The 72,089-nt window shown below is 35.8% G+C and overlaps 2 protein-coding genes across 2 annotated transcripts in view; one reads left to right on the top strand and one right to left on the bottom strand.

The window, feature by feature from the left end:
- Positions 1-18,601, top strand: part of LOC140151980 (dehydrogenase/reductase SDR family member 7-like) — a 19,362-nt gene extending 761 nt beyond the window's left edge. The window contains exons 2-8 of the mRNA XM_072174282.1: positions 6,073-6,155; positions 10,254-10,427; positions 11,553-11,792; positions 12,640-12,759; positions 14,661-14,842; positions 15,907-15,958; positions 18,414-18,601. Of these exons, the coding sequence (XP_072030383.1) occupies positions 6,073-6,155; positions 10,254-10,427; positions 11,553-11,792; positions 12,640-12,759; positions 14,661-14,842; positions 15,907-15,958; positions 18,414-18,425 (863 nt within the window). The 3' untranslated portion in view covers positions 18,426-18,601. The remainder of the gene's footprint in view (positions 1-6,072; positions 6,156-10,253; positions 10,428-11,552; positions 11,793-12,639; positions 12,760-14,660; positions 14,843-15,906; positions 15,959-18,413) is intronic.
- A 16,739-nt stretch (positions 18,602-35,340) lies between these two features.
- LOC140153787 (pecanex-like protein 4) lies at positions 35,341-64,994 on the bottom strand. The gene is given in 10 exon segments (XM_072176642.1): positions 35,341-37,219; positions 38,070-38,256; positions 39,144-40,473; positions 41,097-41,577; positions 42,679-42,717; positions 42,719-42,780; positions 43,581-44,134; positions 44,906-45,079; positions 46,516-47,274; positions 64,920-64,994. Coding segments are annotated over 9 exon segments (3,771 nt in total). The 5' UTR covers positions 47,208-47,274; positions 64,920-64,994; the 3' UTR covers positions 35,341-36,967.
- Between the last annotated feature and the right edge of the window lie 7,095 nt (positions 64,995-72,089).

The following is a 72,089-nucleotide window of genomic DNA, read 5'->3' as shown; positions in this document are numbered from 1 at the left end:
CAGGGCTACTACGGTATGAGTTCCCTGTACTAGCCAGTGGTAGCCAGGGGAAGGGGCGCAGCTGCCCCCCCCCCCATGCGAGAAGTCTTCCCCTTTTTTGTACTTTTTAGTCCATTTTGACCATTTTTGTCAAAGTTCCACTCCCCTAATAAAAGTTGTCTCCCCACCCCTTTGCCCAACCTCTGAAAAAGTGCTGGCTACGCCACTGACTCCTAGACTGGAGCAATATAAACTCAAAATTTAGAAACAAATTGTTCTCTGTAACATAAGACTAATGAAAGTTGATTCTAAGTTTCCTGTCTCCTGCCTGCATCACTTTTCATTTTGGCCAAAACTTTCATTACTTTCATGAAAAAGTCAATGACAATTTATGATTTCAGCAGTTTGTCTTTAGTTGTAGATGCTGTAACAATGAAATTTTAAGGATTCAATCAATCAATCAATCAATCAATCAATCAATCAATCAATCAAATTATTTATCAAACAATACATGCAAATTTCTTTTCATTTTGATAAAAAGAAGCTCAAATCTTTTCTCAATCATGTCTGTAAAAATATATGCAATACCTGTTTTGACATGGTCTAACATCAGGCAGGTAAATAGCATTGCGATCTACCTAGCTGAAAAGAATTTCACTTGTTATTTAGGGGCTATCATTTTCTTCTGAAGGGGAATCCCAAATTTACAAAAAGTTGGCATCATTAAAATTGGGACCTCCATATTTCGGCAACAAAAATTTTATGACCTCTCCCCACACTGATACACCTTACCCCCAAACAGACTAATACTGTATTGAAATCAGTCTTTTTGAATAAAATAAACACACTATCTGTGGTCATCTTGTGACTCCCTACATTTTGGTCATCAAAAATTTTATGAACCCCCCTATATTTCTTTCCAAAAATTTATGACCCCCAGTATATTTGGGACACCCCCTTCTGAAGAAAATAATAGCCCCTTACCTCCTGTCTTACATCAACAATAAAGAAATACAGTCAAAATAATGAATAATGAAAAAGTCACCTCATCACTCTTAACAAAAAATATATGTGACAGGAAACTTAACATCAACTTCCAGTAGCCCGAGATAGATAACACTAATCAGGTTCAACACAATTAAAAAGTGTTTGTATTGTTGAGTATGAAATATATCTTACACAACACCTTATGATTTCAAATAAATGCCATCAAAATCTCATTGACAAGTCTGAAAAGGGTTGCCGATATATTTTTTGGGGGTGATGGGGAACATAAGTCCAACAATGTTCTTAAAATTGGCCATTATTTTCCCCCAACAAGTGGAATTTCCTGATTTTAAAATATTTTGACAAGGGGTGAACAAAGCCCAATGGGGGTAATGCCCCCATGGTTGTTCCACCACTGTGTATTATTGACCACAAAAAAATATTATTTGGTTCTCATCTAGAGGAAAAAATTGCCTTGTACCTGGTAATTATGCTGTGAAAATGGGTAATTTAGCTTAATTTTGACACACTGTTTGACCTTGGTGTACACCAATGAGAGAAGTGAACTTTTTTGAGTGCCCCTACCCCAGGCCCCCACCCTTTTCAAAGCATAAATCTACATTCTGCACCTTAATTTAGGCACCTCTTGACTCTTGCACAATCATTACCAATAGCTACCAATGAAACTTCAGAGTTCAAGACCAACTGACCCCATGCAGGTTTTGGTCACTGAACTAGTAATAATTTCTTAATGGAGATGTGCATACTGTAGTGTTGCTAAGTTACAGCACATCTGAGAGGAAATGTGTTTGCTGTTTCCAACAAAAGCCAACATTTGACGTCATTCGTTTTAAAGTATTAAGAAATGTGATTGCCCCCTAACCCTATATTATAACAGTCCATAGCCAGTCATTCTTTAGGGGAAATATACAAATCTGAAAAAGTGGACTTCAGTGCAGGGGGTTGTCCAGTGGCGTGCGCAGCACATTGAACGTGGGGGGGCAAGTTGTTCCATTCCCCCGATTGGAGTCTGATTTATAGGAGCAAATTTGGATGTTTTTAACGTTTTTCCCGAAACTCCCGAATGACCAATCTAAAGCGGTGGGGCATGGCCCCTGCCCGCCCCTTTGCATGCCACTGGGGTTGTCTGATGTGTCCCTTGCAAAATGTGAGTATAGGCAAGACATAGGCAAAATCACACACTGGGGTGGAATTTTGAGGGTATTTTGAATTTGAGGTGATGTCCACCCCACAGCAGGTTTGCTCTTAATTATACCAATAATCCTAATCACATTATAATTTCCTATTCTTAACCATATCAACCCCAGTGCTAAGTCTAATCCTAACCCATAAAACCTAACCCTAATCCTAACCTTAGAACCTAATCCTAATTCATCAGTGTGGCCACTTTATTTCTTAAGTCTTGCCCCAGTTTCATATCCATTCCTACAATTTGAAGAACATTCATTTTGTCATGTTTGTGAAAGAGTCATGATGTATTAAAATGGAGGATTTCCTGAATTGCTTTATGTGATGGCTGATTGATGACAACCTTGTAAGTTTTCCTTGGCAACAGTTTTCCCTAGCATTGTGTGGTGATCCAAAACCATGCTATATCATAAAACCTGGCTATGTCCAGAGAGAGCTGCTGCCAGTGACTGCTAATTCTTTTTTCTCGGGGACAGCGGTTAGTGAGTTGTGAGCTGTCACTGGGTTTTTAGCAGTTCTCAGTATATAGCATGATGCAGAGTATAGTATATAATGTGTAATAAAAAAAAAAGGCCCTGTGGTAGGGCTAGCCCAGTACTGCCCACACATGGTCTCAACCAACCAACCATCATTTGTTTGTTTTTTCCACAAAAACTACATCTATACAAAATAAAAAGTTTAAACCCAAATCATGACATAAATTATTATGTTAATATATAAATCCCGGGATATAAATTAATCATCAAACCCCTTTGGGATGATATGGTTAAAACTATTAGAAATATAAATGATATTGATTTTGATATCTCAACATTTGATGACAATTTTTGGGGTACCTGATGACATATGTTTTTGACATACTTGTTCTTGAGTGTGAAATATTACATTTATGTGTAATTTCAAAACAAAACTCCCACCAGGCTTTTATTAAAGTAAATAGGGAAACTGGGTATTTCATTGCTAAGAAGAAAAGCAAACTCTCTTGCCATTTTCGTAAATGGAGATTTGACATCTAATTTTCTGGTTTATCTTGTATTATGTTTGGGCAGTGTGGCTGCATTTATATTTTCATGGCCCTGGGCAAAGTTAAAATTTAGGGTCCTACTGGCTATCCATATCCATGTGTTACACCCCACCCCACCCCACCCCACCCCCCCCCTCACTCACTGTAACCTATTTCTCATTCCAAACTCACTACATTTTCCTGATGTTTCCTTCTTTTCGCCAGCCCATAGGGCTGGTATCTAATTCTTAGATGGGATTTGTGTACACTAAAGATTATAGCCTTCTTATATTGGTATGAATTATTTTTTTTACTTCTTGTGGTGGAAATGTTTTTGATGTCTGCTAATTCGATTTGCAAGGAAAAGAAAGTATGTTTTGCCGTTTCAACGAATCTAAAACGATTGAGTATTGCCAAAGTTATGTTTGAATTAATTATGACTTAAAAAGTTATCATAGGTTAGGCCTACACATATAAACATAAACTTGTTCTGCAATCAGCATATCAAAAAAATGACATGGTCAACAATTAGTAATTAAATGATCACTGGAACGAGGTCATATCAGTGGTCATATCATGTTGGTGCTACATGCGACGGATTCGCCGGTCATTTGTCGGACGTTGAACGATTGAATATAAGACGCCTGCAGGATTATTAGCGGCCACAACGCATAGAGAGACGAACGGGAATCGGACCCCCAAATCCGGTCATTTGTCGGTTGACTCCCAAATCCGGTCATTTGTCGGAAGGATCGGATATAAGACGCCTGCAGGATTATTAGCGGCCACAACGCATAGAAAGCGAGCGGAATCGGACCCCAAATCCGGTCATTTGTCGGACGTTGAGCGATCGGATATAAGACGCCTGCAGGATTATTAACGCCACAACGCATAGAGAGACGAGCGGGAATCGGACCCAAAATCCCACCGAATCTTCTGCCGGACTGGTGATTTTTCCACCGAATAAAATATTTTTGTATTCGGTGATGTACGTTGATCCAGTCCGTCGTAGTGTGACAGACCTATTTGCAGGAGTTTCGGACTAACAATCAACACATTCAAAAAATACAGTTTAAAGGTGAAGATTGTAGTGAATGATCAGTCCTTTATCATGTGCTTACCACTATCTACTTTATAGTAAACTATACATTGCGAAATAATATAAAATCATTTTAAAATAAAATGTGCATGTAAGTTGAGTTTATTGCAATGTATTTCTTGATTTTAATAATAAGCATGGGTAAAAAGCAGTAAAGACAAAAATACAGAACAATTTGGAATAATGAATTAAAGAGTTGACAGGAGTTATAGGAGTTAATGTTTTTTGCTGTTTCAGTGTGCATGTTCTCACCATTGATGGTTTGGTGAACTGTCATGTAACATGGATGTAAGCGTGATCCTAAAAAATGCCTTTCACGGTGACCCAAACTATTTACAAGACCTCTTCTGCATTGAGGCTGGCCTTCCCTTTTAAAGGGAATTTGTTATTGTATAATTTAATCTCATTTGGTTTTTTCCTGCCAAATTTGGGGCCCTGTGGATTTTGGGTCCTAACCCTGTGGTAACCAGCCCTGGGGCCAGCTTTGTAGTAATAATTATACTAGGTACTCTGCTAGGTACTAGTGGTAGATATGGCTTCATTGATCTTTTGGTTTGTCTCCTAACATATTAATCCTCTCCACCCAGGTGTCGACTGCAGACGACAAGTTTTTTAAAAAAAATTCAAAAATATCAGAGTTGTACATTTTCATGACCGTATTTGGAATCAGCATGAAAAATGCATTTAATAAAATGAGTAGGTTCAGTGGTTCTTAAGATAGCTTTAGTGTTGATGGCTATCACACAGAGCATTAAGAAGGATCTGTGTCACATATGTATTCTGACAATGCAGTTATTAACCATAACAGAGTACCTGTCATCATACTAATTCAACCATGTCACTAATAATCACAAAATCATATGGTAACGGCATCATCATAAGACATTTATAATGTTTGCTGTAATTGGATGAACAATTGAACATGGATGATAATATCAGAAAATTAATAACTTGGGCGACAGGGAAAAAACATGTTCTACAGGGCTGGCTGACCTAGACTGAAAAAAGTAATCTGAGCATTTTTTTTTCAGACTTTTCAAGCTTTCTGTGATATCTTCCAAAAAATAATAATATGTGACCCAATCTGATCCACTCAGGCCAAAGTCAGCAATATTGAAAATTGAGTTACTACTATATTACTAAGCTGCTCAGCATGTACAATTAGTGATGTTGAATCCCCAGGTCTCTTGAATACTTGATGGCAAAGTTATGAGCCTTTTATATGTGTATTTTCTTATGTTTTTATTGTTTTTTTCTTCTCCCTTTTTGCCTATATCTCAGTTTCGTTATTGCCGACTTTAGCCTGATTGGACTAGATCTGGTCACAGAAACTCGATCCACCTGTAGAAAAGGCTTTTTTCTTCACTGCCTTGCCAACATCACTTTTAATACAATGATGATTCAGTGCTGTTATATAATTTTCAAAAGTAAAACTGTCAAATGCTGTTTATAATGTCCTTACATTTCCAGGCAGGAACCCATAAATTAGTTTCTTCAGTCCATTATTTTCCAGGAACATTTAATGATGATTCATTTTTAGTTCCCTAATAAAAGTATAGAATTATTACCATCATTTCCATGCAGGATAAACAAATAAGTATTTTGTTGATAAAATGTATAACATCACAATTTCCAAGAATAAAATTGAGCACTGTCTTTGCTAGAATTTCAAAATTCTTGGTAATGAATTCCCTTCATGAATATTGAAAACTGGGTCATATTAATGATCTTTATTGTGTATACTCTCAAGCTTTTATTAATTTTAAATTTGCCCATTTCATTCATTTATTTGCAGATGATCTTCAAGGTAAAGTTATTTGGATAACAGGAGCATCAAGTGGAATTGGAAAAGCTCTGGCATTACATTTAGCAAGAAAGGTAAGCAATCAGTTGTCTTTAATCGTACCTTGCTATCACACATATATATTTCAAAAGATGTAACAAATTTCAGGCAATATTATCTTGAAAGGTGTATGATATTGAGATTTAATCAGACCCGTAGCCAGGGTTTATTTTGGGTGGATGCGACATGACAGGCAGGCTCAAAAGGGGACTTTTGTGAATTTTTTCTTCAAAGATGTGGTGATTTTTAACATTTTTATAGAAAAAGTGGAGCTTTTTATTCAGATTGGTATTTAGGGGTGTGTTTGTTGCATTACTTTGGCTATTACTTTGGATTTGATATAGGGCGCCCTATTTTGAGGCTGAAATTACAAGATTATGTTTTGAACTGACATTATCAGACATTGGCATGATTGGGAGGATGTCTGATAATTTTCAAATATTTGATAATGGTTGGTAGCAGTATGTTTGATTTGAAATGTTCTTAATATTCAAGCTTCAAAATGATACATAACTTGGCTTAAAAGACCTCACTTTGTGTGTGTGAACTTGAATTAACTATTTTTCAAAAACACCAACATGCCACTTAGATCATTCTCAGCCCACATTTTGTATGTGCATGTGAAGCAAAATTTCTATTTGGGGGTCTATAATCTATGGAGTTTAGATTTGGGTCACATACTCTGCACTTTCACATTTTCTACCATGAAATTGAGACTGACCTGTTAATAAAGGTGTAACATATAATGTACTATGTGTCACCCACATTCCTGATCTAATGTTGCATTCATGTTTATAAAGTGGTTTAATTGTTATAATTTTGAATTCCTGCATGTATTGAAAGTATTTTGTTCAAATGTAAGGTCACTGGAATGACTTTTTAAAAGTTTGGTGAATTTTGATGTTTGTCATTAATATATCACTTATTCTCAATTGTTCGTTTTAAAGGTGTGCTTTCTCTCTTTCAAATTGTTTTCTAGTTATATAGGGGTCCTAAATTTTGTCTAAAGGCCCTCATGTGACATTGCATACTGAACATGATTCAACAATGGCATATGACTGGGAAGGCATGCAGTCCTTGTCTGAAAAACTCCCGGGAAAAACTGGGATAAAATGGACCAACAGTGATGTGTATCTTTCTTTCAGCCCATTTTAGACCCAATTTAATGTAAAAGTTGCACATTTTGTGCAATGGCATAACGTCATAGGGCACAAATAATATACTGAAACATTTCTCATGGTGATGTTATTTTGTGAGCAGGACAATGTATTGCATTATATAGCATTGTAATGCTGCCTGTGTTGAAAATTTTGCCTGTTGTGCCCCTGATTTTTTGTTAAAGCGTATAAAGAGCATATAAATTTTTTGTTCTACTTTACAATTCTAAAAAAGTAATACTATAACAACATTACTGACTTTGTTCAAAAAGTTGGCAAAAATCACTTGGCATTTGTTACTGTGCACAGCAACGAAGTGCGAATTTTGATATGCTTGAGTAAATTCACATAAGGTGCTGCACCTAACTGCATGCATGCAACACCATTCTAATGATTTTGATCATCTTCTACTCTTCCCTGAGTAGATCATTATAATATCAAATCTAAACACCATGCCATAGAATTCACCATATCACGTCCAAGCTCACATTGGGCGCCCCATTCCTTTTTTAAAGGAATTTTTATTAAATATCAATCCACAATGTTTATATGTGTCTTTGCTAATTATAAACAGAGTACCGGTATATGAAACATGGTACTATACTTTAAGCTTAAAGACTCCTAGTACTTGATATGATAATAACACCCGTCTCAGAGACTCTGAATGTCACCCAAGTATGAAATTAACATCTGGCATCCTTTTTACAAATTTGCATGCATATTGTCTAAAACAGGGAAACCATTCAGTGGCATTTATGAAATGTGCGCATTCATAGGATCTTATGCTGGAACTAAAGTTTGTTCGGCTTATATAAGGCAGAAATTATTCGGCTTTTGTTACTTGCGCGCATCAATAAAGTCCCAACTCACGCCCACGTAAATTCACATAAGCGCACGCCAGTCACACATTACGCAGAGCACAAGTAGTGTAATATTACGCCCAACTGGATGCATGCCCGCCATGCATGCTATACTAAATCAATACATGGTATTATGAGTCTTATTTTTTCTCGCCTTACTTATATAAGCCGAACAAACTTAAACTTGAAATTATTCTAAACAGACTGTAAATCCATCACCTTTCAAGGTTGTAAATCGCAGCAAATGAATTTTCCAAAGGGAAATGGGAAGTGCGCAAGATTGATTCTATCCCAGGCTAATGATAGTCTTGTTTCATTATACTGGTACATTTACATCATGATTCATTAATAATGGTAGTATATTAGTACTATAGTGGTAGTATATCAAAGAGGCCCAATGTTTTAGTTTATAAAATTATAACTCTACATGTAAAGCGTATTTGAAAGCAGAAGTGATAGAAACTATCACTGAAACTTTTATAAAATAATGTCAGTATTTAAAGTTGTATAAATTTGTACAGGACCGTAGATGAATATGTTGCTGGAGATTTTAGAATGTAAAATAACACCTCTCTAGTAAAGATGATTATGCTTCTGAGAAAAGTTACATGGTAATCTTGATGTCATGTTTTATAACTTATGATGTTGTGTGTTTATATATTAGCTACAAAAATAAATAATTTTTTTAATAGTCTGTGCCCCACTCTGAAGAAACAGTGATGAAAACTGACGACCTATGCCCGCTGCCAGAGCCATGTGGGTGAAATGTCTGTCTGTTATGGTTTTGCCACTTTGTCACACCAGTTTAGAAGTATATAAATAATTTATGTTAGATCAAAATCACATCTACGTAGTACTGGATCTTATACTTTGTATTATGTTAATTCCATTAAGTTATTATATAGGTCTACAAATATTTATCATGTTTTCATTCCACATTTCAAAGCATAACAAATTCTTGTTATTATTTTAATCATTGCATCATCATTGTAATCATAATTCTCGCTATTCACAATAAGGGCGCCGCCAGCGGTTTGCGATGTAATCGTGATGTATCATGGGAAAAGGTCGACATCCAAGTCCGCGCAATACGAATATTTCCATGCTATTACATAGGAACACGTGACAATATTTTTTAGTTTGTCAATATAACGGTATTACACGCAAATCGATAGAGAAAAATTAATTGTGCACATTTCAAATCACATTATTAAGTATTATTGAGTATCGATTCGCGTGTAACACCTTTATTTTGACAAACTAAAAAATATTGTCACATGTTCCTATGTAATAGCATGGTAATATTCGTATTGCGCGGACTTCGATGTCAACCTTTTCCCATGATACATCACGATTCCATCGCAAACCGCTGGCGGCGCCCTTATTGTGAATAGCGAGAATTGATATGATCAGCATCATCATCAACAACATCATTGTCATCATCATTGATGCATGCAGTCATCATCATCAGCATCATTGTCATCAATCAGCATCCAAACATCATCTCCATCATAATAGAAAAATCATCATTATCATTGGTTTCTCTATTTACATACCGTAAAATGGGATAACTTTTAAAGCAGTGGTTTTTAAACCACTGCTTTCCAACAAAACCAATTAGATTTCAAATTAACTCTTTTTTATGACATTAGGGTTACCTTCTACACCCTGAAGTTGAAAAAGATGTTTTTATAAGGATTTTTTTAAGGATGCCCTATAGGATAGCCTGACCAAAGTTACCCCTCATTTGGGGTAACTTTGGTCAGAGTATTACATTCCATGAAGAAAAAAAATTGATTTTCGCTGTATATGGGCAAGTTTTTTTTTGTTGTGACATTTGACCCCTTGCAAAATTAATCAAGGACACATCCTTTTTCACAAATTATATCGATTTTTATTTTTCGTGAAAAATCCCAAATATTTCCTTAATTTCGAGGAAAATGGACAATGAGAGACTATTATTTCTTTCGAACATATTTCTTTACAAATTGACACCAAATATGACTAAAAACAATATTGCTGTTTGGAATTATGAACATTAAAAAAAATTTGACCGACCAAAGTTACCCCGCTGACCGAAGTTACCCCATTTTACTTTATTATTCTCTGTACATAGGGTGCAAAACTCATATTATCGGCTAGGAATGAGGACAGCTTAAAGCAAGTGAAGGATGAATGTCTATCTAACTACTCGGGTCAGTCCAGTGATATATTGGTGCTTCGTCTAGATGTCACAGATTTTGATTCACACAAGGAAGCTACACAGAATGTATTGAAACATTTTTCTAAGGTAGATATGAGAAAAACATGAATGTTTATCTTTGGATGTAATAATAAGGTGTCACATAAAGTGGTTCAAATTGCCAGATGTAATAGTGTTATTACGAGGGTGTTTTGGCAAGGATATCAGAGGCATACCACATCTGAGTTATCTCTCCATGTACTCGCCTGTATAAACTTGCACTGCATGGGGTGTATTCTGGAGGGGGTGGAATATAGCTCAAGCCAGCTCAGAAATAACTTGGGTGTTTCTGAAATAGAACATATTTTGAAAGCTTAGTCAAAGCATGCATTGAAACAGTTTTCAAAGTTAAATGTGAAAATATTGTCTTTGGATGTTAATAATAATAAAGTGTCACAAAATGTGGTTCAAATTGCCAGATGTAATATAGTTTTATTGCCAGGGTGTTTGGGCAAGGATATCAGAGGGCATATAACACATCTGGAGTATCTTCATATGAACATTTTGTATAAACTTGCACTGCATGGGGTGCATTCTGGAGGGGAAGGTGGAATATAGCACTTGCCAGCTCAAAAAATAACTTGGTTATTTCTGGAATAGAACACATTTTGAAAGATTAGTTAAATCTTTATATAAAAAAAGTCAAATACTGCAATATTTTGGTTGACAATCACATAAGCAGGGCTAAATTAGGTCTATGAATCAGGACTTGATTATTTTTTTAAACAAACAATAAGGCCTCTTACTAATATATTTATTTAAGTAACATACAGGGGCACATTGGCGCATGCAGCGGTGCGGGCTCTGCCTTGTAATTGGTGTAATTGGTGCAGCGGTGCCATCGTGTTGTACTCTTGGGCAAGGTGCTTTACTTTACTTGCTTCTCTCTACCCAAGAGTGAAATGGGGAGCTGTTATGATTATTGTCCATTGAGTGCCGCCCCATAGGTATAAGCATGCTTATGGGCATTGTACGGCAGCTGACATATTCTAACGACAGCGGAATAAATGTAAATCGCTTTGATGCATGTGCACATGTGAAAGGCGCTGTATAAATATCAACTTTTTTTTAAATTTATGCCACTTTTCCATTTTCAAAACATTTCGTTTTGCCAAGAAGGTATCTGGTTATTACCTATTTATAGCAATCTTCATTTTATCTTCATTTTTACAGATAGACATCTTAATCAATAATGCTGGTCGCAGTCAGCGTGCATATGCTTCACAGACGATCCTAGACATGGACAAGGCTCTTCTTAACACCAATGTTTTGGGTGTCATCTCATTGTTTAAAGCTGTTCTACCTAGTATGCTTACTCAAGGCCATGGGCAGATAGTCAATATGAGCAGTGTTTCAGGAAAGATGGGCACCGTGTTTGCAGCTACGTACTCTGCAACTAAATTTGCACTACATGTAATGAGATACTTATGATATTTTACTCTTGCATGCCAAAACTGACATTTTTGCCAATTAGGTTGCTTTTGCCATAGACAGCAGCACACTCTAATTTCGTACTAGTCATTTTTTTGAGTAGGATCTCTACTCATTTATTTTTGATCCCTATTTTGATGGGAGATACTGTTCATTTTGATTAGGTGTATTATCATTTTGAACCGACAATCTTATCAAAATTATTAGTTTCCGTTTCATTTCAACAAGTAACTTTTCAAATTGACAAGATCCAACTCATTATTTGGCAAGATTATCCATTTCATTAACAAGATTCTGTTAAGTCCCCCTCTGACAAGACAAAACTACTGAAATTGGAATTTTGGTCTTTTTTGACAAGACAAACTACTCAAATTTGATAAGTTGGGTCATTTTTTAAATTACAAGGCAAACTTGTCAGGTTTTCAAATTTGATAAGTTTCTTGTCATTTTGATGAGAATAACCGATTCATTTTGAAGAGAGAAATCTGTTATGTCCCCATCTGAATAGTTTCCCTTACCAAATTTGATAAGTTTCTATTCAAAATGAGTAGATCGTTTAAAAAGTTAAATGTCTATGCTTTCATCTACGATGACAGTAGTCAGGTCATTCACCTTTTTGGTAAATCCCAAAAGCCTTTGCGGATAGACCTGTGATGTCATCATGTTGATACGCACATTGTTGCTGCGCACTTCACAACTTTCAAATGCACAGAATAAATGTTTAACAATAGGCATACTTTTTGTATACTATATAAACAGCTTAATATCATCATAGTGTATTTGATATCTACTAGGGCCTAATGGCAATGTTCTTTTTTGTGTTTTTCAGGGCTATTTTGACGCCGTTCAAACGGAAATATTCGATAGAAATATTCATATCACAAATGTGTGCCCAGGTCCAGTAATCTCAAACATAATACAGAATGCAGCTCAGAAAGATTTTGACCAGGTATTATTTTTATGTATTTTCAGAGTTTTTATTTCAAATATGGACCAACATAGAATAGCTGGGGATGCCGGAATAGCTGGGCAATGCCCAGTACCAAACTATTTTATCTTGATCCTAATAAATCCATAGGTTCTAAATCTCAGTGACCTAGCTAGGGGTTGTGCATGGCACCCAGGACAAGGATACAGAATGGCGCCCCAAACTTGTAAAATATTTTTTGCCAAAAGAAATTGTTTCCAGGGTGCTCGAGAATCTAAAAAGCAAGGTGTGGGAATAAATTTTTCAATGCACATATTTGTAGCAATTCAAATTTTGTTCATTTTTATGCAAGCAGGCAAAAGGGAAGAAGCAAATTTGCAAATTTTGGCAACATATCATATCAGTGCACACAAAATTTTGAATTTTTGGTCAAATTTTTTTTAACCAAGGGCGACTTGGCGTCCCGTAAAACGGCAACTCGTTAATAGCCACATATGCTTATTAACACATTTTTATGGAATGATATACAGGTGGTATTTTCATGGTGTACGCTATCTTCTGAAGATAGCTCACATTACATACGGTATGTAATATGTTGTCATTTAGCTGTTCACTGCCTTCTACAAACCACAAAAGAAGAAAGTGGAAGTATATTCAAATTACAAATTAATGGGCCATTCCAGTTGAAATCCAAACTACCCCTGTGAAAGATTTTGGAAATATCTTTCACAGGGGGAGTATGAATTTCAAATGGAATGAACACACAAGGCAACTTAATTTGAATTTCATACACCCTCTGAGAAAGATTCAACCTGAATCTTCCATGGAGTGAGGGTGAATTTCAAATGGAGCTGCTAATGTACATGTGGTCATTCCATTTGATATTCATACTCGCCCTGTTAAAGATATTTTCAAAATCTTCCACATGGGTATTGTGCACTACAGGGTTGAGTGAAGGCATTTCCCACTTGGCTCCAGCTCCCTTGATGCTCAAACAACCCTGCAAAAATTAACCAGATTTTTAAATGGAAGCTATTAAGACTAAAATCATAAACCACAAATTTCAGGATTTTGCCTAGTGAGAAACATCCCACCTTAGCGTCCTTAATCATATGGGTGTCTATCGTGCTACGGTGGGAACATATTGTGTATATTTTCCATTCACCACACAATTTCAATGGACCCTGGACAAAACCAGTTGTCAAGTTGGCTCCACGAGCATGCTGTGTGGACTATATTTACTGGGGACCATCATGATCTTCCGCCGACTTCCGCTACATGTTTCGGGACTACAATATTGGCCAACATAGTGAAGAGTTAGTATTCCATTTAAAAAAAATGGCAGTATGATAACAGTCAATGTCTGTGCTGACGAAACTAAGTTGGACGTGATCAACTAACAGTATATAATACCGAATTTATTAATTTGTTTTGAACAATTCATTGATGCCAGCACTGGTGGCATCCATTACTGCCTGTAGACAGAATGTCTGGAAAGGTGATCTCAACACTGTGGGTGGTCAATTTTTAGACCAAAATTTTCTAAGTTTGTGCGAGCATAACAAGACTTTCCGTCGATGGATTTTTATTTCCATCGGTAAATATTTTCTAAATTAAGTTTTTCATAACTTATTAAAAAGACAGAGACCCCTGCTGTATAATAAACTACCTAGGTAAGTTTTGAGTAATCTTGATGAAAATTATCAAAAAAGTGCCTATTCTTTTGTGTGTGTATGGTCCATCACCTGTCACTAGGTAGTCTTGTAACATGTCTAATGGCGCTGCCCATGGCCACTCAATGAATTGTTTAATTCGAATTAATCAATTCGATATTATAGACTGACTAATTTTGCCCTTTTGAAAACATGCAAATACCTTTCCTTTACCATTGTCAGCATCAAAAATTTTTTTTTTTCTTGCAGCCTCCACTGAAGAGTGCAGATGGATATGGTGAGCGCTCATTCTGGTTTCTAATGACAGCAGAGAGGTGTGCAGAATTAACCACCATTGCCATGGCCAATCAATTAGGAGAGGTCTGGGTCTCTAGGCAACCAATCTTATTCTTGACATATTTTGCTTATTATCTACCTCATTTATATTCATTGTAAGTTGAATATTAAGGGTGCAAGAAGGAATATAATTATTTGAAGGGAATTTTAGGCTTAATTTTCAGTTTATCCTTAGTGTAAGAGAGCACGAAATACTAATAGGATTAGAGTTAGGATTTAGAGTTAGGGTAAGGGTTAGGGGTAGGATAAAGGTTAGGGTTAGGATTAGGGTTAGGATTAGAGTTGGGATTTGTTTGGTATTCTTTTACATGAAGGATACACCTAATTTTCCAAAAAATTGCTGCAAAAAGTGGAAATTTACATAATTTAGAGAGGGGGTTGCCTAAAAATTGCCCCCCCAACAAAAGCAACAATCATCAGGGGCATAACCCTTTGGGACAGATTTTCAGTAAAATTAGGATGGGAAAAATTCATTATTTTATTAAATCTGCCCTTTTGGGGTATCTTTCCCCTCTTTCATTCTCAAATACTGTGCTTCCCCCCATGACGAGGCTAGTTTACACTCCTGCATGAAATGATATATTTCAGTCAGTTAATGTTAAGGTTTTATAAATCCTATCAAATTCAGTCCTTCCTGCACTCATCTTAAATATTGTTTAAAAAAATACTTTTTTGTCCTCCACAAGTAAGTAGGCTACAGTGGCATGCCTGACAAGGGTTGGAAACATTTCACCCTTGCCAATTTTGAAGGGGGTGCACCAGCTCTAAAGGGGATAACCTGTTGTGAATTTTTACTTCAAAAAGGGCTGATATTGAATTTTACAGAAAAAAGTGGACCTCTTTATTCAGATTGTGATTTTGGGTGATTCATGACCCCCTCCATGGCTTTGGCTACACCTATAATTATAGGGATGCATAGGCATGAGACAGGTTCAATAAAAAAGAGGAAAGAACAAAAATGAATTCAAATCTTTTATACTTTTAGTTTACAGGGAGGAAAATATTCAAAGTAGGTATTCCTCAGAGGAGCAATCACCCATTACAATTTTGAGGCATTTTACATGTTCAAATTTAATACAGAAGTTATAAAATAACTACACACTCTGCAAGTACTTAACTTGTAAAAAGCTTAACTTTTGTGTTTATTTCATGTTTTCAGTTTTGGTAAGAGGTTAGGCAAGAAACGTGCAGAAATAATGCTGGAATCACAAGTAAGTATCATACCCCAAACATGCTCATCTATCATGGCACAAGTTCTTTAACCCCAGTACATTTGTACATTCATTGAATGACCTTTGAATAAAGTGGTTACAAAACTCATTCTCCAAAACTTCAGGTCAAATTTTGTAACCTGATTGTTTAATGGCGGTACCGCACTGGTACCATCAAAGATGAGATCATTTTGGTCCATAGTGTATATATAGCAGCTACTTACTGCTGCTGAATACTAGTATTCCTTATTATGTACTCTGCACTTGGCCTCAATCACTAGGATCCACAACATGCTCATCAAGGCACAGTTCTTTAACCCCAATACATTTGTACATTCATTGAATGACCTTTGACAATTTGGGTACAAAAACTCATACTCTGCAACTAGAGGTCATATTTTGCACCATGATTGTTTCATTGAGGTTATTGAACTATGCCGTTGAGATGAGGCCATTGTGGTCCATAGTGAATATCATCTGATGCTGAAGTACACTGAAGTCTTATTGAAAGGTTATATGTACAGAGCAAGTGTACAGGATATTAAAAAGTGAACATACACTATGGACCACAATGGCCTCATCCCAATTCCATAGTTCAATAACCCCTATTAAACAATCAGAGTGCAAAATTTGACCTCAAATTGCAGAGTATGAGTTTCTGTACCCAAATTTTTAAAGGTCATTCAATGAATGTACAAATGACTTTGGGTTAAAGAACTGTGCATTGATAGATGAGCATATTATGGATCGTAGTGAAATTCATTAAAGCTCAAATCCCAGATCATTTGATTGTGTTTTTCATTAGAATTTGATCCCGATGGTGGTGCAGGTGCATTTAAATGCGAAAGAGTAGAAAATTATTCACATTGTGTTCAATTCCTTGTTAAAAGTCAGATTGTATTAAAGAATATTGAGTTACATTGACCTAAATAATGGGCTATTCTAGTTGAAATCCACACTACCCCTGATTTCGGAAATATCTTCCACACAGGGGGAGTATGAATTTGAAATGGAATTAACACATTTAATAATAGGCAGCTCCATTTGAATTTCATACACCCTCTGAGTAAAGATTCAACCTGAATCTTCCACTGAGGAAAGGGTGAGTTTCAAATGGAGCTACCTATCGTGCTCATTCCATTTGAAATTCATACTCCCCGTGGAAGATATTTCCACAATCTTCCACAGGGGTAGTGTGGATTTTAAATGGAATAGCCCATTGCTAATGCTTGATGACCTAAATAGAAACTAAAAGACTCTTGTGTGAAAATATAATTGTTCCACTGCTATGCTGAACTCAAACCTATTTTCAGCAGAACAGTACATTTGGATATATGAGCTATGCCTGAAGGATGAAAAGTAGATTAATTTCATAAAATATTCTTTATAATATGAAGTGACCTCTCAGATAGGCAGCTCCATTTGAATTTCATACACCCTCTGAGTAAAGATTCAACCTGAATCTTCCACTGAGGAAAGGGTGAGTTTCAAATGGAGCTACCTATCGTGCTCATTCCATTTGAAATTCATACTCCCCGTGGAAGATATTTCCACAATCTTCCACAGGGGTAGTGTGGATTTTAAATGGAATAGCCCATTGCTAATGCTTGATGACCTAAATAGAAACTAAAAGACTCTTGTGTGAAAATATAATTGTTCCACTGCTATGCTGAACTCAAACCTATTTTCAGCAGAACAGTACATTTGGATATATGAGCTATGCCTGAAGGATGAAAAGTAGATTAATTTCATAAAATATTCTTTATAATATGAAGTGACCTCTCAGAGCTAGATCAAAGTGAAATATATACTGAATGGACAAACCAACCTAAAATCTTAAGTTAATAGTGGCAACTCTTTATAGGGCAACTTTATGTTACAACAGGAAAGTAAGAGTATCTACTCCCACTTCCCGAGTTACAATCATGTTGCCAAAATAACTATGATATATAATGTGTTAAGATTACAATATGAAGGAATGTAACTATTACAACTGAAATTTTGTTTTTTTTAATAGTAAGTGTAACTTACTTTTTTCAAATCTGATGAAACATTCTCAGGGGCATTATTGGGTCTTGTCAAGGGTGTTGAAGGTGCAGACCTTTTGTTTTGAATACCCTTTGCAGGACTTTTACCATAAACAAGATTTTTTTGCCATTTACAGCAGATTTTTTTATTACACTTTCCTGGACTGATGTAAAAAATTCTGCCTTAGTCCTACATAAGCAATTTATGAAGTTTTTTGGTATTTTGAGTTATTAGGATTCAACAGCTTGTTGAGGGGTGGGGAAGGGCTAAGCGTCTCTCGGTTTTCTAAAAATCATAAAAATTCAACATGTTTTGAGTTATCAATAAAACCCTCAAACCTGAGTTGTCCTATTAGTATAAAACCATCTAGTGCATGCTCCTAATTCAGACAATAGCGTATAATATTATATTTGGTTATTAATTTCAGAAGCAGAAGTAATGTTCAGATGGAAACTTGAAGAAACAAAGTGGAATTATCACATCTTTCATACAGAACCTGCTCCAAGGTGGGTCTTAACCCTAAAACTTTTGGGCCTAAAGTATATATAAGTATATACTTATGGAAAAGACTTGATGAATCCATCTTTGAAGTCAAATTTGGGAAAAATGCAGAGTTTGGGGAAAATCCCAATTTTACCAAACATTTTTTGGGAAACGTAATAAAAACATTCTTGAGTAAAAATATTTTTTATTAATTTTTAAAAACTACATATAAATATCTAGAACTTATTAAAAAAAACCCACGATTTTCACCCAAATTTCAATTTTTTTGGGTAAAGTTGATCAAAATTTAAAAAAAAAATGGGTTCTACATCATCTAGTTTTTAAAAATTAATAATAAAAAAAAATTTACTCAAGAATTGTTTTGTTAAGTTTCCCAAAAAAATTTGGGTAAAAAAACACACATAAAAACACACACACAACTCCTGTGTTGCAAAACACATAATGTCAACTGTAATATTATTATGCACTAGAAGAATTATCAACCTTGTAAAGTTATAGAATATAGTACTGTACTGCCATAATTATGATAGTAATAAATGAAAATTATCAGCTGATACAAAAACAATAGCCTTATATTGGACAGTTTAGATTTTATACCAAAAATCCCTCATAGAATTATATGAGTCTGTCATTGTATTGTGTACATAGTTCTTATGCTTGCAGAATAGTCTTCTCAGGTAATTTGTGTGCAAATTATTCAACAACACTTTCAATAATGTAGTAGTATTATACTGAATAGTAATTAGTATCAGTAAACTTAACATGAGATTTAGAGAAGGCTTAAGGAAGGGATTGAAAAGCAGCGTTTAATGCACAGTATGTTTTGTGGGCCATGAGAGCACATCAGACACATCAAATTGCATTCTGAAAACGAGAAATGTCCTTCTGATGTCAAATAATTTTGATTTTTTTTTTAATTCGCTATATAATTCAAATTTAATGGCAAATTTATATTGAAAATTTATATTTTTGACATTTATCCTCAAATCATTAGCACCAATCCGCATATGGAAACGTAGTCTCTTTTGCTCTCAAGAGTGTTCACTGACTCGTACTACAGGAAAATCCCTTTGTCGATTTCAGTCGGAAGGCATCCCTAGTCATATTTTGACATCTTAAAAAAATCCAAAAAAGATACCAACCCGGGCCGTTCAGCATTATATATGTTATAGTTTTCCCTAATTTAAGCTGTAAAAGTCATAAATGTAGGTTATTGTCGCACGGCGGACGGAAATTAAAAGCCCACCTTTCTCGTCTCAAAAATGCCTGATTTTCAGCGTCCGTACACAGAAATTTCATGTCTTTCGCCGGCTGAGTGATATTCCTGAAGGCCGTATTCCTGAACGTATTGGCCGATGATGGCGGGGTTTTCTATATTCTCTTCGTAATTTATTCCCCAAAAATATTATGTAAAAGTTTTTCTGATTGGTTAAAAAATGTCGTCGGACGGTAGGCTCAACGTGAAGCCCCGTCCAATCACGCTAGTCGTGACCTGAGCGTAATATGCAAATTCTAAAGTGGCGGATGTTGTGTTGCTACGTGTGCTGTGCACTGAGTGATGCATAATGCATTGCCCATGTTTGTTGATCACTGACCTGTGAAGATAACAAGCACACACACAGAGTATGCACAGAGCAAACTGTTCAACATTTAAAGAGACTTTTGGCCCAAAACGTTTCCATATGCTGGGAGCAGTCGGCCTGAAATGCCAAAAGTGGCTAAAAGAACAAAAAATGGGTCATTTTGTGAAAAGATGGGGACACTATTAGATTTATTAAGTTTACTTTGATCAATGATATCAATTTTAATAATTTGTCATAAAATTTGTATTATAACACAAATTCAAAAAATCAAAATTCTTTGATATTATCAGGACATTCCTCATATTCAGAATGCAGTTTGGTGTCTCTGGTCCCACAAAAATACTGTGCAAACATTGCTATCTGATTCCTCAAAGAGCTATGTCATAATGCATATGATGATCATACTTTCATTACCTACTTGACTCAACTTTGAAAATGTTTAAATTTGTCTTGTATAATATGCAGAAAACGAGTGTAAAACAAAACAATACTGGCAAATTGGAAGAACAAACTTGAACTATTGGACAAAAATGAATGAGATAAATTAGCAGATATCATTGTGTAAATATTTATTGATAGTTATTTATATGAATACTGGTTACTTGTTTTAAAGTATTTGCCTATTCATACAGATAGTTGGGTCAAGTGAGGTCAGGTCATCTGATCCCTGAAATTGGACTATATTGTGCCTTATATACACTGTTAGGGAACAAACAAAAGTTTGATGATGAAATGAAAGTCCTTTTGTTCAGGGAGGGGATCAAAAAGTCTGATTAAAGTTGTACAAAGCTTTCTATTTCAAATGTCGGTCAAAGTTGATCTTTCGGGTTGGAATTTTTAATATTTCAAACTTACATTGGGGGGAAGGAGGGGTCAGCCTCCTGTAACTAAAAGCACTTTTGTTTATAAGACATCAAATTTTTGGAGTTTGTTTCCTTAATACAGGGTGTCTCAATAAAAATAGGCCCTATGGAAAGTGGTGCATAACTAAAAATATCGACAGTAAAATACAAATTTTCTTAAAGATTCAAAAACCATGAAGTGTCTGCTTACCAGTGGTGCAAAAATGATCCAAATCCGTTCATGCGTCACTGAGATAATTAAGTTTATACAAATAGGCACATTTTTTGACCATTCCAATGGGGTAATACACGTTAACAATAATTGTAGTTTATTATCAAAGAAATAAAAGAAAACGCCAAGTGTTGCTGAGTAGGAGTTTAAAATCAATCAATCAATCTCCCAAAGAATGTTTTTCACATGTTTCTCTTTGGTTTAAGGGCTCGGATAGCAACGTTTGCACAGTATTTTGGGACCTGAGAGCACACCAGACATATCTAATACGAGGAATGTCCTTCTGATGTCAAATATTTTTTACTTTTTTGAAATTCGCGATATAACACACATTTTATGGGAAATTATTAAATTTTGTATTTTTGATGTTTAACCATCCTCGAAGTAAACTTCATCAATCTAATTATATGTACTTAGGGCATCAGTTTAAAATTTTAACCTTTCATATTGAAGACCCATTTTTTGTGTGTGTTTTGGGGAAAAAAATCTTTTTATGATAGACAGCTTTTCGTCCCAGTTACATTTTAAGTAGGTACATATCAATTAGTTTATACAATTCACTTACAGGACTGTAAAATTTCAAAAATATCAATGTTTAATCATTTGCCATAAAACGGCATCATGTCGCGTATTAAAAAGATATTTAATATCAGATGGACATTCCTCATTTTCGAATGAGGTCCCACAAAAATACATTAAAATGTCGCTGTTCATGTATACATTTGTCAAGCAACAGAAGGGCTGAACTTTATATTGAAGTGGCTGAAATATTTGATTTAAAAAAATTGGTTCCCTTAAAATGAAATGTCCAGGTGATAGTATTGATGGTGAAATAAACAAAAATTGATAAACAACATCAATAACAGAAAAGAGGCATAATGCATCATTGCGATTTGCTAGTTCACATCATATTGCGAATGGTAGTGCGCTTTGGCAAATATTGCATTGATATTACAGATATACTTCTGTAGGTCATGTGGTTCTCGAGTTATGTAGTAAATACTGTGCAAACGTTGCTATCCGAGCCCTTAACCCAAAGAGAAACATGTTGAAAACATTCTTTGGGAGATTGATTGATTGATTTTAAACTCCAACTAGCAACACTTGGCGTTTCCTTTAATTTCTTTTATAATAAACTACAATTATTGTTAACATGTATTACCCCATTGGAATGGCCAAAATATGTGTATATTTGTACAAACTTAATTATCTCAGTGACGCGTGAATGGATTTGGATCATTTTTGCACCACTGTTAAGCAGGCACTTCATGGTTTGTAAATCTTTAAGACATTTTTTATTTTACTGTCGATATTTTAAGTTATGCACCACTTTCCATATGGCCTATTTTTATTGCGACACCCTGTATAACAACTCATCAATAGGATAAAGACTGAATATGTTATTGATATTTTATCATTCACCAATGAGGTACAGTCTAGGGCAGGAGTTAGTATACAAATATTAACTGTCTATGAGTGTGATGGTCGAAATATAATCACGAGGTGAAAGATGGATTGTTCCATTCCACGAGCCGAACGGCGAGTGGAATGGAACAATACATCTTTCACCAGTGATTATATTTCACCATTACACTAATTTAAGACAGTTAATATTTGTTTTATATCACTCATGCATAAATTCTATTACTTAAATATTATTTAAGGTAGGAAATGCATTTTTTCTTCAACATAACACCATGTTTTGCCGTGATATACTTCACATTTTGGGGTCCACCCCATAACTAAATCGGCGAGTCCAAGAGTCAGCGCCGGCTTGGCGCAGGCGCAATCGACAGAGCACTATGATGGTAAAGACTATCACACGGAGTGGGTGATGGTAAAAATGATAAATGGTAATCAACCAATGAACTGTCTAGAATTTATGTATGAGTGATATAATAATCCCTGGCATGTGTGTCAAAGGTTACAGTAACACACAATCTATCGCTTGAAAAAGAAACTAATCAAATAATTCCTTTTATTTGAAACTTCTTAACTGGCCAGCCTGGGTTATTCAGAAACGATGCCTGACAGTGACAACATGTTTGTCTTAAGAATTGGCATTCCCATCAGGTTGCCAACTCCTGGTCTAGGGTTTGGTTTCATGTCCCCAGTGAATGCTTACTAATCAATGGTGTAGCATCAATAGGGCAAATGATATTTGCAATGGGAATTTTATTGTCTCCAAAGTATCTTTACTTTTAGCTTCTAACAAGTTTGTGAAAACAGAGAATAGGCCAGTGACCATGTAATCCATGGGCAGTAGGCCAGGGCAAATGAATCTTGAAAATCTTGAATCTTGGAGTGCCCAAAATCTGACCACCTTCTATAACCAGCTCATTGGATAAGAGCATGTCATGTGTCCAGATGCATAATAAAATGCAAAAGGAGGACCATAGACATTGTCCTCCTATCCCCTTTTGCTGGTTAAATAACTGAAGTGGGTGCTGTTAGTGTTGGACAGTCAAATATACTACATAGTTGATAGCTAGGAGCTCCTAGGGTTGGTATTCAGGACTTTAAAATGAAAATATCTGTGCAATAGGCCTAAATCCCATCTTTTGATATATGTGTAGTTTTTTTTAAGAATTTAAGTGTCACCCCACCTAATTAACATAATAGATGGCCAAGGTCAAAAATTTTTTATCGTGTTGATCGAAAGGGCTTTGGGTGTAGATTGTAAAAATCCACTTTGCTCGCTCATATGTTACCCGTTGTCATGGTCACGACCCCGAATGTATTTTAGGCGATTTTAGCTCATTTCAGGCTGAAAATGCTGAAATTTGCCTAATAAAGAACGGGCCGTAGCTCCAATATTCGAGAAGATAGAAGAAATTTGATTATATCCTTACAATGGACCATCTTTCTACTTTTTAATAAAAAAATAAAATTATTCATGAGGTGCTCGTTTGTATCTTTTTTTGACATGGCAACACTTATAGTTTTGCCATTTTGAAAAAGTGGCAATTTTGACCTATTTTTGAGGTGAAAAAAAACTATTGGCCATGACTCCCAGAATATTGTAATTGTGGTTGTGAACAAAGCAGACCATGCCCCATTCAAAATTGATATAAATGGCTTGGGGATTATATCAGTAAAGCAGAGTGTTGCCAGAAAATAACACATTTGTTGAAAAGAGCTCAATTTGACTTGGAGTGTTTTTCCCTGTATTTAGGTATTACTAAACATATTTTTTATGTTTGTGCATCATGTTATCTCACAATTGAATGTTTTTGATCTAGATATTAAATATTAAACTAATTCAATTTCTATTTTGATATTTAAAGTGTTGCCAGTATTCAAAAAACGGCATTTTAAGGTATTTTAGTCAAATGACTAGAAATTGGCACATATTTAAAAGTCTAAAAACAAATGATAAAAGTATAATCACTTGGACTATACTTCTGAATATTGATGTAACAGGCCTTACATCATTCAGCAATAAGCTAGGGATTTCAACTGCAGTGTTGCCATAAAGTAAGCAAATTTAGTACTTTCTTTCTACAGACTACATTGTTATGTACTGATTTTGGGGAATTTGAGAATTCAATTATAAACAAAATGTATTATGTTATGATGTACTATATACACCTGTGTTAACAGAAAAAGACACAATTCTGCATTGCAAACATTACAAACTGATGATAACATGAATTTTTCTGCCTTATTTCTCCTAACAAGAGTTATTTAAGGGGGTATTACACCCCTGCCCAATTTTCCGCATATTTTTGACTTTTTCTCAAAAATTAGAGCGCATTGCTGACAAGTAAGTTATGTATATTATAGGGGCAATGACTACAACTACTGCACTGGAAATTGTATTTCAGCACACAAACCAGTTGTGGAGTTACAGTCAAAAATTAGGGAAAACCAATATTTGATCAATAAATCAATTAACTTCTTGCCTTGAGTTGCTGAATTTTCAGTGCAGTAGTTGTAGTCCTTGCCCCTATAATATATACATATCTTACTTGATTATCAATGTATCATTGCCCTCTATCCCACCTTTGTCCAGCAGATACAGTAGCATAAACAGGACATGTTCAGAGGGGGGGGGGGCATATTTGGGGGAGGTTCAAACTTGTCCAAAATTGGGGACCCCCCGGCACACACACACCTTGCCCTCAGAGCTATGCCACTGAGCAGATATCATTGATAATTTGAAGCTTATTAAATAACTCTTGTTATGAGAAATAAGGCAGAAATCATTTTGACATTTTGTGATAAAAAAATTCATATTATTTGTAATGTTTGCAATTAAGTGTGTCTTTTTCTTTTAACACTGGTGTATATAGTACATTATAACTAGAATTGATCCAAATTTATAAGGATATCAAGCAACAATTTTGTGAAATACCATATAGATGTGAAGACAAATCAGTGCCTGACAATGTAGTCTGTAGAAAGAAAGTGGTCATATTGTTTAAGTTGGTACCCAGAAAAGGTGGATTTGTCACATTTTCGGTGACTTGTGTTGAATGTCCCCTCATAAAAGATGTTATCAGCATAGCAGGGATGTACACTTGGGCTTAAATGAGAGCATATTTGTTCAATTAATTGCAGCAGCTAATTAGTCAGGGTGGATGTGGCGGATGTGAAGGTGGATAATGTGCAGGCATGTACATTTCCTATGGGTGACTGTGTGTTTCAAGTTTTTTCTTTTCTTTGCAAAATATGTTAAAGGCATAACAGGAATTAAAAAACTTAAATGAAAGAATATTAATTTCATCGAAAGAATCACAACCATTTCAATTAATCAGGGACGTTAATTAATTATAGCAGTCACTGAATACTCCTAATTAGTCGAAGAATGGAAGAAGCTATGTGGTTAATGCATTTCTTCTATGTAGCGTATGTTTGAAATTTTTAAGAACTCCAATAGGCCTACTTGCACCAGGACTAGCTATAATGTATTAAAGAAAAGTGCTGCTGAATCTTAAAAGTTTTATTGCAAAATCAATTATTTAAAGTAATTTCTAGCTTCCTGTTAATTCCTAATTATGTTTTAATTAATATAATAATGAGGAAGACAAGTTGCCAATTGATTGTGTTGGCTTGAACATTGGATCATAAAAATGGAATAAATGGTGTAATTTCAAAATGAAAAAAGAATTCTCTGCAATTCTTACAATTATCCTATAATTTATAAAAGTGTACTTGAACATTGACATGCTTTCTACATGTCAGCCCTAACATGCATGCTATATTAAGTTGGTAAAATCATTTTGACACACCCTATAATGTTCTATTCATTTGTAATGCACATGAAATCTGTGGAATCGAATTTGGGAATTTGGCCACTCAATAATAGCATTTCACTACGGTAAAATTTGGCACACCCTGTAAAATAAGATAAGCAATCATTTTAGTAGTTTCATGGCATATGAAATCATTCTGTTTTCAGACTAATATTTATGCAGCACAAGTATATGCAGCATCAAAACTGAGATTTTAGTCAGTAAGTATAGTCTTAAGATATTGAGCTACTTCAATGAGATTAGGGCCTATATATTATCATATAGATTCCGAATAAATTATGTTCATTTTTTTTTGCACACCCTGTATAGTGATTGTACAGATAATTAATTAACATAAATGTTGTAGTTTTAGAAAGGGCAAACTGTGTACTTTCTTTAAAGAAAAAACGCAATTTCAGTTAGATGAGATTGGCATAATACTATTCAACTTTTGTGTGGAATTATTTTGTTACTCCCTATATTACCTATCGATCACCCTGTATATCCTGCTAGGCTGCAAAATCAATATCTAGATCAAGACCAATATTTAGTGATATCCAAGTGATTATACTTTTATCATTTGGTTTTAGACTTTTTTAAATATGTGCTAATTACTAACTACATGTAGTTATTTGACTAAAATATATTAAAACGCTGTTTTTGAAGACTGGCAACACTTTAAATATCAAAAAGGAATTGAATTCATTTAATATTTAATATCTTGATCAAAAACATTCAATTGTGAGATAACATGATGCACAAACATAAAAAAAATATGTTTAGTATTACCTAAATACAGGGGAAAAACACTCCATGTCAAATTTAGCCTTTTTCAATAAATGTGTTATTTTCTGGCAACACTCCGCTTTACTGATATAATCCCCCAAGCCATTTATATCAATTTTGAATGGGGCATGGTCTGCTTTGTTCACAACCACAATTACAATATTCTGGGAGTCATGGCCAATAGTTTTTTTGCACCTCAAAAATAGGTCAAAATTGCCACTTTTTCAAAATGGCGAAACTATACGTGTTGCCAGGTCTAAAAAAGATACAAACGAACAACTCATGAATAATTTTATTTTTTTGTTGGAAAGTAGAAGGATGGTCCATTGTAAGGATATAATCAAAATTTCTTCTACCTTCTCGAATATTGGAGCTATGGTCCGTTCTTTATTAGGCAAATTTCAGCATTTTCAGCCTGAAATGAGCTAAAATCGCCTAAAATACATTCCGGTCGTTACCATGGCAACGGGTAACATATGAGTGAGCAAAGTGGATTTTTACAATCTACACTCAAAGCCCTTTCGACCAACACGATAAAAAAATTTTGACCTTGGCCAACTATGTATGTTAATTAGGTGGGGTGACACTTAATGTATTTCTTACTTTAATTCTGAATGTTTATACATCTTCATTGACTTTTATTTGTATTGTACATCACCATGTGATTCAAGAATTTGTATGATATTAATAATTATACCAGAAATATAGATATATACCTGAAATGTGTTTTGCCAAATCATGAAATGTAAATATAAACATATTTGTCTATAACTATGAATTACTTAACTTTTATGGTTATAAACAGCTTTAATGAATTGAAGGTGCCAACATATTTAACTTGAATTTTACATGGGAAACCCTCTTTGCAATGTGAATGGAATGGGCATTATATCAATTAAACTCTGTTTGAAAATTTCAGTTTAAATTATATATTTGTATATTCAGTATTTTGTGCATTTCTTAGGCCAAAAAAAAAAAGATTATTTGCTTGGTCTCCACAATTTTTTCAGAATTGGGTCAGTCGGTCGGGATTTAAAAAAAAATCTTTAAAGGTCATAGCCAAAACATAACTGTATGCCTTTAATTAGCTTAAAAAATAGCCCAAATAGTTGTGAATTTGGATATTTCTCTACTGTATACCACTTCATTCATGTTTTTAAAACAGTTTAGAAGTGTGTAGAAACAGTAAAAAACAAATTTCAGGATGTCAACAATGTTGAAAGAAAAAAACCTTTTTCTGGAATTTCCAAAATTAGGGTTGGTATTCATTTGTACAATAAAACAAAAAAAAAACCTTTTATCCAGATTTTCCAGATTAGGGTCGGTCGGTGGAGGACAAGCAAACAATCTTTTTTTGCCTGATGGAACCAATTGCATGGTTGTTCCTCACTATAATTAATTTGTTCATTTAGTATGTATTCATAACACAACTCATATCAGTGCAATTACTAATTTGTTTTTTCAACAATATTTTTGTGTACCGTATTCATTCCAATAAGCGCCCAGGGCGCTTTCAAAGTCATTTTGTGTGGGCGCTTATTTTTTGCCTGGTTTGCCAAATTTTTTTGTAAGCGCCGTTTATTAGAGATAAATTTACCTACATTATATAGGGTCCCGAAACATTCCAGTAGCTTTTCTGATGCAGTAAATGTATTGCAAGTTTACACATGACTTAAAATCCTCAAGCTATTTCACTGTATCAACGTCTATCAGTTACTTCAACATCAATGGTACCCTTTAGCAAATTGAAAATACCCTGGGTGGGTGCTTATTGGGGTATGGGCGCTTATTGGAACAAATACGGTACATTAATGGAAAATCTAGATTTTGTAGATATGAAAGCAGTTTTTACAAGGTACAAAATTAATTTTTAACATTTCATACACATCAGTAGGAATATTATCGAAATCTAGAGAATATCACCAGTTTACTTTTGGGGTATAGGCTATTTGTTTGTTGCATTTTGATTGTTGTAATAAGATTTCAAGTTTGGGAATTTATTTCAAATGTTAAACCACCGCTCTTATACATATGCAATTATGTGTGGATACTAAAGAATGGTACAGCACACTCAAGGGATACCCAGGTTTGGTTGGGGTAGGGGTGTGCTGTTGAGAATTTGAAAGTGGACCCATCAATGTACCAATTTTCAAGAAATTTTGACACATTAATATACCAAAATTCAAATTTAACACAAAATTGTTTGGGAAATTTAAATAAAAAAATGTTGGCAACAGTGAGGCAGACAAAAAATGATATACCATTATTATGTTTTGCTGAGTCCAAGTGTGTGAAAATATTGGATCCAAAACACAATAATGATAAAGTTGGATGCCTTGCGCCCAATATTTATTGGTCTCGTTATGGGCAGGGATGTAGCTATGGCGGGCGGTGGTGGTGCATAACCAGTGGTGGTGGTGGGCGGCAGTGCCCAGCAATCAGATTTAGAGCCCACTACTGATATAAATATTCAATTTAAGCTCTAGCACCCAGCACTCAAGCGTTAAAAATTTGGAAAATCACATAGAATTTGGCCAAATTTAAGCAATTTTCAATAAAATTGTCAATTTCACGAAAAAATTCCCTAAAATTACACCCGGCACCCAAAATTCTCTAGTTACAACCCTGGCTATGGGTTTAAAAATATTGGACTCGACTACATCTTGTCTGATATTTTATAACGCCTTGCTCGACCAATAAATATGGGCTCAATCAATCAAATTTTATATCAAAATTGGCCTAGTAAAAGGGGCGATTGATATACCAAAAGGCTGTTTGTACTGAGTACCCCCACCCCCGGACTGCAAAATATTGTGAATTTGACAGGTTTGACCAGATTGAATACTGCCCTCCCTCTGTGTATGCCATACTTGACACAATTAAAGTTGTACCATACAGTGTTAACGATATCGATGTTTCAAGGCTTCCATGGAATGTTTAATTTTTAATGTCTTACCCAATCCTGCATACATACATATTGCAATAATCATGACATACAATAACTTATGAACTGTTTGACATGTATAAATCATACGTGTCTGTTGAATTTTACAAATTGGGTTCTTATTGTAAATAATCAATATTGTTATTGATAGAATGGCATCATATTTTATGCTGCATATATAAACTTCATTTTATTAGTAATAGTATATTAAATATCAATATCTGTCCTATCCACAAAAGAGAACTGGGATTCCACATACAATCGCGTTGTCAGCTATTGGGAAAAATTAGGGGTATTCGGGTCTTTGCCGACTGTGCACGGAGATGAAGGAAAACAATTCTGCATCTCATCTTTAGCGTCTTGGTATTGTGTCAGGTCGAATGAAGTGTGTCTCTCAAAAGCGCCCATCATGCGATGTCGCGCTTGCACGACATTAAATACCTCATTTGCATTCCGAGGAAAACTGAATACCCCCAATTTTTGCTCCATACCTGTATCAAGATGGCGGTCGAGTCCCGGTTCTTCTCTAATTCTGTGGTCCAATCCCACAAGACAATATTTCTGTAGTTTTCATTTTTACAGAGAAAAGGGCATATCATAAATGCATGCTAGCAGCATGTGATTTAAAAACTGTTAGTAACGCTGGTGGTGTTTTCACAATCACTACCAGCGTCTAGTCGTGGATAGGAATGTAGCGACATAGCTGCCTCAAGTCAGTCAACTGCTTGCAATTTGACAATAGCATACTGGCGACATATCAATCAGATATTGGCAACGCTTTTCTGATAAGCAACGGAAGTTACGTCACAATACATGCTACGCTCCTACTGATTGCCAAGTATAATATGGCCTTCTCCTCATTCCTGCTCTAGATCATTAACTTCAATAAATGTGAAATATAAAGAAGCTAATACCAAAGATTTTTGGATCCCACCGATATGAGGCTCCACTACATGGCACAAGATAAAAAGATATCCTTGACCATATCACTCAGCTTTAGAAAAGTTGGTATTACATGTAGCTCTTTTTAGACGTAATGTGTACCTCATATAAAAATGGGCATTATAGTAAATATCAATAACATTGTCAATATTATATTGATGCGAAATGTAATGTGTACATGATTTATATAATAAAATACATTACCATTACTGAAATAAGTTGTTCTGTGTCTTTTGTTTTGTTTATTTAGTAACCTGTGGAGTGGTATTGGCATTTTAGTCAAATATTCATGCTTGATCCCCCTCCCCCCCCCCAAATATATGAAACTGAAGTGCATCAGACTTGGTATAGTTGGTGTCCACTAAAAACCCACCCATTGATATACCGAAATCGCTGAAAAGATACCCCAAAACCATGGCACATCCCTGTCAAATCAACCAGGAAGACCTCCCTCCCCGCGGAAGAAATTACTTCTGGCTTCGATTATGCCATTAAAAGCCCCAGTGGTGGCATCATAATCAATGGTGCTTGCTGTAGTCCCCCCTCCCAGAATAGGATATTGTCAGGTTTTGTCACATCTATTATCCTTGAGTCCCCCTCCCAGAATAGGATATTGTCACATCCAATTATCTTCAAGTACTGGAAAGAAACTTTTTAAAACTGTTGTTAACTAACGGACAACTTTTCAACTCTTTTACTTGGGTACCCAATTAATGTAATACCACAGCCACAAACACACCAAGTAAACAATCCCTCAAGTAAGTGCTGTGTCCAGAATTTCAAGCTAGTTCATTTTTTTCTCAACAACAATCTCAAATGTAAACTGCTGAGGCTACACACACACGGCTATAGATGAGTTGACCTCAATGTTTATCAACAACGGTAAGGGACTGGTATATCAATATGCTTGAGTGAACTGCATAGAACCATGGGCCCTGAACAAAATATGATGCACGCGCATACTGCCAGGCAAAACACAATGGAAATTGTAATCATGTGTGCGCATACTGTCAGGCAATGACGTCAGAAGTCAACTCATCTATACATACCAGCTACATGTAGAGTGCTTTGATTCTTCACCTGGCTGATCAATTCAATTAGTAAAGCATCAAGACAGAAGGTTCCCAGTTCGAATCCTGATGTCCAGTTCAACATATTCGTGTTACATTTGGCCTTCATTTGGAATGATTAGTGTCATCGGAAATTTTATGAACTTATGAAAGGCATAATTTTGTACACGTATACTTCAAAAGTTCAAATCAAGGCTTACTTGGAACTTGACAAGTTACATTTCCACATGAAAATTAAACATCATATTTAAATACATATATACTATACAAACCTTGCATATATCACATGTCTATTAATTTACATTGTTAATTACCTACAAAAATATATCAAGCATTTTTATACAACATTTTTAAAATTTCAAGGTAGCAAAATGTGCTTTGTCAAGGTGATTAGCATGAGTACCTGGCGAAAAGGTTTTTTTAATATATATATTTACAATGCACAGAAATACTTTATAGTGTACTATTTGTGACCCAATCTGATCTACTCAGGCCAAAGTCGGAAATTTTGAACATTGAGTTACTATCATTACTAACTTGCTCAGTACATACAAATACTGATGTTGAATCCACAGGTCTCTTGAATACTTATAGTGGCAAAGTTATGAACCTTTTAAATGTCCATTTTCTTATGTTTTTACTGCTTTTTCTCCTCACCTTTTGCCTATATTTCAGTTTCATTATTGCTGACGTTAGCCTGATTTGATCAGATCTGGACATATTTGCATACATTCCTGAATATTTCTTTTAAATCCCAACCATTATATCTTCATACATTATAATGATCTTACAACTGTGTTAGCACAAACTAATATCCGAGATTGACAATTTTGAATCAACAAGGTTTCACTGTACTTTCATTATAATGATATGGACGGTATTATATTATACATGTGCAAATCAATTGTAAATGCAGTTAACATTTTCGGCTTGACATACAAATCAGCGTCAATACCAGTTATGTGGTAGTACTGATTTAAACTAGGTTTTAATAATTAGCATGAATAGTTACACTGTTTCCACCAGTCATATTGGTTAACAAACCAAAAACTTGATGACGGCTGATGCCATATGAATGCAACTAATTGTGTTATACAACTGACACTTACCACCCTATATTCAAACCCCTCCTTCCCTAAGGGAACAAACCAAAAGTTTGATGATGTCTTATAAACAAAAGTGTTTTCGTTAGGATGCCAATTCATTCCACCTCCCTCTAACGTAAGTTTGAAATGTTAACAATTCCAATCCGAAAAAAAAAATCAACTTTGACCAATGTTTCAAATAGTATTTCTACAAACATAATCAGACTTTTTGACCCTCTACCTCCAGAATGAAAGGACTTTTGTTTATAGGACATCATGGAACTTTTAGTTTGTACCCCAACCACGATAAAACTTTCCTGTTTATAGGGCTTCATCACTCTTTTGGTCTGTTCCCTTAACCACCGCCAGTGAGGATTTGTAATATTTAATGTACTCTGTGTTTTTACTTAGTATTGGCAAATCATAATCTTAGTACATGTACCTACCCAAAAGGTTTTCTATGCAACAAATGTGATCAAAACTGTTTGGAAACATTGAAGTAAATCTAGTTCCCTTTCCCTCCCCTCCCCATGACTATTCAGTATTGGGGTACCGTATTTCGTCAAATAAACGCCCCCGGGGGTGTTACATTTTCCCAAGGGGGGGTGCGTTTATTAGAGGTCATTTTTAGCATGACAATTCCCGTTAAAATCATTAGGTAAGCTTAAAAGTCACGCTAAAATGACGAACTATGAACTTTTGACACTGACTTTTGGTTCACTTCGGTTTCTGATGCAGATTTTCACCATTTATTGCTGCTATTACCGACCATGTGAGCAACTTGGTAAGCTTACTACACAAGATAGCATGGAAATATCGAATTTTTGAAACATCTTGGTTGAAAAAAAGTGGTGGGGGCGTTTATTTGAGGGGGGCGACTATTTGACGAAATACGGTATATATAAACTTAATTGCAGTTTGCCTGGTTAACAACTCCCAATGCTTGACAGCATCACTGAAAATAATAGCACAAATAAAATACTACAAGTATTAAGAATATTATACTAACTTGAATACAAACCAGTGTATAAATATATCAAGGTGAAAAGTTACTGAATACAAGGCTGCAATATTTGGTGATTAGTTAGGTTGAAAACCAGATTTGACTATGGCTGACAAAATCAAAATACATGTAACATATTCATTCCAATAAGCGACAAGGGTGCTTTACAAAGTCATTTTGGGTGGGCGCTTATTTTTTACCTTGTTTACCTAATTTTTCCGTAAGGGCCGTTTATTACAGACAAATTTACCCACGTTATAATAGGGTCCCGAGATGTTCTAGTAGCTTTTCTGATGCAGTAAATGTATTGCAAGTTTACACAGGACTTCAAATCCTCAAGCTATTTCACTGTATCAATATCTATCAGTCACTTCAACATTAATGGTACCCTTTAGCAAATTTAAAATACCCAGGGTGGGTGCTTATTGGGGTATGAGCGCTTATTGGAACGAATACGGTCCATACATTTAGACATAACTGATTACTATCAAATCCAGGTAGGAGGCTCAGGGATCAAGCTCCTACAAATCATGCATACTCAGCGTATTTGTAGCAGCTAAAGGCATAGGCCCTAGTTGTTAAGTTGACCATTTCCGGCTCTGCCACGAGAGTATGAAGTGTGAACAATTGCATCTAAATTATGTATTTTCAACCATTTACTATATTAATCTCAATTAGGCCAAAACAAAAAGGGTTGTCTCTCAAACACATACACCTAAGTATGTGAAAGCAATTCTAGTGTGTAGCCCTATGCATTGAGCCGTTTTTGCATTTTCTTTTTATTTAAATGACCGCGTACACATGGCCCAACTTAGACCTGAAAAAGTGGGCTAAAAACACACACACACAAATTTACTGCATAGCACTTAGCTTCGTATAATACAGCACATAGATACTTTTAAGAGACAAACCTTTTTGTTGGCCTTATAAATACTTTTTTTTCTATAAGTGGACAGATAAACCTATTGCACAATTACAATATCACTCATGTGAAAAAAAAAATTACTACTATTATATTCAAAATAGCAGTAGTTTGCAAAAAAAAATTGCAACTTTATCTTGGATCTTTATGCACACAAAAGAGAAAGCACCAGACAAGAAAGGTCCCTAGCATTACTAGACTGATTTCGCTACCATTGGGCTATTTCAATTGATATTCTTACACCCCCTATGGAAGACATGACCTTAATCTCCCACACAGGGAGTGTGAAAGTCAAATGGGGTTACCTGAATGGGCAACTTCATTTAAAATCTACACCCCTGTGTGGGAGATTAAGGTCATGTCTTCCATAAGGGGTGTATGGATTTTAACAGGAATAGCACATTACAACAAAGAGGTTAGACTATGAGAGTCTAGTGTCTGTCATCTTAGATTGTCATGCATGAGACCCAAACAGAGTTCCTCTAGCATTTTTTACCAAAGGTTTACACAAAACACACAACATGCATATCGCAAGTTTGCACACACTTCACATTTTTTGCCAAAGATTTACGCAAACCGCACAACACAAGTTTGCACACACCTGAAGTTTGATGGTTGGGCAAGTTTGGTGAAACAATCTGGAGACACTATTTTCCCTTCATGAGCGACATTCAAACTTGGCAAAGTCTGGACTCTCTTAATCTAACCTTTTTTCTTTTTTATGACAGCAAGCAATATATGAAGATGATAACATTGCCATAGCTGCCTATTAAACATTATCTCACCACCATGCATTGATTCTCATGAATATGGAATGTTTGAAAATACAACCACAAATTAATAAATGTGACACAATCTGGTCCATGGGGCCAAAGGAGGTATTTTTGAAAATTGTGTTACTAACTTACTACAACTATTACCTTATACAAACATTTAGGCTATCATATACTGAAAACACCAAAGGTCTAGCATACTTGATTCTTAAGTTATGAAGTTTTTTGATGTCTATTTTCTTATGTATTTTGTTGTTGTTTTACTCCATGGTTTTGCCTTTATTTCAATTTCAAATTTGCTGCCTTTGGCCCCGGCCTTTGGCCCCCATGGACCAGATTGTGTCACAAATATAATCCAATATCAAAATCTAATAAGTGATTACAAAATCTTATGATTGTAGTAGCAAAGTATAATGATACAAAATAAATTTAATGCAACTATACCAGTTTATATTACCTTTGGTACTAAATTGATAGCAACCTGGTGGAATTGAGCAATAATACAATTAAATGCATATCTATTTGGTATCAATCACTGTATATAGAGCAGATAGTCCATCCCCAGCAGCTCACAACTTGAGGTCATGACAAACAAGGAACAAGAGCAACTATGCTGCTGAAGTCTCGCCTGAATTTACTATTAACAGTTTTAGTTAATATTGAGCCTACGCGGTAATCAGAGCAATTTTGATACCCCTACATCCACCAATTTTGACCCAATCACAGCTATTTAAAATTTGACCACTAAATGACCTTTGATCTCAACATCCTACTGAGTATTATAAGCCCTGCATCCAAATATCACTGTTACATAGTTTGAGTTCGCTAGTAATGATACTTTTCTAATGGCATCTATTATACGAAACTTTAATCAAATTGATAACATACACATACAGACATAGTGGTTGCATAGTCACTTCCTGAACAAAGTTCAGGCAAGACAATGAAGTGGGTCATGTGACATAATTGTGACACAAGGTCCGAGTCTGGGGTCCCAAGTGGTCTGAATCTGAAGAAATGGGATAGTCTTCCAAATCCTTGTATTTAGTCATGTTCACCTACAATGTCGGCACAGAAACAGGTGGTGAAGCATAGATAGGATAACCAAGAGGTGGCTCAGCAGCCTGCACTGTTAGATTCCTGAGGATAACTGGGTGAGCCTGGATACTATACCGCTCTTCATCATCATTGGTGAAGTATAGGAGCTCCAGTGAGAGGGAGGCCCATAGAGCTCGCACTACCTCTGCATTCAGTCTGCCAACATAGGTCATCACTGGCTGCTTGGTAAGGACTCTTCCATTGTATACACCCTGTTGCAAAAAAAAGTTTAAAATATCTTGGAATAGTTTAATGAAGTAGTCAATGAAGGTCATGGATTTATGGTGTCTGTAAACCAGTGGCATATCGGTACAGGCACCTACTCATAGTAGGAGGGTTGCGGGTTTGTGCCCCGCCTGATTAGTTCAAATGCTATTAACCTCTATTGGCTCTCTCCACCCAGGTGTATAAATTGGTACCACCTTATGCCAGGAAGGTATGAAGATTTGTTGTGCGGGAGGAGTGGCAGCCCCTCACAACAACGTTATTCAAGGAGGAGTCTAGCCCCAAGTCCCTTCGAAAGACAGATGGGCACTCTGGCCTGTAAAATACAGCCATGAACCTTTACCTTTACTTTTTTAAACCCTAACTAAGCAAAATAATGTGTGTACAATTATTAGCAATGTCAGCATCTCTTTTCTGACTCTGTGACAGATTTTGCTTCCTCCCAATAAAAAATCAGACTGGTTATGCACCTGATTAGTTCAAGTCAATTATAAAATAAGTTTATTTGTATGAAAATATTTTAAGTTTATGCAGTACTGAGAGGTCATAAATTAAGTACAAGTACTCCAAAAATTATTTGGGGGTGCGATGAACCCCCATAAATCGGCAAAAGATCTGCTTTGCCTGTAAAAAAAATAGCAACACTAGACCAAAAATGTTTAAATTTTTGAGTTTTGTCTAAAATTAATTGTCAAGGGTATAAAGGTCTGCTTTTGGCCAGGATTTCTCTTGAAAAGGTCTGTATTTGGAAAATCTGCACCCCTATGAAAATATCCTGGCTATGGGCCTTGTGTTGCAATCATTACTTTTTGCCATTTACATGACATAATTCCTCACCTCAGCCGGATCATGGATAAGTGAAAACAGTTGTGTTTTCTCTTGTTTGATAGCTTCCATCCATTGCTTGTCCTTCTCACTGCCCATATACCAATCAGACTCATACTCCTCAAGGTATTCACTCAACTCATCAAAGTCACTGGCTTCACCTAACACTGCCTGGTCATAGGCTAACTTGAAGGCTAGTCTGTAGGAAATTTACAAAGCATATGCCAGTTTCTTAAGGTTAGCAACTATTTTAAATTGTTGTGATTTGGTAGTTCACAGCATCTTGCGAATGGTAGTGAGCTTTGGCAAAAATTGCATTGATAATTTAATAGAGAATGTGCAGAAGAATTCAAATATCACAGATATACTTTTGTAGGTCCTGTGGTTCTTGAGTATATTGCAAAGAGGGTTGAAACAAGAACACTTTTGTAAAATGTACATAATTCATTAACAACAATAAATCAAGCAAGTTTTCAAAGTATATGCTTTGTAGAATGAACTTTTGCAAAACATCAAAGTGTTATTTTTCAATAATATATTGATTTAGATGATGAAAATCAATTTTTTTTTTGGTTGCTTCGACCAACAATACATCATCTACCCTTAAACACTGATGATATATGTTGCAATATTTGGATTTGGCGCAAGTGAAATACCATTCTCAATAAAAACGTTCAAACTTTTATTCCACCATATTTGAGGAAATGTACTTCATTTTTGCACACCTAATTTTTAAAGAATTAACTCTTTTCTTAACAGTTTTTTTTTTAATCCCAACAATTTTCTCACCTCTTACTTCCACTACAAAGAAATGGTATTTGCCACAGGTAATTGCAGCTCAAGTTTGGCCTAATCTTATTGAACAAAGTTTAGATGTGTATGAGGCATTTAACAACATAAAATACCATGCAACTGCGCAATTTCAAAAATATGTTTGTCCGTTATACCAACAAGAGGTGTTAACCTGAATCTGCACACATGACAAGTGACATTTACACAACTTGAAGAGAATACTCTTCATATTTTCAGAGACTAAAATATAATTCATGGTATTTTTGTCTCAAACTTTCTTTTGTAAAAACTTACCTGAAAGCCTTGATAACAAGTGCCAATAACTCTGGATCTTCGTTGAGCCACTCCAGGCTAGTTGACCATGGTATCTCCCCAGAGTACACTTTGTACACATGACTTGCGCTTAATGACTCCCCTTGTCCACTTCTGTTCAGCACATTAACAACAACATAGCAAGCCAGTACTAAATACGAGTACATATTCGTCAGCGCGTCATCTTCAGAAATCTGAAGTGCAACCTGTTCAGAAGACTCACCCCCTACTCCCAAGTTCAACTGCTTCAGCACATGTAAATACCAATCCTTTGGAAATCTACTCAAATATGGATTGACCTTTCCCGGTTCCAGCGGTATTTCCCTCCATTTCAGTGGTAAGCTTAATTTGGAAGAATGTGGTGAGGAAAACTGCATGGAACCAGCGAGTTTGATACCTATGACAGGTTTGTGGAATGTATTCATTTGAATGTCATTTTGAAGTACTTTGGTATTTTTCTTTAACCCCGCATCCATCGCAGGTAAGCCAAAGTCAAAGTCATTGAGAACGTCATCGATATCGTGATTTGGATCAGAAATAGTTCCTGGTAATGTTGGAATGTCATTTACACTGCCTGCAATCCTTTTTGCAGAAGTGTTCTGGTTTGTCCTCATATTTAAATTCACACCTGTCTTCTTATTTTTAGAAGAAAAGTCTAAATCTAGCGAATCATTATCATCGTCATCGTCTCCCCAGCTATGTAAACTGCCCCATGAGTTACTCCTAACAGATTTAGTCTCTGACATTGCCTTTGTCTCTTCTACGTTCACTGAAGAGTGCATAGATAATGGCCGACCGCTGTCTTGAGTGTCATCCCTATAAGGCATCGTATGTGAAACTAGACCAGTCCTGCTATTAGTTCTCTCCTCTTTAGGGGACTCAACAGTCTTTTTACTGGGAGAGGAAGTCGCAACACCTTCCCTTTTAAGATTACTATTATGATGCAACATTACCCAGATCAAAGTTTTTACGAAGCACTCATCTAACAATTTCAAAGTCTCAGGGGAATCGATGATACCTGTTAAAACATTGCGTGCATCAGAATAAGTTTGCACTGGAAATGCGTCTACCGGAACAAGACTATGCAAAGGGTATCTATTCATAGTGCAACACTTGAATTTTCTTTCGTATTCGAAAGTTGTCTCAAAGATTCCGTCCAATTCTGTGGCTTCCACTGTGTGACAGGATGTTTCTTGGAGCTCCATACCTTTGATACTGAGTGTGCAGTATCCATACCCAGTCTCCAGGACCTGAAGCCAGGCCATACGATCTTGGAAGCGTACAAGGTAGAAGATACCGGGTTGAATGGTGCCTGTAATGAGTCAAATTGTAATGCCTAGTCAGGTTCATTTTACAATCTATATTGGTACAGAAATTTTAATATTTTCAACTATGAAATGATTTTGCATAAACTACAGACTATGTATCCAGCTAAAACTTATATTAATTCACCTTTCCGGTAAATCCTATAAGCTTTTGTGGGTAGACCTTTGATATCGTTATGCCGATGGCCACATCGTTACAGCGCAGTTTACAGCCTTCAGATTGGGCAGAAATGTTGTTCTCTAAATGATGCACATTGGCTTGACATCAAATGATGATATCTCAGGTTTACCCACAAAGGCTTATGGGATTTATCTTAAAGGTGAATTGCCTATTTCCTCAGTTCTAGTAATGCACATAACAATAATTATGATTCAATGAATTCAGAATGTTCCCTATGTATTTGCCTCAAAAGATCATTCCTTTCATCATACATTGTAAATAACCTTGCAATGGATCAGAATGTCAACAAAAACATTACGAAACAATACTAGCGAAAACCACTAAATGATTTTAAAACACTTGCATCAATTTTCTTGCACCTTTTTTTATTATCATTATGAACTCATGTAGTCAAATGAATCTGTGAACAAAATATCTCAAATAACTTACCTAGACTTCCATTAGCCATGGCTCTCTTGAGTGCTACAGTAAGCTTAGGTGCTAATTGCTCATAATAAATGCTGTCATCGCACCTACTGGCAGATGCCCCCACTGGTTCTGGCCAAAAACGCATCGATCTTGGAAAACCTATCATCACAATGGGCAAGGTAAAGAGAGGAAGTAATGGAGCTGAGAAAATTGCTGCGAGAGCCAGGATTACAAACGTTAGAGGATACAAAATGACTATGACGATGATCATAGGGACGGTAGAAGATCGTCGTTGCTTCTCAACAGAGTATGATGTAATCAGGATCACCAAGTGAGCATATAATTTTTGCACAAATTGAACAATTCGATCCCAAATGAAACCAACAAACATGAGTTGAAGACCAAGACTGGCTGAAGTCCATGCTGCTGGACCTATCTGAGTTGCATTGATGACGTGGACCACTGAGATCTCTAGTAATGACCGGCTGCTACTCTGCCAAATCTGTAAGGAATACAGGTAGAACGATGATATCACTGCAAATTACCAAAGTATGTACCGTATTCGTTCCAATAAGCGCCCATGCCCCAATAAGCGCCCACCCAGGAAATTTCCAATTTGCTAAAGGGTACCATCAATGTTGAAGTGACAGATAGACGTCGATATGGTGAAATAGCTGGAGGACTACAAGTCCTGTGTAAACTTGCAATACATTTTCTACATCAGAAAAGCTACTAGAACGTCTCAGGACCCTTTTATAACATACATAAATTTGTCTCTAATCAACACGTACACCCCTTACGAAAAAATTAGGTAAAGCAGGTAAAAAATAAGAGCCCACCCAAAATGACGTTGTTAAGCGCCCTGGGCGCTTATTGGAATGAATACGGTATTTGTAAAACAATGTTTTCTTCACAAAAGGTCTTCACACTTGACAAAGGTCTATGACCGAAAATTTGTGTTTTATTTTTGCTATGCAAATAAATTAATATTATGTGGTTTGACACCAACTATTTCTCTTGGACTTTATTATTGATCATTTTTCAAACCTACGCAGCCACTACTTGTTTACTGTCTTAACAATATTTTCTTAGTCTATCTGAACAGCCTCTTACGAATAAATAGTGCCCTTTCTGAGACGGTCCATGCTACTTATTATATAGACATGTCTCAAATGTTGTCTAATTTTTCCCTCTGACACATCTTGGTCATAATGCACTTCATGCACTATACAATGTGCATGCATCTACCACATCTACACACACCAGCATATCAGACAAAAGAACTTCTGTACAATAAAAAAAGGTACCACATTTCGTCAATTTTGAAACTGTCCTATTAAAAACAGATTTGTAATATATTGTACGTACCCACATTTAAGCTAATAATGATCTTATTGCATGTCAGTATGTCACTACTACTTTAGCAGCCTATTTCCATTATTTGCTAGCAAAACTTGTGATTGTAATAACTATTACGCAGTGACACTGCTTTGGCATTAAAAACAAGTTCTGTAACACCTGAAAAAAGTTGATCATGACTAATTGTTACTTTAACATAGTGAAGTAATGAGACCATCAGACAGTTGGTCTTCACTTCTCTTACCTTCCTCCAAGCTCTGACAGAACCAACTGCATACAAAAAAGGACGGAAGAGTGGTAGTTGTGTTGAATAGCGACACGTAAGCTAACATCAAGTATGGTACAACTGCAAAAAAAGGATACAATAATCAATAGTCTATCAAATATAGCAAACATTCATTACAAGGCACTGTAGTGAATGATATCTTGAAATATTTTATACATTTTGTATTACAACGTTCAAAATAATCATTTTGAAAAAGATATATATTTGATAGCAATGTGTACACAATTGCATCTTTTCATCGACAGGCCTAGAATTCTGTGGCCGTGCAGGCGAATCCATTTGGATTCTCGCAAGAGACTTTTGAGAGAATCCTTGATTCCCGCAAATTTAGGGTTGCCTCAGTTTACGTATCTACCTCTAGCTGCCCAAAACAATGATAGAAAAAATACATCCATCTATCAGTCGATTCAGTCAGTCACAAACTCCAAGTTGGCGATTGAAAGATTCACATCTTGCCACACAACCGCTGTTCTTGCTGCTAAAATCATAAAATGCCCCCTCAAATCAGTATTATTGTACAATATATTAATAATTGAAGCAAATTATACCATAATTTGTCATTTTTGGGGGTTCAGTTGCTTAAAAAAACGTGAGTCTAATTTGGTGCTTCTTTCTATAAACTGTCAATATTTACGCGAATCTGCATGGATTCGCCAAGTTTTACAAGATTTGCGTCGGATTCTGAGCCTGATCGATACACATGGGCTCAGGCTGTACTGTTCAATCAACTTGTCTGTTGCCACAGGACCAGTAGCTGTGGTTCACAATTTGCCCAATGTCAACATTTCAACTTTCTTGTTTTTAGTACAAAATAAGTTAATCATGAATTATCTTCAGAAAATTGTCTCATCTATACTCACCAATATTGGAAAGAATCCTCCAAATGTAACTAATTCTGTGCAGCACTCTTTTCCTTCTATTATATAAATCAAGACTTTGTACATTGCATGGAAACAATGGATTTCTAAATATCCCAAAAATATAAACACTCTGTATAATATCAAAAATTTCTTCAATCACCAACAGTCCTATGAGGGTATATCCTAATCCATGATACACTCCAGTGTTTGTGCTACTCGACTGGCTGGAAACGTAACTACATGCTCCTGAAATTCCTCCAATCAGAATGAGCATTATAAAGTGCACTAGGAATTCCTTCCAACCCCATAGCCATCCAAAGCCAATATGAGAGCTGAGCTGTAATTGGTTCTCATCAGCTGCTGTAGCATTATTGGTAGTTTTCTTTTTTCGGATCTTTCCTTGACAGAAGTTTACTAATTGATTGCAAAGTGTCGAGAGGTCTAGGCTGAGGAGGTAACCAATGCAGGCACAAAATACTGCCACAGCAGTGAGTGAAGGCAGAAAATATGCTACAACAAGTGCTAGGGATGATACAACAAGCATCAAAATCAACCTGTAATGCAGAACAATCAAAATAATTATTAAAAGCTATAGAAATTCAAGTTCTTTAACCACAATCAATTTTAAATAGGCTGAACAAAAGGCTCCAAGCCAAAGTGTTTTTTCACTTCAATAATACAGCTAGCCAGGCAGTGATACATGTATGATAGACCCTGTGCAATATCATCACTTATGACACAGCCAACTTCATTTAAATAAAATTCATTCTGCCCACCAGGAGGGCTCCAGGGGGAATTTATTATGATAATACAATACAACAGGTGGTAGGTATGAATGGTTGTGGGGTCGAACTAGAGACCTGTCCTTCTAGCTGGCATCTTAGAACTGTTCTCCGACATGGCTGTCGTTTCAATTTTTATACCGTTCCAGTTGGTTTATTGCATAGGCTCTATATATAGGTATGTGCATATGTGATTATGTGTGTGTATGCACTAGTCTTGTATTCGATTCAGAGGTTGCATGTACAATGTACTTCATTGAACCTATACAAGTAGACACATTTTTAAGCATGGACAGACATTGGAAAGATACATTTAATCTGATGCTAAGTTACCCTCTGAATTATGTAAGTACCAATCTTGTCCTCTGTTGCATGTAGATACCTCAATTCATTCATGTGAAGACAGTGAATAATAAAAAAGAAATGCTGGGAAACACTCCATTCACATTTGCAAAGTAATATGTACAAAGTATCCCAAGACAGGGGGTGTATGTGGGGAGGGGAGGGGGTGTGCGTGTGAAAATTTGTGAATTTCATACTTACCTAATGTCACTGGCCATATAAGATCCTCCAAGAGCTTTCACCAACACTTGTTCTCCCATCCAAACCCACAATGCATCCAATGGAGGAAGAATGCCTAGTTTCCATAGCAACGGTAGAAATATAAAGACAACATGAAGAACCTGGTTGACTACCAAGATATCAGCTGGATAAAACCTGTAAAAGAATGGTGTATGTAATAAGTGGTTTTATGAATTGAATTTGATTGTATTTTATCTCAAGATAAAAGCCTGGGGTTTTTTCATTAAAAGTTTCTCAAATTCTTCTGTGCCAATTGTTCACCATTTGGGCAAGTCTTCCTTCTACATACAGCAGCACTGCTTTTGACTCAACAATATGCTGTAAATGGAATGCATTTAATTTTACAAAATCAATTGGGCCTTATATTCTTCACATACCATACCTCCTTTCTACATTGGCAATAAGAAAAACTTAATTTATATAAAAAAACAATTTATAACTGGACAATCCAAACATACCTCTTTCTAAAAGTTTAAATAAATACATGATGCAACAGAAACCTTCAGTCTTCAGCAGGGCTCTGATGTAAACTTAAAATCATTTCTATTAGATGAAGTCTGAAGGTACCAGTCGCATCATTGAGAATGTTGGTACCCATTTAAACACCTGGGTGGAGAGGAGTAATCAAGATAGAGTGCCTTACTCAAGGGCACAACACGATGGCGTCGCCAGGGCTTGAACCCGCAGCCTTACGATTATGAGTCGGAGCCTGTTCCGCTAAAGTAGGTATCTATGTTTCCCATTGTACAATTTTACATACAGAGCACAAAAGAATTAAGGTACAAGTTATGTTCACCCATTGTACATCCTAAACAAAGACAGATGTCATAATTGGAACCAGCAGCCAATAGCTGCATTTCTTTAGCTCAAACTTAAGATCGCATTTCATCATCATTTTACGTCAGTTAATTTTTTTTACAGAACTCTGTTATCTTTATCAACACTGAATGAAGACTGCTACTGAGAACTGGTCATCCAATCACCAAGAAATCTAATTTGTTTAAATCGTTCAAGAAATAAAGACACAGCAATCAAAAACCCCTAGGAAGACGCCAATTCAAAAGTTGCAGTTTGCTCCATTTATTGCATGTCCTATTGATTTGTACAAACAGCGTTCTCAAACAAGAGCTTTCCAGTGATTAGCATGTTAAAACTCGCATCATGCTTTCATTTATTGGAACACAAAAGTGCAACTTCTGATTTTGTTTCTTTCTTAGGTTTTAGATCACAACAGGTCTTAAATCAGAGCTAAAGAATAGGGGTATGAAGAGTTGAGATGCAAGAGCCAATAAACGCTGTTTTCAAATTATTTGAGTAAGAACACAAACATCGGCCCTATAATGTTAACTTTAAATTAACACCCTACAGTGTACTTTATAATTCCAATGTAAATTGTTGAAACTTTGATCAAAAGTATCACAAATTTTCTTCTTGTTTTCTTTATCTTGTTTTCTTTATATTTCTTATGTGCCTATAATATCTCAAACTGAGAGAAATCGAATCACGATAGATTGGTTTTTGCAACTGGCAATGCATGGTTACTGCACCATTTATCAGTGGACTTTACTCACCTCCAAGTAAGATGAACAAATAATAGAGTCAGCACATAAAATGGTCTCAAAAGAGGCAGTATTTCATATGTATCTGTAGTCCTGTATGTTGCTGGTTCTGATGGTGATGTTGAAGTCAGCGGATACTGTGCTACACATATTGTGAACCAGCCAGATGCAAACAACACCACTGTGGCTCCAACATTATCAAACAGCACATGTAAAGTTGATGGTAGTAAGAACCATAATCCTAAACCGCCCATCACGCTGGATATAACAGCATGGAATACTATGTTTATCTTCCATTTTTTAATTGGGAGTATAAACTTAAATGTTTCTAAATCAAAACAGGATTCAAACTCCACCTCATCTTCCTCAGCAAGCACATTCTGATTACCAAATCTTGCAACTGATGATGTTGGACGCTTTTGAATTATCAGACTGATGCCTTGAGCACTTAGAACATAAATCAACATCAACGTCCCATAGATGTAGATTCCAATATACCATGCTATGACATCAAGTTCAACTAACAGAGTGACGAGTCCACCAAGAACAAAAGGTAGTATAAACAAAACCACCTGGTTGATGTAGACATAAACAGGGGCATCATAGCCTAGTCGAAATTTTGGTCCGCCAAAGAGCGTTTATGTAAACCGCTTCCAGAAAAACACCTGCTTGTACTCGTTGAGTAGAGGCACCTGAGATCCCATTGTCAAGAGACTTGATTTGCAGTTTGCAGCGTAATAATTGTAGATTGATCAATTACATTTTCAATTTCTGGAAGATTTAAAAAGAAGGGAAAATTAAGGTTAATAACTATTTTGATAGTGAGCTTTGGCAAAAATTGCATTGATCATTTCATAGCGAGTTTGTAGAAGAATTCAAATATGACAGATTACTTTTGCAGGTCTTGTGGTTCTTGAGTTATGTTTTAAAAAAGGCTGGAACAACAACACTTTTGTAAAACATCCATAACTCATTTTACAACAATAAATCAAGCAAGTTTTCAAAGTGTATGATTTGTAGAATGAACTTTTGCAAAACATCTAAGTGTTATTTTTCAATAATATATTGATTTAGATATCGAAAATCAATATTTTGGCTGCTTTGACCAACAATACCACATACCGTACCCTTAAGATAGACTTAAAAAGTGCTATGGTGACTGTAATTTAAAATGGATTTGCTGAAATATTAAGCTAAAAGGAAAACCAATCCAGTTGACTGTACAACAATTGTACTTGTGAACTGTACAGTGAATTGGAGAGGGATACGTTTTACAGAGACAGAGTGTAAAATGCATGTGTACAAGGGTGGTTTGTCGGTACGCTCACAGCATAACCGTGAGAATACATGTACATTCCCGTTGGGTGTCTCTACTGAACTTGGGGTGTACCAAACCAAAGAATAGTGGTACTTTGCTATGCTTTGCCAAATATAACAAAAATTAATCTGCCGCTCCATGATAAAAGGGCATAACTGACGTATTGATCTTTTTGAGATAATGGACAAAAACTGTTCCTCGTTCGTATTGACTTGGACACATAAACCAATTTCAAAACGGTTAAATTTATGGTTTGGGATTAAAAATTGGGGCAATTTAGATATTCTGTGGGTAAATATTATATACCTGGACCTTTCTGTGGTCATAACTCAATTTTGACCAAAAAGTCTTTGTCGGAAAATTTATCATCATGACATTACTGGATACAGGTCAGTAAATGTGACTTATGAGTCATGTCAGTTTGCTAAAGGACAGGGAGGCATGCTGGCAGGCACTGACTCGCCATGATATTCAAGATTAACGGTGGTAATTAGTGGAAACTAGAGAACGACAGCATTTGTTGTTGCTGCTGCAACTTCAACTTGAAGTTGATTATAAGTAAGAGCTATTTATAACAGCTGTAACTTCAATGCAGTTGGCACTCTGCACAATTCATGAGTATATGGTGCAATAGGATTCAGTTCGACTGAGAAAGTCTGTCTGATTATACTACATTCCCCCTAGTTACAGCCCGATCTATCGGAACAACTTTAAATTTGACCTAACCTTTGACCTCAGATGACCTTTGTGGTTTCATATTCCCAAAGTGTTAGCAATCAATTTTCCCAAGTTACAGCTCAATTGGAGCAACTTCACATTTGGCCTGACCTTTGACCTCAGATGACCTTTACGGTTTCATACTCCCCATGTGTCAGGGATCATTTTCTTCAAGTTACAGCCCGATTAGAGCATCTTTAAATTTGACCTGACCTTTGACCTTGGATCACCTTTGCGATTTTATACTCCCCAAGTGTCAGGGCTCATTTTCCCCGAGTTACAGCCCGATCGGAGCAACTTTAAATTTGACCTGACCTTTGACCTCAGATGACCTTTGCAGTTTCATACTCCCCAAGTATCAGGAATCATTTTTCCTGAGTTACAGCCCAATCGGAGCAATTGAATTTGACCTGACCTTTGACCCCAGATGACCTTTGCGATTTCATACTCCCCAAGATGACCTTTGTGGTTTCATACACCCCAAGTGTCAGGGATCATTTCCCCCAAGTTACAACCCAATGGGAGCAACTTTAAATTTGACCTGACCTTTGACCTCAGATGACATTTGCGGTTTCATACTACCCAAGTGCTAGGGATCATTGTACCAGAGTTACAGCCCGATCAGAGCAACTTCCAATTTGACCTGACCTTTGACCTAGCAAATAACGCAAACTTGCTCTGGATTTGCATGTACATGTGTAGGCCCAATATCATACCATGATGCACCAATTCATTAAACACTGAAAACCAGGGGTAGCACTAACTTGCGCCATGGGGTCATAGGCGCATTGTTTTAGCTTTTGGCGCACAAAATTACCATTTTGAGGTTGCTAAAGGGTCATTTTCACCCTTTATTTCTATTGTTTTGGATCCATAGCTTCACAAAATTCAAAATATTTGACCCCTTGTTTGAAAACCTAGCGCTACCCCTGCTGAAAACTTAATGAATTAGTAGATAGATAGATATTCCTCTGGTGCTTGGGGTATACCAATGTTTCTTTCAAATAATTAACTCTAGCCACTTTTTACTTGAGCCACTTGTTGCACTTGCTTGTGCAATACTCCCAAGCCCAGTATTCAATGTATTCAATCATAGACCATTCAATGTTATCAGAGCTATTTATAGACGGTCAACTCGTCTTAACCACAGTATAGACCAAACTGGACATGTCTGAGATTGCTTGGAAGCTTTGGTCTGCTGCCAATAGCTGCCACTATGCAGTAACTTGATTACACACTTACACACACAGCACGCAGCACACAGCACGCAGCCACACACAGACTTGGCCTTATTATAGTCGGGATTATAGTATAGATAGATGGGAGTACAGAACCAGAACCAGAATAAGTTGTACAGTCATGACAGTGCCAATGCCATGGTGAAAGTTTGAATGTGCAAACTATATAGTTGTCCATGTCCAACTTAGTTTCGTCAGCACAGACATACATGTAGACTGTTATCATACTGACATTTTTTAACGGAACACGACTCTCCACTAAGTTGGACAATAAATAGCCATGAAACAGGTACCGTAGCGGAAGATCCTGATGGTCCCCAGTAAGTTTATCCGCACAACATGCTTGGAGATTGGGAGCCAACATGACACGGCGAACTGCGGGAAGGTTTTTACCCTCAGTAATTGAATTTGTGTGGCGGTACTTGCTATCGGGGAAATGCACACAGCAAATTCCCACAGTAGCGAGATAGACACCCACCCATATGATATAAAAGAACGCGACTGTGGGATGTTTCTCACTATACCAAAAATATTAATTTCTCGATTCTGAGAGTATGAACGTACTGCGTACACTGCGCAATGTCGCAAGTTAAGTGGAATGACACGATAGCATGACCGATTGTGCACGCACAGGAAATGCAGCGCTACCCAAAGCGTGTGTGGTAGGCGTTGTACGATTTGGTTTTATTAAGGGACAGTCAACTACTACTCAACTCCTCACCGTTTTTCATGAGGTTAGTGCTGCTATGGACAATGCTGGGCAAGTCGATATGATTTATCTTGATTTTTCAAAAGCTTTCGATAGCGTCTCCCACAAACTTCTTTTGCACAAAATACAATCCTTTGGCATTCATTCCAACCTCCTGAACTGGTTTAGTGCTTATCTTACTGGACGGGAGCAGAGAGTGGTTGTTGATGGGGTGAACTCTGACTGGCTCCCTGTCATTTCTGGTGTCCCCCAAGGTTCGATCTTGGGACCTTTACTTTTTGTTCTTTTTATTAACGACTTGCCCAGCGTTGCCAAACATGCAAATGTTGCTCTTTTTGCGGATGATTCCAAGTGCTACAAAAATATTAGCAGTACTTCTGATTGTAAGCTACTGCAATCAGACTTTGATGCTTTCTATAATTGGAGTTTGATGTGGGAGCTCAACTTCCATCCCTCAAAATGTCAGGTTATTACCATGTCCAGACGCATAAATCAAGTTCAATTTGCCTATAAGATGAATGGTATTACCCTTGAGAAAATTGATGCCATTAAAGATCTTGGTGTTAATGTTTCAGACAGACTTGACTGGAGTAATCATGTAAAACAAGTGGTTAAAAAGAGCAACCGAAAGATGGGGATGATCATGCGAACAGTTGGTTTTAATGCACCAGTTATTAGTGACTAAGACTCTTTATACTGCCCTTGTCAGGAGTGACCTTGAGTATGGTAGCTGTCTTTGGAGCGGGACCTCAAAACAAAATGTCCAGCTTATTGAAGGTGTCCAAAGACGGGCTACCAAATTCATTATGCACTATCCTGACATGGACTATAAAGAGCGGTTAACCAGTCTTGATCTTCTTCCACTATCATCCAAAAGGAACTTTTTTTTTTTATCTTTCATGCCCCAAGCGGGCTTTTATTTCCTGTGCTCAAAGAGGAAAAAAAACATACATATAATACAACAAAGACAAAACCATACATCACATGAAATTTTTTACATTACATTGATCAAGTAAATATATTGATGAAATACAAAAGGTATAGTTTACATTATACATTATACATGTTAACATATAATATGTACTACTCGGCACAAAAGGTTTCCAAGACACCCCACTTGTTTATAAAGTTTGACATGTTATTTTTACTCCTAGCAATCTGCTTTTCTAAATTATAATGAAATTTTATCAAGTTCTTAAAGGAGATTATAGAAGGAGTTTGGTTCCTGAATCTGCTGTCATAGATAACTTTTCTTTTCAAAATAAGACATAAATTAATCAACCTGTCAGACTCTTTAAAACCAACACCAAACAGAATTTTGCTATAATCCAAATTTTCAACATTTTTTTGAAAATTTACCCCATACCATACTTTAAAATCATCCCACATCTTTACAGCATGGTTACAATTCCAAAAAAGATGCCTATAAGTCTCAGGAAAATTTTTACAATGTGTACAAATTTCACTATCCACAATATTCATCTTAAACAATCTACTATTTGTCATCAAACAGTTTAAATTGATTTTATACTGAAACATTCTTGTTCTCACATCGTATGATGACTTAAAAGGCATGAGGTATATGTCCTTCCATTCATCGTCATTGACATCTAATTCATCCCTGAACCTTTTCTGCGATGTTGGGGGTTTTTGAATCCTTTGAATCAAAATACGGTAAATAATTTTAGATGTCATGTTCTTCATAGGAGTTTCAACACCATTATTCATTAGAAAAAAGCCTTTTGGATTACACATTTCTCTTCAAACCCTGCTTCAAAATTCGTTTCCAAGGAAGTGGAACTGCATCAACCAAACTCCTCCACTGCATAAAAACTTGCATGGAATCCTCTCTCACACCAAATATCAAAGGATAATATTTCCATTGGTATAAAATAAATCACTGACTAATTTTAAACCACTGTTAAAGAAATGTTTATAATAACATGGCCTTTTATTAATACTGATGTGCTGATTATTCCAAATACATTGATGAAAGGGATTTACATTATCCGGATTAATAAAGCTAAAGTATGATTTTAGCATGTCTTTATAGAAGATGGGCACTTTTTTCCAACTTTGAATTTGTTTTGGAGTAATATTACAATAGAAAATCAAATTTCCACCAAAAGGAGAGATAAAATCATCAAAAAGAATCTTCCAACCTGATAGGGAAGTGTTATATTTATTTGCCCACTTGATTTTTTGTGCTCGAAAAATTGATTTAACATCCACCATCTTCAATCCTCCTTCATCAATGTCACCAATAATAGAAGTTTTCTTAATAAAACCTTTACCACCATTCCAAAGGAAATTATAAATGACTTTATCAATCTGATTAATAACATAGTCCGGACTATGAATTACCGATGCTAAAAAAATGAACTTAGACAAAGCAAAAGTTTTATTAAAAGAATTTTACCAGACAATGTAAGTCTTCTTGACTTCCAAATATTTAGGAGAGTTTTGATCTGCTTAATCTTTAAGGTAAAGTTCATATTCTCAGCAGCACTCTCATCATATGAGAAGTACACACCTAAAGCTTTAATTGGATCTGTTGGCCATTCTATATTAAAAGGCTTTTCATTACAATGTCTTTTTTTACTTATTTATAGACCCTGAGATTTATTAACATTTAGCTTTAAACCAGACACTTCAGAAAAAGAAGCCAGAACTTTCAAAACATTTTTTGCAGATTGCTCCCCATCTAAAATACATGTTGTGTCATCAGCATATTGAACCAATTTGAGTTCTATATCATTAACAAAAATACCAGATATAGACGGATTTTCCCGAATAGAACATGATAGCAATTCCAGAGCCAAAATAAATAAGTAAGAACTCAAAGGGTCCCCTTGACGAACACCTCTTTTTACAGAGAAGTATTGCGATGTAAGCCCATTATTTAAAATACAACTACTAATATTTGTGTACAATGTTTTCACATACTTTACAAAATCTGGACCAAAGTTCCTACTTTTTAAGGCTTCAAATAAAAAGTTCCACTCAAGTGAATCATAGGCTTTTTCAAAATCTAAAAATAGCAATAATCCAGGAGCATTTTTATACATAGTATAATCCATAATATCTTGTATAGTACGAATAGATTCGCTTATATTTCTCCCTTTAACAAAACCGCTTTGGTCGATGTGCACTAACTTAGGTATGACACTTTCCACCCTCATTGCAAGGACTTTAGATGCTATTTTATAATCCACGTTAAGTAAAGATATGGGTCTCCAGTTTTTTAATTGACATCTATCTTTACCCTCTTTTTCAATCAATGTAATAACAGCCTGCCTTTGGGAGGATGACATTTCACCTTTATTTAAACCTCTGTTCAAAACATCCACTAGGTATGAACCAATTTTGTTCCAGAACTGAAGATACCACTCACATGATAACCCATCATTACCGGGCTTTTGTTTTTGACATTTTGTTAAGCACATTAAAACATTCCACCTTTGTAAGCTTCCCTTCACATTTAGACTTCTCTACATCGTCTAGGGTGGTTACATTGTTACCATGCAAAAATGCATTATTTCTTGAAACATCAGCGTCAACCTTGAATCATACAAATCTTTGTAAAAATCACTCTGTTTTTTCAAAATTACATTTGGATTTACAATTTCGGTACCATCATCAAGAATCAATTTCTTACATTGTTTCTTTCTACAGTTCCTCTTTTCTAGGCCCAAAAATATTTATTGCTCTTTTCACCTTTTTCCGCCCATCTAATTCTTGAACGCACAATTACACCATCAATAATTTTGCTATCCAACTCTTCAAGATCATTCTTTACGATTTGGATCTCCTCCAGAATGTTGTCTGAGGGATTATTTGCTAAAGATTGCTCCAACACATTAAGCTTATTATTGAGCTCCTTTACCTTATCTTTCTTATACAGACCTTTCTTCTTAGCATACTTAATTGTTGTATCCCTAACCTTAAATTTGATCCACTCCCATTTTATCTGAGGGTCACTTATAGAAGAATCATCTAACCAAGTAGCTAAATTGTTGTTCATTTCGTTCACATACTGTCTTCATTAAGATAAGAGTTGTTAAATTTCCAATGTCCTGGACCACGACACGGCTCTTTTTGCAACTGCACATTAATAACAACAGCAGAGTGATCAGTTCTTATCCCTGGTATAATGTCTGCATTTGTAACATATTCCATCAAAGTATTACTTATTAAAAAATAATCAAGCCTACACTGAACAAGAGGATTTGTTTGACGCCATGTGAATCTAATTGTATTTGGATTTAAAACTCTCCATATATCAATTAAATCGTAATTATCCATAACATCACATATTTTATCAACAACACTCTCCTTAATTTTTTCAATACCACCTTTCTTATCAAGCTTAGCATTCAAGATACAATTAAAGTCACCACCAATAATTATTTTCTCCTTCTCTTCAAAATTCTTTTCCATAAAGAAATTCTTCAGCTCAGAATAAAATTTATTTGCATATTCTCAATGTTGGGAGCATATATATTCACCAAGGTAAAATTCAGGTCATCTTTACTAAAATTTATAACCAAAAGTCTCCCATCGTTATCTTTACAAATGTCAATCACATCAACATTACTACCATTACGAACGATAATTGCGACTCCTTTGCTATTATTTGTACCATGGGAAAAAAGGATCTTGCCACCCCATTCATGCTGCCACTGAGTTTCAACTGTCTCTGTACTATGAGTTTCTTGCAACAAAATTAAATCTGCACGAGAATTTCTACACCAATTAAAAAATACTCCTACGCTTCTTGAAATTACCAATACCCCTTACATTCAAGGAAATAATTTTTAAATTGTCACCAGCTCGATCATTCATTATTTACATAAGGAAATACAATAACAACATATGTAAACATGCACTTAATATGTGGGTGAAGGTAAGGATTACACCGCGCCGCGCACGTGTCTAGCAGCATGCAGCAGTTAATATGCAGACCTGCGCCTAATTTGAATAATAATACATGAATGAAAAACCCTTTCAATGAAGAAAGAAAACCTTTTACATGCAACATGCAGGGACTTGATTGAATGAAACATGATATATATCCAGCTACAAAAGGTGTGTCTGCGCATGACGCGTCATACAACGAGGTTGCAAATAAAATTTGAATAACAAAGCTAGCGACAGGTGCGGGAAATTCGTTGCTTGATACTGATCCATGGAGTGGTGCTCAAGCCTCACGCGTCATTCGGCAAGGGTGCATAATAAAATTTAAATAACAATATAGAGTGCGGAAACATGATCCCAATTTATACCAATCTAAATAAAAACATCCGCACTCATCATGCTGGTCAGGGTAGGGGCTAGGATTCATATAAAATCTGAATAACAAAACGAGCAACAGGTGATGGCACATGATGTGTTTTGGTACCGATAAAAAACTGTGAATGGGGATGGGAAGGGAATGGATACATGTACAATGTATATGCACGGTGTCGGTGATAAGACGATACAAATCAAACATTTTGCATTTCATCATATTATAAACAAGCATTTTAAAATTACAAATACACAAAAACAACAAACATGAGCACAAATAAATTTTTAAATACTGATTTACATACCAACAGAGTCCAATCACTTTCAAACCCGTAAGATGTACAATCGGGTTTGTGATGGCAAAACATAAAAACACGCACCACTGTACAAAGAGGAAAAACATGCAATGTTTTCCTTCTGTTTGAAACCGCCGTAGAGGTATCTTAATAATTCAGTTCCACCTCTCAAGTGAAAAACACCGTGTAAAACAAAATTGCGGAGAGTATATCCACTGACGAAATACAAAAACAAGCGAAAAAACAGTGCGTTTTCCTGGCTATAAATCCAATGTTTCAATAATTCAAAGAGTTAAAAAACTCACGTATATTCCGCAACAAATATATTACTTTCCTTCCAGTCTTGAAAGATGTAAATAGATCCAGGTTTACGTGCACGAAAACTCTCCGTGTGTAATCCAAAGTTGTTAATCTCTATTCAAACATTCAAAAAAGTTACGGAGATGAGTATTTTTCCAAAAGACAATCGAAACAGCGAGTAGCGCGTACACTGCGTATTCCCGATAATAAATCCAAAAGTGTCAGGAGAAAAAAATCCAATTTGAAACTCCGTATATTCCATGACAAAACTCTTGTTTTCCATCCACAGTCTTTGCACAAAAACAAATTCTCTCTCCATTATATGCATTCCCAAAACGTGTATCTACTCCAGAGCATGCGGTATCCATTTCGCCTATGGCCATGTTGCTTATGTTAAACGCGCTTCAGACTACCATCATCGTTTTTACCAACAAACATGCTGGCACTGACCAAGGAATCAAAGCAAACTTGTTTTCCTTTCTCAACTTATTTCTCAGCACTATCAGTTTCTTTCTATCATTTCTTATTCTCTGTGTGACATCGTCTGATATGAAGATGCTTTTTCCCTTGAAATTGTTCTTCTTCAAACTCTTTGGGGCGCCTTGTAATACTCACTCTCTATCTATGTCCAAAAGGGAACTTGGTGATCTCGGCTTTTTTCATAGATGCAATTCAGTTGGGGCAATATGATTTTATGTAGATAAGTTTGTTGTTTTTAAAAGTAAAAACCAACAGAACCATCCCACCACTAGGCTCTCTGCAGATATGTTACCGGTATCTTTTCAGAGGTGTAAGACTGAATCCCACAAACAATCATACTTCAACCGCATTGTTCCCTTGTGGAACCAGCTGCCTCTGGAAACCAGATTATAATCTGGTTTCCAATTATCCAAGTCCATTTCTTCTTTCAAATTTCAAGCTCTGGATTTTTTGAAGTCTCAATTTTATTCCAAATTTGTTCCTTCTGATACCTGCACTTGGTTTTCCACTTGCCGATGCCCAAATTGTAGGCCCATTTAAGGTCTTGCCCTGGCTTTCCATTCTTTTTCCAAATTATTTGGGTTTTTCCTAGGTGGGATGGTTCTAGAGGTGAATTTACACCTGTTTATCCCAGCCTATTTGCTGGTCTTTTAACATGTTTTTTTTAAAAAACCTTTTATATTATATTTTTCAAAATTTTGATGTGCAATAATGTTATACAGTATGTACCAGTGATGAAGTCTAATAAATAAATAAATAAATAAATAAATAAAATAAATAGATTGACGCAATTATCATTGCGTGCCGATTGAGCTCTCATGATCGAGAAACTAAATTATTTTAGCTATCTAGTCTAGTGTAAACACAATTTAACAGGTTGTCGAAATTGTTGTGTCAATATTACATGATTTATTTTGCTACATATGAAAATAGTTTAAACTGGAGACACCGTATAGCATTACTTATTAAGTACAGTTTAGCACTTCCTAGAATTCCTGCAAGCGTAAGCAAGACTTCAGTCTTTATCATAAACATAAATTCATAATGACATCTACGTACCGAGTTACAGTTACTGGAACTATTCCTAGAACTTGAGAGCAAGTCCTCAAACATTCGAATTTATAGTTACTAGTACAATTTATAGTTACTACAACTCACAACTGAAAAGACAGTAAATAAGTAGTAGCTGTGTAGGTTTGAAAAATGATCAATAATAAAGTCCAGGAGAAATAGTTTTGGTGTCAAACCACATAATATTAATTTATTTGCAAATTAATAAATTAATATTATGTGGTTTGACACCAACTATGTCACAACTGAAATTGAAAAGGATACTGCAGACTTAGTTCACCACGTAAACTTGTATGGCTCAAAATTCGGACCGCTCGCCATTAAGTTTACTGTCATTCCGTATTTCCAGGTGGTTGATGTTTTTTGGTACTCACATACAGTCCACAGGTGTTCCAGAGAAAGTCATTAATATATCCTGCTACTTCACAAAATAAAACAAATTCTCATTACGGAGAAATTTCAGTGAAAAATACGTGCCCATACGACTCTACGGCACTAGAAATTTTCAACAGCAATTCGTTCCATCAACAGCCCGTATATTCCGCAGGGAAACAGGACGGTTCGCACCCTTTCAATTTCGGACCCGTGCACTTTCGCCCCCTTTCAATTTCGCACCCGTGCACTTTCGCCCCCTTTTTAACCGCGGGTAATGTGCTGCTGTTGATTGATGATGCACGATCGATCGCTTCAACTCCCGGCGGTACAGTGGGGTGTTGTATGTGTATAGTATTGGTTGACTTTTGAGTGTTGATTGTCTGTGTTTGCAGTACCGGTACTGGGTTCAGCGTGTACAAAAGCAAATAGTATGTTGATGGACTCGACGGTTCGATTGAATTTAATAGGCCTATATTATTACGATATATTAAATGTGCTTCGACTAAAGATTGGTATTCATTATGTTTTTGATTTGTTATTTTGTTTTACTTATGCCTATTTTATCTTATTTCATTTCTATTTTATTTTATTTTAAGCCTATTAATTATTTTTATTATATTATTATTATTATTATTATTATACTTATTACTATTATTATTATTATTATTATTATTATATTAATTATTATTATATTATTGTTATTAGAATTATGTTACCTTATTAGTACTTTATAATAGGCTATATAATTTAGTATTCAATTATTTATGGCCTATAAAGTATAAAATTTATAGGGCCTAATATTGATATGGCCAAAAATATGATGGCTTATAATTTATAATTTTATCCCATCTTTATGTTGCGAATTGATCTTCTTTGACATGACACTAATGGAAAAAAAATATTTAGCAAATTTCTCAAAGACAAATGCGCACAAGCAAAACAAATGCCTGCAGCAGCTTTGCGATATAAATGCTGTGCCGACTTTCACCACCTTTCTTCACCGCGAGTATTAGCTGCCACTAGTACGCCGAAGCGCCCGGGCGTGACATGGGTTCAATCAATGCAATGGTAGCCTACGGTGACTAGGCAGTAGCACGCATATATTAGATCCCCAGAACACACCCGTGCGGATCGATTGCTTGACAAGTCTCCGGACCCGCAGCGTCAGCGTGATTGTATAAAGTGTGACTCCTTCAACCCATTATGTAATGAATGACTTACGCGAAAGCGCCGGGTATGGTGTGGGTCCAATCAATGGTAGGGTACCGTAAACAGACACGCAACAGTGCCATATGCCTCTTGACGTACGATCGTAAAATATTATTAATCAGGAAAGTTTTCTGTTCGTTTTAATGAGAAATGTAAATAATGAACCAAATGTTTTAACTTTTATGTCTTTTAATGAATGATGTATTTTGTCTGTGTTCTTAATTAATTTAATATATATTTCTACAAGTGTTACGTAAATTGTATAAAACAAAGAAATGTAAATACTTTTAATGAATTTTGATATATTTGATGTATGATTTTTTGATGTTTATGCATTTTTATGTTTTTAAAAAATTCTTACATATATATGTTTTTATATTGTTTTTATGACACAGAGCCCCTGTAATAGCAGATTTATCTGAAAGGTAGCCCTGTATAAATATGGTTTTAATAAATAACATAAAGTAAATAAACAAATTTGTGGAAAAAATGCTATCCAATTCTGCATTGTAAATGATTGACATTTATGTGTTCATGATTCATTTTGTTTACTGGCCTGTCAATCACGGACTCATTATGACGATGCTTTATTAACACCACGGCACATCTTATATCTTAATCTGCTAAATATGCCGACAATTTTAAGGCGGGATGTTTGAACTCGAAGATGTCAATAATGTAATATAGCAGTAAATTTACTGGCCCAACTTTTTCAATATTTTCTACTGCAAAAAGTGCAAATAATAATGTTTTAATAATAATGTTCCCATGCCCGTAACCAGAGGGCAGGTGGTGAACACCCCCTCGCCAAATGCCAAAAAAAAGTCCCCTATTTTGACCCAAAAAGTCACATTCACAAGAGTAGCAAACGAAAAAATAGAGGTTTTCAGTCCTTGTCGGTCAAAAAAGGTCCAAATTTTGAACAAAAGTCCACTTTAAAAAAATCCTGGTTACGGACCTGCATATGTTGACATGTTACTTGTGTGTTAACATTATTTTATTCTGTGCCACCATGGACCCTAAAATCTTTTTCCAGGATCTATGGTGCCACTTTAATTCAAGCAAACCTGAACATTTTTAATTGATTTGTACTGAGCGTACTCAATATAGAGAGACTAAACACATGTTCAGTCAGTAGTCCTTCCTTAATTAATAAATCTATAGTTCCAAAAGTTCACAAAAGAAAAGGTTCAAGTATGCGGTATTTGCGATATCTCTATCATCATCAGAGAGAGCATGAAAGAGCTTGGAAATAGTATGTAGGCCTACATCGCCGTAAAAAGCGGCCGTATATTTCCAACTTGCTTGCAACGCAAGGATAAGAATAAATAGACAAAAAATCATTAAATCAAAATATAAATTACACACAGGTGACAAGTGGAGCAGAAACTGTCCAATTAATTGTGTCCATCGCTGATTATATCTTGCCTCATATAATCAGGATCAAAAATCTAGTGGCCCGCCGGGCCAGTATTGTTGGAAGTTTACTGGCCCGAGGCAAAATCAACTGGCCCCGGGCCACTGGGCCACTGCTTAAATCCGTCCCTGTAATATAGCATCTATTTCTTAGATAATAAAGATCGTGTAAAGGAGATGAATTTCTTTCTTTATTTTTCTTTTCTTTTTCCTTTTTTTTCGTTTTTATAGTGCCTTTTTTCTTCTTTTTTTTAATCAAGAAAGCTGCTTTGTCTTTTGAACCCTGTTTTGTTTTTTGGATGTTGCTGCACATAATAAACAGTTTTAAACAATCAATTTATTTCTATCAATTAGATTTTGTTCAGTTCATCTTAATTTCTTTGGATTTCGTTTTTTCTTTCCCTTTCTTTCTTTATTTCCTTTCTTTCTTTTTTCGTTTGCATGATCAGGCTATAGGGGTCCGACGCATAAATGACATCTATCTTAAAGGAGTATTTACGTGATCCTAGAATCATCTTTTATGACATTTTTAGTAGACATGGTAGATATGCTTGAAAAATCTTATTCCCAAAATTTCAGTTGATTCCGATTTTGCATTATGCGAGTTATGCATGACTATGTGTATTACACTGCTCCATAGGCCACTGTTGTAATTTCGTTCTGGTACACCAGAACGTAATTCAAAATTGACGATATTTTTGCTAGACGAATTAAATCGGCAAGAATTATTTTTGGACATAAACATTATGTAGCCAGAGGTTTCCAGTGGTATAAAATCTCAATTTTTTGAGAAAAGTGAGGGATAATAATAATAATAATAATAATAATAATAATAATAATAACTTTATTTATACACGGTAAAACATGTTCAATACAGTATTGATCTTCCACATGTCCGTGTGGATATTAAAACATTACTAAAATATAAAATATAAAAGTTTGTTAAAAGATAATTATAATGCAAAAATGTACATAGACTAATACAATATTTCACTAAGAGACAAAAATTTATAATAAATGAATATGATAAAAATAATCTGCATTCATCCTCATATCATTGTTATTCTTCTTCTTCTTATTATTATCATATTATTATCATTATATTATATTATTAAATAAACTTTGTTTATATTATTAACATTGTTATTATTATTATTATTATTATCATATTATTATTATTATCATCATATTATATTATTAAATTAACTTTGTTTATATGTTTTGTGTTACTCCCCCATTGGATGTTGTGTCAGTTTCAGTTTCAGTTTAGATTTTATTTGTACATATAGGCCCTTGGCCCTTTGCACTACAAATATAATAATTACATTTGAGGAAGACATATAAATAACATGAAGAAATAATTACATAAATTCAATCATTTCACGAAGTTTCATAGCGTGAAAAACAAATAATGAGAGACCACTGATGTCAGATGGTGTATCTGAACTCATGAGTGAAATGAATTTTGGGGGACTCGGTTCCGATCCATACCTGAATGGGAGATATTTTGACTGAATCTTATCAAAAACTTGCAGACCATGACAAAATGATATTCATCTTCAATATTCCCATCCCTGCACAGATCACAAACCCGGTCCTCCAAATCCAATTTCTGTCTTCTACCTGTTTCAATCTTGAGAATATGACTGGAACACCTTAATTTAGCTAAAAAACGCCTATATGAGGCGTGTTTTTACATCAAAAAGATATTTTCAGGAGTCAATTGACACTTGAAAGTGCAATACGTGCGTAGCTTATCAAGTGAAGTTACATCAGAATACCAGTTTTGTTTTGCAACATCTTCAAGTCTTTGTTTAAATATGTATGGTACATAAAAAGACATTCATTTTCAACACCTTGATTGTACCAAACGTGGCCAAAGCCATGCATTAAAAGAATGTTTTTAACATGCATTACCCAGGTTGATTTACCTCTGTCATCAAGATACAATAACATAAGGTAGCATTTTTTTGGATACCTGTTATTGTCCATATTTAGAAGTTGGAACCAAAATTTAACACAACGAATCGTACAAGTAACATAAATTGGAAGTCTACCACATTCACCAACAGCAGCATTATTGGGAGTGTTTTGAGATATCTGTAAAAAATGTTTACATGCTTTGAAATGAATTTTTTCAATGCAATCATATTTTTTGTAACCCCAGATTTCAGAGCCGTTATGTAAGAATAGGCAAAATTGTTGTATCAAATATCTTGAAGTATGAGTCATAAGAAATATTTCCAACGGCAGACATCGTTTTTCTAAGTGCGTTCAACGCCTTACTACGCCTGATCAGCCAATGCTCGTAATCGCTCTGCCCCATGCATTACCAGTAGACAATTGAATACCCAGGTAGCGTGCGATTTAACAACATCAAAGCGATTGTTTTGATAAAACCAAGCTTCGTCTCTTGAATCGCCCTCCTTTCCGGAAAATCATGATTTGAGTTTTATTGATGTTAACCTTCATTTCCCAGTTCAAACAAAATTCTTGGAGAGAGCTGTGTTTCTTGAGTCCACCGACTGTATCAGCCATAATAACAATGTCATCCGCATAATAAAGTGAGTTGATCTCTGTGATATCAGGGTACAATTGAAATCCATGAGCACCGTTATTATCAAGAAAGTTTGACAATTCAGAAATAAAAAGAGCAAATTGTAATGGGCTAAGTAGACAGCCTTGCTTGAGTCCAGTAGTACATGTTAAAAATTCAGAGATTGTATTTCCTTTGCGAATACAGGCTTTGACGTACTTTGACGCTTTGTCATACTTTCATTGTTTTTAATTTTATCCATTGCTTATTGACACTTGTATCCTTTTGGATCCATCCTTTGGTCGTCAGTTGGACCAAATTTTCACTGTTTTTATACATATTATAATTAATAATTAAATATAAATTTATTATTATTATTACTATTTATTATTATTACTATTTTTATCGTTGAATTCTAATTATTTCATTATTTTGGGTAAGCTTGCTGCTAAAATATCTGGCCTGTAATATATACTGAGAAAAAAAAATCGTTCCTCTATTTTGTTATAAAATATCCTTTCTTTCCTTCCTTCCCGAGTTTATCATGACTTAATAAGCGCATGCCCGACGGCCCCAGCACTATAAACATACTACGCCGCACCGCCGGGAGCCCAAGCAATCGATCGTGCATCAATCAACAGCAGCACAATACCAGCGGTATAAAAAGAGGCGAAAGTGCAGGGTGCGAAATAGAAAGAGGCGAAAGTGCACGGGTCCGAAATTGAAAGGGTGCGAACCGTCCATCATCCTTCGCAGATGCAGCCCGTAGCACATCGCCTATTGGCTGATTTATCGCTGCAATTTATAATTTATGCTATGACGTCAGGTTCTTCCGCTGCCGAAAGTATACCTGGATTCGATCAATTTCATAGAGTTGGTAAATACGTCATCTGCTTAATTATTCATAGACTACCTTGAACGGATGGAATACATCATACATGGATTACCGAGTGGACTTGCGTATGAGACTCATAGGATTTACACAGAGATATTTTTGGCCAAAATTTGACCATCTCTAGGCAAGTTGACCCCACTTTGTCTGCGTTATGTGAAAAAGGACAGTCTTAAGTAGGTATAAGAGCAACGCTTTTGATGTTTTGATGTTTTGGGAGACTGGGAGGGTTCAGAACCAAAAAATGATGGAGCCTATTCTTGACTGTGTAATATTCCTTCAACGAGTTGCCGTGCGGAAATAACCTTATACGATGGACAGAGAGTATCAGTTTGTGAATGAGGACATCGTATAAGTTCCTTGTACTACTGCAGACTGACAAAATGCTGACAAGGTCCTAACTAAAGGAGTCAAATTCGGCAGTCAAGTCACCGATTTTAAGCTTTAGTTTTTTGGACATACTTTAGCAATTAACTTTCCCTGGACAAAATAACTCAATCCTCATTACACTAATTCATGCAATAGCTAGTCTCAGCAACATTCTTTCAATTCTTAGCATTATATACGTACCTGGTTTCTATGTAAAATAACCGATTCAAGTTCATCAGCGATCAACACATTCACTTGCCTATGACAACGATGTACACAATTCAATGGTATTTATATAGTCTCTGTAACAGTCTTACTATCCTACTGCGTGTGGAATGGAAATGTACCGTGGCATCAAAGCAAACAATGTATGCTTGTTACAGAGTTTATTTTCAGTTGATTGATTGAATTGATTGACAGGTAATTCGATTGACAGCTCGAGCCCGGAGCTCGAGTTATTCCTGAATGGGAAGTTATATGGGCTGAATGAAGTAATACAGTAAAAAATAAAATGTATAATAAAATAGGCAAAAGACCTTGGTTTTAATTAGGCAACAAACAAATCAAACAAAAGTCAGCAAGTTTGACTGAAGTTGACAATATAAAAATATTTATTTTATATACCAATATTTTATGATTAAAAAATTATTCTAGTATTAGGCCGTATAAAATTAATATTTTGGTTCTCGTCCAGAGGATTTTCATGAATTGATGAGGGAGGGAGGTGTTTTTTTGTTTTTCAGTGTAAAATCAGCATTGTCTGTAGTTTTCGGTCTTTTCCAACAGTGCTCGAGGAACGATGAGGCACTTTTTTTTTTTTTCATATGTGTGATTCTGAGGGATAAACCCCTAGAGTACCATAAAAAGACTTGGAAGTGGTCCTTGTTCTCTAATAAACTTATTTATATGTATGAAAAATTCATAAATCATTCCAAAGTCTAAAATAATTGAAAAATCTAAAAAAAAAAAAAAAATCTGACAAATCCCAGAAATTGAGGAGGGAGGGACGAGAACCAAAACATTAATTTTATACGGCCTTATATAGGCCTAGGCCTACTACTTTTGCCTATTCTAGAAAGATAAATGTTTTTAGAAATATTGTCTTGTTTTACCAAATGAAACATAGTTATAAAATCCTAATCCTAAAGTTTATAGGGTTTAGTTGTTTGATTTGGCAAAAAAAATATTTTTCTAGAATCGATAAGCTTCGATAGTTGTGTGGCAATCGCTTGCCCACCCCCCGCCCCCCCGCCGCCCCCCCCCCCCCCCTTTGCCCCAAACGCTTCGTCAACCCCTTTCGACGTCCAAAAAATCTTTTTCCCCACCCTTTGCACATGCAAGATTTTGGGGAACCCAAATTTAAACCTTAAATTTTCATATTATGCGAGTGCAGCAGAAAATTTTCCATATTTATAAACTATGTTCCTCACATTTTCGAACACTTTTCTAGGGCACAAGGCTAATGAAAGTTGATTTTTTTTTTTTGTTTCCTGTCACCCGCCCGCATCACCTTATTTTCAATAAGTTGACCAAAACTTTCATTATTTTCATAAAAAAAGTCAATTATCTGAAAATTGAGATGAAAATAATCAAAATTGAAACTCTAAAATATCTGACATCCCCTGCTGAACATAAGGGACCGTTCACGAACACTTTTAGGGGCCTGATGCAAAAGTTTTGAACCTCCTAAGGGGGGCCCTGAAAAAATTGACCACAAATTTTGAGTTTATATGCTTTTCTATGGGGTTGACCAATAATTTTCATGTCAAAAAGGGAGGGGCCTGACATTTTTGAGATCTGAAAAGGGGGGGGGGGCAAAAAAAATTTGTGATGAAATCTTTTTGCATCAGGCTCCCCAACAAGTGTTTGTGAATGGTCCCTAATCAACCGTTGAGAAAAAATGTGACGAGAAACTAATCATTTCATTTCATTAGCCTAATATAGAAATGGTGATCAAAACATCCGTGTCTAAAATCGCTTTCCCTCTCCTTTTGACCTGCCCCCTTTCGACCTGCCAAAAATGCTTGTCCCCCTAGGCCTCCCCTTTGACCAGCCAAAACATGTGTCAAAATCGCTTCCCCTCCCCTTTTGGCGAGCCGAAATATCTTTGGCCCCTCCCTTATAATTGACCATCACACGGTACACAAGATTACTAGTGCACCACCCCTTAGTCGCACCAGGAACCTTTTTTTTGTGCATATTTGCACATGTTCCTAACGTTTCCTACACTTTTTAGGGCATAATATAGAAATGGTGCGGTGCCCAAAATATCTGTGCCCAAAATTGCTCCCTTCCCTTTTGACCTGCCAAAATACTTGCACTTCCCTTTAGACCTGCCAAAAATGTTTGCCCCCCCCACCCTGTGGCCACTGGCCAGCCAAAAAATGACAGCCTCTCACTTTGCCACCTCGGGAGTACACATGATTATTGCATCAGCCACCTTGAATAATATGAACATGTTCCTAACGCTTTCCTACACCCAGGCCCATATCCAGGATTTATTTGGGGAGGGGCTGATTTTGAAAAAGTGGACCTTTTTTTCCAAAATTTGGGCCTTTTTGGACTGGGCGGATTTTGAAAGTGGACTTTTTTCAAAAAACCCCTATTTATGCGCTCCCTATATGGTCACAAATGGGACTTTTTGGGTTAAAAAAAGGAGACTTTTTGAGCCTTTGGCGATTTGGGAGGGGGGCTCTACCCAGAAACAGTGCCCAAAACATCTGTGCTAAAAATTGCTCCCCCCCCCCTCCCTCCTTTTCGACCTGCCAAAACTTGTTTGTCCCTCCCCCCTTTTGGCCTGCCAAAAATCTTTGCCCCCTATAATTGACCATCCCTGGGGTAACATATTGCACCACCCCTACCCTTAGTCCCACCAGCCACCTTTTCCAGAAGTTGATAAGTGAACAGGATTTTAGGTGTCTTACCCGGGGGGGTCACTCCCATTCTGGCCTGTACACCATCCGCGATAATGAAAACGCGTAAAAAGGGTCGTTTTTCGTGGGTAGACACGATACGCGCGTATCGCGTTTAGGGTGTCAAAAACATGAAAAATTGGAAAAAGGGTAGCAAAATTGCAATTTCTAAATCTGCGGAAATGAAATTTAGGGTATGAAATTTGATGTTAGGAATGAAATCCCTGTTTAGGGTGTCGTTTTAGCCAAGGGTTAAATCCTTGTTTAGGGTGCTTTTCAAAAGTTAATTATCGCGGATGGTGTACAGGCCACAATGGGGAGTGACCCCCCAGGGTGTCTTACCACAAAAAGTGCACCTTTGGACCATTTTTTCTCCCACTTCTGAACTTTTTATTGGAAAAAAATAGCAGAAAGTGGATCTTGGTATGGGGCGTGTGTGGGGTGAGTGGGCTTATTTAAAGCCTTAATGTAGGATTTCTGTCAAATATTAACTTTGTTATTCTTTATTCAAAATGTTGAAATGATAGTAATAACTAAATGGGAGGACATATAAAGTTTTACTAAATCAGAAAATCTACAAAAAATCATCATACATTAAATTTTTGCATTTTTATAAGAAGTGTATTAGGTGTGTTAACATAATCAGCAAGTTTGGCAAGACCTAAAAGCAACCTAACAAGGGTAAACCTTGACATGTTGGAGGACTCAACTGTCCATAATATGTTCAAAAGTTAAAGCTCTTCTTTCTTTCTATCAATTTTGTCTATGACATAATACCCATTCAGAATAGTATAGACTTATCCTTCACTTTTAAACTAAAGTCTGCACAAAAAGTAACTCAGCTGTTATAAATACGCCTATAGATTGAGAACTAATAATTGTTTTCACAATATTTCAACAGAGCCCGCCATTATCTTCGCGCTTACTTCAAATCAATACAAATAACTGCAACTTTTAAATTGGGGTATTTTTCTTTCAGAACACTGATGTGTCAGGGCTGTATTGTTAATATTGGAACAAAATTGGACAAATGGGGTATCAAAATGCGCGTAAATAAATCATCCTTCTTTTTATGTTGAAATATTGTAAAAACAATTATTAGTTCTGAATCTATAGGCGTATTTATATTAACAGCTGAGTTACTTTTTGGGCAGACTTTATTTTAAAAAATTCAAATATTTTACACTTTCTGGTCAATCACTGATAGTGCTTTTAATTGATCACAGTTAGGCCTAAAAAAACATTGTTTGATTGGCGTAACCCGACCGACCCTAAAAATAGGCCTGACCCTAGACTTTTTTCTTATTTTTTTGCAAAAAAGATAAAATTAAAAAAAAAACACTCTAAAATTAAAAAAAAAAAAAGAAGAAAAAAAAAGCAATTTATAACATATAAAATGTGTGTAAAAAGACAAATTGCAGACCAATCGACCCTAATTTTTTTTCATGTTACGCCAATCAAACAATATTTTTAGGCCTTAGTTATATTTGTCTCACTCTCAGGTGTTGGCCCAATTAACTCATGTCATAAATAATACACACTATAAAACAAAAGCAGCATGTTTATTTCAAGTAAAACTTTATTTTTCAAATCACATTATTCAAATTTTGTATCACAAATTATTTATTGCACATTGTACGTACATCACATAATCACATAATTTTGTAAAATTACTTATTTTACAAGGCTACATACACATGTAGAAAACAAACTCAATTTTTAAAAACATGTCTCTTATCATAGAACTATTCAGATATTCAACACTTGGATATTTATATTATCACAAACAATCTTTGGTCTTGCTAAAAAAGTTAACACAACAACACACAAAACAGATACCCTGAAATGTTCTGAAAAATAAACCAAAAGTAACATTTTGTTTAACTCTACATCAATCCACCCATGGCATCATTGTTGCTGAACCATGAAATGGTATCAGCCTATATGTTACTAGCTTACTTACTAGCTTACTAAGTAACCTTTTGGTCTGAAATGGACATATCTCAATATTCATATGGGTTATTTTCATATCTCAAAATCCCAAGAAGGTATAAACCCCCTAAGTGGTGTCAAATGAAAGAGAAAAAAGTAAAGAATATAACGAAAATAATTTCCCCACCGGGGGTAACACTCCTCATAAGACCTGGTCAATATTCATATTTTAGTTCCTTTTTATATTGCAAAATGCCACAAAGGCATGACCCGAGTGGTGAAATGAAAGAAAAGGAAGTAAAGAATGTATTTAAAAAAAATTCCCAACCGGGGTGACACTCCTCATAAGACCTGGATCATTATTCCTATTTCGGGTCCTTTTCATATCTCGAAATTCCAAGAAGGTATGACCCCCGAGTGGTGTCGAATGAAAGAGAAAGTAAACAATATACGGGGGTGACACTCTTCATAAGACTTGGTCAATATTCCTTTTTTTGTTCTTTATCGCGAAATCCCAAGAAAGTATGACCCCCGGGTGACAGTGGTATACCACAATATACTGCCACAGGCCCATGGTTCAGCTATGGTGCGGTAACCGCAAAGCATGCCTTGGTTAAGCTTCCCCTAAGTGAAAAGTCTTGCCACCCTGTAAGTTAATGCTAGGCCCCTTTGAAACTTTCCTAGCACCACCCCGAAAAATGTCTGGCTACGATACTGCTTGCATGTATGAAACATGTAGAAAACTAGAGTAGTTTTTGAGTTAATGCCTTTCCTAATCCTACTCTAAAGGTGGATCTGTTAGGGGTGGTGCACTAATTATGTGTACCCCCGAGGTGGTGAATTCTCAAAATGGTCTGCCAAAATTGCTTGCCCTCCCCCTTTGGCTGTGCCAAAAATCTTTGTCCCCTTCTGACATGCCAAAAACCTTTTCCTTACACATGCAAGATTTTTGTGAAGCTGAATTTAAAACCTTAAAATGCCTTATCATACAATGCGAGCACAGTGAGCAGAAAATTTTGCATATTTGAGCGTGTTCCTAACGTTTTCCTACAACTTTTAGGGTGTAATAAAGAAACAGTGCCCAAAATATCTGTGTCAATAATTGCTTGCCCCCCCCCCCCCCTTGGCCACTTTCGACCTGCCAAAAAATGCTTGCCCCCTTTAGGCCTGCAAAAAAATCTTTGCCCCTCCACCTATAAGTAACCACCTGGGGGTACACATAATTATTGCCCCACCCCTTATAGTTAGTCTTGCTAACACTTGAAAAAAATGATACAAAAAATGAATATATTTGTAATCCAAGCCTGGTAAATTTATGTTTGTTTACAATCTGTGTGTAATACTGGTTACATGGCTTGTTGCAACACACCAAACCTGTGCAACCCTCATGCTTTAAGTTGCTATTGCCAGAGGTATTTTTAGTTAAACCAATCCAATATGGGGATTTCTCAGAGCATTACACACAGGATTCCTTGTAAGTCTTTGAAACACATATGGTATCACTTATTTGTTGTAAGACAGATAAAATGTTTAAGAAATGACATAAAGACAATAGAGAAAACAATATGTAATTCCACAATCACATATGCAGAGTTCAGATGCTAAAACTGATATCCATTTTGCTTCATTTTACATGTAGGCAAATTGCAATGTGATGCGATCAAGCAAAATCAGTCACATGTTGGATACATTGATTTTCAGATATAACCAACCAAAGACAATATTTTTTTGTGTTGCATGTTGTTTTGGGAACACTTAAACTGTTCATATCTTTGGAATTAAATGTTCTATTTCAATGGGGTTTTCTGCAAAATGTAGCTTTGCAAATGCTTTATACAATCAATTAAAAAACTGAATATTGAATATTCAGACTAATTTTGCTTGATCACACCATATAACTGGTCAAACACAAAATAAAATAATAAGGAAGTGTGTGCTACTTTTGATCATAATTTCAAAAATTTACATTGTCATTTTTAAAGTAGGTTGTCAAATTAAAGCTACCATTATAGGGCAGATGTTGGTAGCCCAACTCAAAAAGTTTGCAAAATGGTATTAATCACCTTTTGACTCTTCAAACATACTTATCATAACTTTGGTACTTAATGTATTCAACTATGGGTACCAAATTCTGTTTTACATACAGAACTTAACAGAAGATTTAGCATTCTCATACAATTTTCACAGTAATCTGTAGATGCTTTACGATAATCAATTGACTGCTGCAAAAATTCCTTTCCAAAATGTATGGCCAAAAGATTTGACCAGGTATTTTGAACCAAGGCATAACAACTGCTTCATCCCACCCCAACTAACCTAGGAATAACAGCTTCAAGTTTTCCTTTTTGTCCACTTTATTTGAACACAGTTTCAAACCAGTTATGAAAGTTGTGTTAGCAATTATTGATACATAACTAAGAACAGTGACATAGTCAAGACAGGCAAAGAGAGGCAGCTACACCCCCCGGCTTGGGATGCTGGCCACCTCATATTTATGCCTTTATTTGTATTTGTGGCCTATTTTTGA

The sequence above is a fragment of the Amphiura filiformis genome, chromosome 5 (assembly GCF_039555335.1).
Source record: "Amphiura filiformis chromosome 5, Afil_fr2py, whole genome shotgun sequence".
NCBI classification, from domain to species: Eukaryota; Metazoa; Echinodermata; class Ophiuroidea; order Amphilepidida; family Amphiuridae; genus Amphiura; species Amphiura filiformis.
The sequence above is the reverse complement of the archived record's forward strand: the minus strand, read 5'-3'. Positions and strand labels throughout refer to the sequence as shown.